At 47.1% G+C, this 69,819-nt stretch overlaps 3 protein-coding genes and 1 non-coding gene across 7 annotated transcripts; 3 read left to right on the top strand and 1 right to left on the bottom strand.

The window, feature by feature from the left end:
* The first annotated feature begins 33,024 nt into the window (after positions 1-33,024).
* LOC118536142 (U2 spliceosomal RNA) lies at positions 33,025-33,215 on the top strand. The gene has a single exon (XR_004917521.2). It is a non-coding gene; the product is annotated as a U2 spliceosomal RNA (small nuclear RNA).
* Positions 33,216-33,986: 771 nt separating this feature from the next.
* On the top strand, positions 33,987-37,060 carry ATP5MC1 (ATP synthase membrane subunit c locus 1). Of its 4 annotated transcripts, none has more exons than XM_036092826.2 (5): positions 33,990-34,130; positions 34,686-34,733; positions 35,532-35,609; positions 36,321-36,499; positions 36,843-37,060. In XM_036092826.2, the coding sequence occupies exons 2-5, from the start codon at positions 34,695-34,697 to the stop codon at positions 36,955-36,957; spliced, it is 411 nt and encodes a 136-aa protein (XP_035948719.1). In that variant the 5' UTR covers positions 33,990-34,130; positions 34,686-34,694; the 3' UTR covers positions 36,958-37,060. The 4 variants fall into 4 exon arrangements, with proteins under 4 accessions (XP_035948721.1, XP_035948719.1, XP_035948720.1 ...); XM_036092825.2 differs by having other exon boundaries at positions 34,077-34,200; XM_036092828.2 differs by lacking the exon at positions 35,532-35,609 and having other exon boundaries at positions 33,987-34,130.
* A 6,828-nt stretch (positions 37,061-43,888) lies between these two features.
* UBE2Z (ubiquitin conjugating enzyme E2 Z) lies at positions 43,889-58,804 on the top strand. Its single transcript, XM_078065616.1, has 7 exons — positions 43,889-44,327; positions 46,294-46,366; positions 48,287-48,474; positions 50,818-50,929; positions 53,195-53,307; positions 54,214-54,304; positions 56,751-58,804. The coding sequence occupies exons 1-7, from the start codon at positions 44,011-44,013 to the stop codon at positions 56,919-56,921; spliced, it is 1,065 nt and encodes a 354-aa protein (XP_077921742.1). The 5' UTR covers positions 43,889-44,010; the 3' UTR covers positions 56,922-58,804.
* Positions 58,805-60,105: 1,301 nt separating this feature from the next.
* SNF8 (SNF8 subunit of ESCRT-II) lies at positions 60,106-68,758 on the bottom strand. Its single transcript, XM_036095301.2, has 8 exons — positions 68,597-68,758; positions 68,183-68,233; positions 65,011-65,149; positions 64,030-64,134; positions 63,340-63,412; positions 62,236-62,377; positions 61,330-61,404; positions 60,106-60,366 (listed from the first exon to the last, which is right to left on the bottom strand). Exons 1-8 carry the CDS (start codon positions 68,648-68,650, stop codon positions 60,229-60,231), a joined length of 777 nt encoding a protein of 258 aa, XP_035951194.1. The 5' UTR covers positions 68,651-68,758; the 3' UTR covers positions 60,106-60,228.
* Positions 68,759-69,819: the final 1,061 nt, after the last annotated feature.

Raw genomic sequence — 69,819 nt, 5'->3', positions numbered from 1 at the left:
CCTTCTCCCTCTGTGATCTCTCTCTCTCTCTCTCAAATAAATAAATAAAATCTTTTAAAAAAAAAGTGCTTTTGAAGCGGCTGAGGAACAGAAATGGCAGGCAAAAATGGGATTGTATTCTGAGGGTCTCTACAAAGGGGAAGGGAGCAGTGAAGTCAGAGAAGGGGCCCAGAATGCAAAGGACTTTTAAGCAGAAGTACTAGAATATAAAAAGAGGGGGCCGAGACACCCCCACTCTGGGGGCTCTTAGGCCCGTGCCTACTCAGGGGCCTTTAGGCTGTGTCCACTGAAGTTTCCCCCCCTGCTTTCTTGGTGAAAACAAAGTCACAGTTCAGAAGGAGAACGACGCACACATTGTACCAAGGTAATTTGCTTGGGTTCTGTATTGTACTACAGTGACATAAAAAACATACCCATTGGGTGAAACTGAGTGAAGCAGACAAGAAACATCTTTGTACTATCTTTGCAACTTTCTGTGAATCTATAATTATTTCAAAATAGAAAGTTTTTAAAAATCAAAAAGAAAAGGAAAGAAACCAGTTTCTGTCCCAAAAGACTATAATCTAGGTCAATCACATCTAACAAGCTCATTTGAGCTCAAGGGACAGGATTGAGGGTGGGGAAGCGTGGTGGTTGTCAGGATATAGGAGTGTCTCAGAATCCCAGGCTTCAGGATTCCCAGCATTCCGGGCTGGAGCTCTAGGTGGCAAAGAAACCTCTTCCCTTGAGCTCTCTCTCTCTCTCTCTCTCGTTCTGACTCTTGCTCTCTCTCTCTGGCAAATAAAAAAAAAAAAGGTTTTATTTATTTATTTGACAGCACAAGCAGGGGGAGCGGCAGGCTGAAGGAGAGGGAGAAGCAGGCTCCCCACTGAGCAGGGAGCCCAAAGCGGGACTCAATCCCAGGACCCTGGGATCATGACCTGAGCCGAGAGCAGATGCTTAACCGACTGAGCCACCCAGGCGCCCTCAGTAAAATCTTTTAAAAAGAAAAAGACACAGGATGGAATATTACTCAACAATAAAAAGGAACAAACCTGATCCATGCAAGAACTTGACTGAAGTCTCCAGGGAATTATGCTAAATTTGCAAAGTGTTTTAAGTTACATACTATATATTCCATTTACTTAACACTCTTGAAACTTCAACATTACAGAAATGGAGACTAAACCAGTGATTGCCAGAGCTTAGGTTGCAGCTAGGCTTGGAAGGAAAGGGAAGGGGGGTGTGGTCTGAAGGCCTATGCCAGGGGTCCATGTGGTGACAGAGCTGCACCCTGACTCTGCTGGTGGATAAGAAACATTCACACAATACAACTGCATGAAACTACATGTGAATGAGAGCCAGTAAACTGGGACATCTCAGTACAACCATCGGATGGGTCAGTGTCAATATCCCGGTTGTGAGATTAGACCAAAGTTTTGCAAAATGTTGGGGGAAACTGCGTAAAGGGTACATAGGATCTCTCTGTACTCTTTTCGGCAACTGGCCTGCGAATCTACAATTACCTCAAAATAAAAGATGTTATTAAAAAAAAATAAAATAAAACGGGGGCGCCTGGGTGGCTCAGTTGGTTAAGCGACTGCCTTTGGCTCAGGTCATGATCCTGGAGTCCCGGGATGGAGTCCCACATCAGGCTCCCTGCTCAGCGGGGAGTCTGCTTCTCCCTCTGACCCTCCCCCCTCTCGTGTGCTCTCTCTCTCTCTCATTCTCTCTCTCTCAAATAAATAAAATCTTAAAAAAAAAAAAAACAGAAGCTTCGAAAGAGCAGTTTGGGATGAAAAAATTGCCACCATCCGTGTGATGAAAGTACAGTGTCCCTAGTGGGACACAGTAAGAGAGGAGGCTGGAAAGAAGGTTCAGACCAGTCTGGGAAGGGCCTTGTGTCCCATTCTGAGGAATAAAGTGGACTTGGTCTTAACAGAGGCAATAGAGAGCTTTTGAGATGTTTAATAGGGGAATGATGTAATCGAGTTTGTCTTCTAGAATGATCCCTGTAGTGCGGTTCTGGGTTGTAAGAACACTGTGGAGAATGAATTGGGTGGTAGAGATAGTAAGCAGGGGAAGCCTGGAGGAAGAAAGACCAGTTAGGAGACCACTTACCGCAGTGGTTCAAGAGAGTAAACCAGGGCCTGGACCAGACTGGAGATGCACAAGGGAGCAAAAGCCAGAGCTGTTCAAGAAGTTGAAATCAACAGGGTTTTTGTGATCCATTAGATGCCAAAGAATGAGGGTATATTAATTTCCTAGGGCCGCCATAACAAATGAACACTAACGGGGTGTCTTACAGCAACAGAATTATTCTCTCACCTGTTGGCAGGACCACACTCCCTCCAGAGGCTGTCGGGGACAGTCCGTTCTTTCAGTGGCTGTTGGCATTCCTTGACTTGTGGCTTCATTCCAATCTGCCTCCCCAGTGTGTGTTCTCTGCATGTCTCTTAAGGACACTTGTCATTGGACTTAGGAGTCACCTGAATAATCCAAGAGAAAAGTTGATCACATCTTCTGTCCTATAAGGGCAATAATCTCTAGCCAAATAAGGTAATGGTCACAGGTTCTGGGGCTTAAGACATGGTATATCGGGGGTGGGGGGTGCGGGGGCGGGAGAGCACCATTCAACCCACTACAGAAAGGTAGGGAAGAGTAATTCCTAGGGTTCTGACCCAGGCCACCACGGGAGACCATACAGAAGGAAGAGGGGCTTTCAGGGAGGGAATTTCAGTTTTAAGCATGTTGAATCTGAGGGACTCATAGGGATAGTCAGTAGGCCGTGGGAGAAATGTTCCAGCAAAGGGCTGGGTTGGGGCTGGAAGTCATTGTTGACATAGGGCAGGTGCTGGCCTGGCTGGAGAAGAGGGAAAGGATGAGTTTAGGACAGACCCTGAATAACATCAACTTTAGGGGTTGGGCAGCCATCCAAGAAAGGGAGAAAAGCCAGGAGAGAAGTGACAGCCTGGAAGTCAGGCAAGAAAACAGCTTCAGGAAACAGGTTCAATCCATAGTGTCAAATACTGGGAGGGAAGGGCTGGAAAGAAACCCTTGATTTTAGGAATTGAACAGACAAGCAGATGCGCCTACTTTCTCCCTTTTTAAAAACCAATACATGCTCGTTAACATTGGAAATAGGGCGCCTGGGTGGCTCAGTCGGTTAAGTGTCTGCCTTAGGCTCAGTTCGTGATCTCAGGGTCCTGGGATCAGCCCCGCATCAGGCTCCCTGCTCAGCGGGGAGTCTGCTTCTCCCTCTGCCACCCCCCAACGCATGCTCTCTTTCTCAAATAAATAACAAAAAAAATTTTTTTTTAAAAAGAACATTTGAAATGCATGAAGTGGAGAGAAAAAGTCAAGTATAGTTCTAGCAAGCAAACACAATCACTACTAACATTCGCATCCGTTTCTTTTTTTTTTTAAAGATTTTATTTATTTATTTGACAGAGAGAGACACAGCGAGAGAGGGAACACAAGCAGGGGGAGTGGGAGAGGGAGAAGCAGGCTTCCCGCTGAGCAGGGAGCCCAATGCAGGGCTCGATCCCAGGACCCTGGGACCATGACCTGAGCCGAAGGCAGATGCCTAACGACTGAGCCACCCAGGCGCCCCCATCTGGTTTTTTCTATGAGCTTAAAAAAAAAAAAAGACCAATTTTTTAGATGCGTGTGCACAGGTAAGGTCCCTGCCTAGATTCCCAACCTAAGCATCCCTCCCTAAATCCTCCCTGAGGGTCTGTGCCCAGCAGGGGTAACTGAGATCCTTGGGACCTCAGAGAGGCTCCCCTGGGCAAGCCTGTGGGAGCGTGGCCCTCCTGACCTGGGGCCCTTTCCTGCACCGCCTCCCACGGAAGCTGCCGCACTGGTTTGGTCTGGACAAACACCAGGCGCTTTTCCCTAGGTCAATAATTCACATCCGTTGTCGTTCATCTTCAGCATCTGCTCCCTGAGAGGTCGTTCTCTGCGCTACCACTTCTGACTGCCTCCTGGTCTGTGCCCCCAAAAGAGGCTCTCTTTAAGCCCACCCCCCGCTGACCCCAGGACTCTTCATTATCATATTATTTAAATCCAATACATATTGAGTGTTTACTGTAAGTCAGTGCTGTTGTTATCCCTTTTTTTTTTAAGATTTTATTTATTTATTAGGGCAACAGAGAGAGCATAAGCAAGGGGAGGGGCAGAGGGAGAGAGAAGCAGACTTCCCGCTGAGCAGGGAGCTCCACATGAGGCTCGATCCCAGGACCCTGAGATCATGACCTGAGCTGAAGGCAGACACTTAACTGACTGAGCCACCCAGGCGCCCCATTATCCCTTTTTATAGAGGAGGGAACCAAGGCTTATCAAGGATGAGGAAGGTGGCAGAGCCGGGCAGGCGGGGCTGGAACAGGGGTTTAGGTATGTAACACACCCATTTGGGGAAAGAGCAAACCCCACTGTGGGGGATGGGAGGGGTGGGTGTGGCTTGGAGTCTGACTTCCTCTCATCCAGCCATTCTATCCTCCTCAATTAAGTTCATAGTCCAGGAAAGTCCCAGCAAGTGACAATGACCCTGAAACTTTCCCCCCCAAGATAAGAACTGCTTGGCCAGAGCCGCCCTCACCACTTGCCATCCCTTCGGTAACCCTTTCCTTGCCAGGCTTTCCAGCCTACCTTCAAGTCAGGACAAATCCTTCTAAAGCCGCCCAGATCCAGGTCCATCCCCATCATCCCCATCACGGGGACCCATCCCCGCCACCCCCCCACACACACAACCCCACCTCTCCCGCAGCTCAGCCCCCACTCAGCCCAGGAGAAGTCACTGTCACGGTTCAGCAGGAGGGAGATTTAGGCAGGATGGCAGGAGTACTTGTAAAACAGGAATGTACCCGGGTCCAGGAAACTGCTATAAACGGGCATCTTGACAATGCACGCTCTCCGTCTCCTGCCTGTAAACCCGGGGCAGAGCCAAACAGAACATCTGTTTATCCACTGCCGTGGGTTCAGGAAGCCAAACAGCCGCGCCCATCACCGGGGCAAGTCCTCCAGCTCCCAGCCCCTAGAAATGACCCCCCCCCATGCCACCCCCCGCCGAACATGGCCCTCAGGAAGAAACCGAGGAGCTTTTCCAATCTGCTCAGGGCTCCACACCCTTTGTTGTGGGGAAATTCTTCCTGTAGCCAACTTCAGTCTCTGTGCATATAGCCCGAACAATAGGATTGTTGCTGTTGTTGTTCCTCATCAACTACACAGTATCTCCTTTTGACTTGAGGAAACTAGTTGGCATTGAATGCTTCCGCGTAAGCGTGCGGTATGAAGCACTTTGTATTTGGTGATTTTAATCCCCACAACAAGCCATTGATCTAGTCTTAATGAATGAAGAATTCGTGATTAAAGAGATCATTAATATACCTATTTTACAGATGGGACATCAAGACAGACGTTGCGTAAACTGCCCCAGGTCATACAGTAACAGAGTTGGGATTTGAGTTCAGACAGTCCAACTTCAGAGCCCATGTGCTTCATTATTAATATGCTCTGTGGCTCCCTACAGTTTTCACCCCCATCAACCTGCCATTATTCTCCTTTGAGCCGGGAAACCTACAACTGCTTCTGAAGAAGCTGAATAGATTTATTAGGGGCCAGAGCCAAGGCTGGTTTCCTTCCCATCACTCAAGTCCATCTCTGACCACGTCCCCACCAGCCGTTCCCTGTACATCCCTGTCTTGCTCCCATCCCTCCTGACAAAGAGGTTTTCTCACCCTACCCGGGGGACTGTGCTGGCCACTCAGGAAAGCTCCAGCAGACAGGCAGCCCTGGTCACAAGGGAAAAAGGAACCCCTATTCCAGATGAGGTCTTGCGTTCAGGGTGGTATGGCCATAGGAGACAAAGGAGCCCCTATTTCAAAACGGCTGTATTTGCTAATTAAAAGCCACTTCAATAAAACACCTTGTAAGGAAGATATTTGGGGAGGCGGGATGCCCTCAGTAGTCTTGTTGGGAAGTCAGCACTGAATTCCTTCTGAGGAAACAGCAGAGGAAAACAGCCTCCTTTGGTTGGGGTGTCCTTCCTTATCCCAGCTCCCTCACACACTTCACAAACCAGCACATCTCTAGCCCCCTGGGTCTGCCATTGGCTCCAAGTTTTGACCACCCCACACCTCCTGTCTCCATCGAGGAGGCAGGCTAGTAGAGAGAGCATCACGGTCAAGAGCCCAGACCCTGGAACCAGACCACCCGGCAACAACTTCAGGCAAATTACTTAGCGTCTCTTGGCCTCAGTTTCCCCATTTGGCAATGACAATTATAGTCTCTACTTCAGCTCGATGAGTTAAAATGCAGAAAGCATTTAGAACAGCGTCTGCCACATTGATTATAAGCCCTCGATAAATGTTCCACTCCGCCACTTAATTAATAGCCCCGTGAAACTGGGCAGGCCTCCTTGAAAGAGGGTGCGAGGTCCGGATCAAGAACACTGGTTTCGGGGCACCTGGGTGGCTCAGATGGTTGAGTGTCTGCCTTCAGCTCAGGTTGTGGTCTCCAGGTCCTGGGAATTGAGCCCCACGTCGGGCTCCCTGCTCAGCAGGGAGTCTGCTTCTCCCTCTCCCTCTCCCCCTGCTTGTGCTCTGTTTCTCTCTCTCTCTCTCAAATGAATTAAAAAAAAGAAAAAAAAAAAACTTTAAAAAAAAAAAAAGGAACACTGGTTTGAAGTCAGACAGCCTTGCCCTTGAATCCTGACTTTCAACAGCTTCCTTAAGCTCCGTAAACCTCAGTTTCCTGGTCTGTCAAATGAACCTAATAACATCTACCTCGCATTAGTGTTATTGAGAGGATTAAATGAGCCAATATATGTCAGGGGCTTAGCACAGGGTCTGGTTGGAAGGGAGCACTCAGCAAGTGGCCTTTGTGACTATAATTAACTCCCCAATCTTCAGTCCCTTCATTGTCAATTGGAAACAATAATACCACAGGCATTCCGGGAGGCCTGGAGGACAGGCCCTGGAATCTCCCTTTCCCTCTCTCCTGCTCTTTTAGGACGCTCCACCTACTGCCCGAGGGATGCTGACTCACCGGTCAAGGCCCACTCAAAATGCTGCCTCTCGGGGCGCCTGGGTGGCTCAGTCGTTCAGGGTCTGCCTTCGGCTCATGATCCCAGGGTCCCGAGATCGAGTCCCACGTGGGGCTCCCTGCTCAGCGGGAAGCCTGCTTCTCCCATTCCCACCCCCCACCCCCCCGCTTGTAGTCCCTCTCTCGCTGTCTCTCTCTGTCAAATAAATATATAAAATCTTTTTTTTAAAAAATGCTTCCTCTTCCCAGAAGCCTGCTTGGGTCCCCACCCGATGCCGACTGGTTCAGACTTAAATTCAGAGTCACTCAGTTCCATTCTTGCCTCCTGTTCATGCGCCCCCCCCCCCAGGAAGTCCCAGGGGACATCTTTTCCTATCCGGCATCTCCCCAGTGTGGGAACTTAAGTAAATGAAATACCACCCCTCTTTCATCTCATCTCAAGATCAGGAAAGGGTGGTTGAGGGCAGCCTTTGTTACTGAGCCTTATCTTGCTGGGGCTTGGCTCCAGAGCCCTCAGCAGGAAGAGGGGGCCCTGGACCTGCGGCCTCTGACCCAGCCACGGGGCGGCTGAGCTCCGGAGCAGCACCCAGAGCCCTCTGGCCGGGACTCCGGCTTCCGCAGATCACTCCGTTGGGTTTACTCCCTCCCGGGGCCTTTTCAAGGGCATCCAGGGCCCTGACACTTGTGCCCACATCATGTTAAAAATATTAAGATGCACTCCCATCCCACATGCAATGTGATTTATAGACAAACTATGCACAAATGGAGTCGCAGTTGATTGGTTGATGTTTTGTTTTGTAGCCATTTACTTAAATATTTCTGAGTTTCCATTTTGCAATCTTTTTTTATTTTGAAACCAGTAACATTTTTCCATGTTTCAACCATAGTCCCTAGGCCTAAGCCCGGGTGTCTAAGGGATGGGCCGCAGCGCCTCCAGCGCCTAAACCGGCTTGCTTAGATCCTGGGTCCCAGAGCCCGTCAACCCCAGAGCCCATCTGGACCATACACACCCTACCTGTCTTTCCACCCACCCACTCACCCACCCATCTATCTATCTACAGATTTCTCCACCCACCCATCTATCTATCTACAGATTTCTCCCCAATATCCAAAAGTGGAGCGATCCTGTGAAACCTTTTGTAAGCCAAAACGGCACAAAGTGAAGAAGCAGTTACCGTTAATTTATATGGAAAATTCGTTTAGGCCTTTCTGGTACCTTAGGACGCTTCTCGCGAATGGATGCACAAAACAGAGGGAGATAAAGCACAGATGCTCACAGACCGCGCAGAGCTCTGGAGGCTGGGTGCTGAGACGCTGAGTGCGGTTGGGAAGCTCGGCGCGGGGGGCGGGGGGGCGGAGGGGGGAGCCTGGGGGGGCCGCTGCGCTGCTGGGGGTCCTCGCAGCAAGACTAAGCTGAGCAAGGACTATTCTCACTTTTTTCATAAAAGCAAAGATCCTCTTTGGCTTTCTTTCAGTTAGTGAAAACAGGTACTAATGTAGGTCTCTCGTAAGAGCGAAGTGGCCTGACGACCTTGGAAAAGCGTGGACGCCTGTGTCTACGGCATTGCCAAGGGTGGACGGGAAGGACTGGGGGCAGAGGCTCGAGAAGCCGCGTGTGGTGTGAGACTGCCCTCTAGAGGTTGCGCCGGGAAGGTGCAGGTGGGGAGGCCCCTGTCCGCCCGGTTATCCACCCCGCCACTCACTCGCTGACAGTTACTGAGCACCCACCTGGACCAGGCACCCGGCACATGCTCTGGGAACAAAGGCTAATACAAAGACGAATAAAGCTCATCCTTATCTTCCAGGAGGTCACCATTTTGTTAATGGCGACTGCAAACACATAATACACAATTACAGTTCGGCACCATGACTACCCTACCAGCGGTGTGAACCAAGTTCTATGGGAGCACAGGGGGAGTGGGAGTAAGTCTGGAACGATAGAGGAAAGCATCAAAGGAGAGGTGACATTTAACTTGGGCCTTGGATGAGTAAGAGATGGCCAGGCCGCACTGGGGAGGAAAGGCATTCTGGGCAGGGGGACTACATGAGCAAAGACAATGTACTGTAGGGGTGCAGGCTTGTGGGGGGCCAGTGACAGGTGTGGTGTGGCTGGAGTGTGCACAGTGTGGAACAGCACAAGACCCATCTAGAGAGGCAGGTGGGGCAGATGGCGAGGAAACGCCCATTTGGAAAACAAAAACGTGATGCTTCTGACCAAACAAGAGGGAGGCCTGACCCAGCCGTGCAGAGAGTCCCAGCATCAGGGGAAATCGAACATACCCAGGACCACGACATCAGATACGGAGACACAGCAGCTGTCCTCAAAGGGACACAGTTGAAGACATGAGTGCTGAGCCAAGGGAAGGCGGGAGCCCCGTGGGAGTGGGGGATGGGACAAAGCAGCAGAGGACCCAGGAGAGCTTCTGGAGCCCCTCTATCCTCTGGGCACATCCCACATAAAATGAAATTTATGTACAAACTATGTACGAGTGGACTGGTGGGTGATTGGCTCCACCATGAACTTGCTGGGAGACTTTTGAGCAAGTCACCTCATGATGCAGAGCCGGTTTCCTCATCCCTAAAAGGGGAATATAATAATAATAATACCCACACCAGGGTATTATTAATACCACATATTATAATAAGACCACATATCGGGGTTGTTTGAGGATGAAAGGAGATGAAAGTATAGAAAGGACATCCTTAACTTGGTGCCTGGCATATGGTAGAAGCTCAGTGAATGTTAGCAAGTTCCCACAATTTTTATTCTCGAACCTCTTGTCTTCTATATTAACTCCCACTCCTTAGTTGCAGCTCTCCCCAGTACCCTCATGCCTCCCCAATCTCTCTCTAGACCTCTCTCATCTGAGCTTCGGGCCCTTACACACAGCTGCTCACAAGACACCTGCACACAGAGGCCCTTCAGGAGCCTACATCCAACGCCCGAGAAGGTATGTCTTCTCCACTCCACCCCAGCATGCGTTCTCTCTAACTTGACTGATGGCACCCCCCAACCACCCGGGAAATCCGAAGGCCGCACTAGACTTCTCTCCTCTTCCCGGTGACCTGTCCATTCCCAAATTCCCAAACACCCCTAGAACTTGATGGATCCTTCCACACCTAAGTTCTTGCATTGGCCTCCTTGTTTCTCCTCCACTCCGCCTCCCACTTGGCCTCCACAGGGCTACCAAAGGATGCTTCTACATCATGGGGCTGCTCCTGGCTTCTGCCCGCCCCCCACCGAAATCACTTCATTGCATTTCAACATGCACAAGACAAAGGCCAGACTCCCAGCCTCACACACAAGGGGGTGAGGTTTGGGCTCTCTCAAGGATCCAGGACCTGAGCCACGCTGAAGTTATTTATATAATGCGGGTTTATTATGAGGCCACATGAGGAAGGCAGGAGGACAGGAGTCCCAGCCACCAAACAGCCACGCCATGTGGTGACTGGAAGGTGACTGAGTGGTCCGTAAGTCTCCAGGGCCACTGTGGGAAGGCAGACCTTTACTGGAAAACATTCACATTTCCACAAAAGTGTATGAGCATCACATGTCTGAAAGTTGAAAAATAGATTTATGTGTTAGAGGAAAGAAAGTTCTGGTCCCAGAGAGCAAAAAATATCTCAAAATACCTAAATATGGTCCAGAAGTGGAATAAAATAGTGACTAAGAGTATTTATTGCTCAGAGCCAGACTGTCCTGGCTCCATCATATTGCCTGGGAGATTCCAGACAAATTAATTGTTCTCTGCCCCAGTTTCCTTTCTATAATAATAGCATACTACCCATTCCATACATTATGGGCAGATTAAATGCTTTTTTTTTTTTTTTTTTTTACACATGCCAAGTGTTTAGAATGAAGTGTCCACAGAGTAACCACTCAGTAAATGTGAGTCATCCAGGCAGGATGAATTCATCATCTCTTTCATCTCATTTGGGAGCAGAGAGATCTAATGACCCGCTGAAGTGCTCTGCATTACCCATTCTCACTTCCTTCCTGTTCGTAATGGAAATCCCACCCTTAAGCCTAGTGGGATAAGTGGTGGCCCAGCAGGAGGCCAGATTTCATTCTTTTCCTCGCGGTAGGTGTCCTGACTAACAAGAGGTGAGCAGTAGGGAGGTGGGCAGCCTCTGGATCCCCTCCCTAGAGGAAAAGTTGCTTGCTCTTCGTGTTTCCCCTCCCTGCTGATTGAGAAGTGGCCAAGACTGGGTGATGGAAGCCACATGTTGAGGGTGGCAGGGACTCTCTAGAAGCCCTGGGCTGTTCACTTCTTACCACTATTGAGAAGGAAATGGTCTCTGTCTGACCTAAGCCGCTGTGCTATGGGGCCTCTTTGTTAAGGCACTATGTGTAGTGCGTACCTTTAAAAGAATACAGCATCTTTTTCTACAATAATCCTTCTCTGTTAGAAAAGTGGGCAAGGGGCGCCTGGGTGGCTCAGTCAGTTAAGCGGCTGCCTTTAGCTCAGGTCATGATCCCAGGGTTCTGGAATCGAGCCCTGCATCAGGCTCCCAGCTCCGCAGGGAGTCTGCTTCTCCTTCTCCCAAGTCTTGGAGAACTGGTTGTGGGGGGAAAGTCCCGCATGTTTGGGGTCAGAATTGAATAGAGGAAATTTTCCTTAGCTGTTGGAAGCCCAAAATGGTGTGATCCCTACGGAGGAGGAATTGGCAATCTCTAACAAGATAGGCATTTATGCTTTGACCTGGCAATCCCACATCTAGAATTTACCCTGAATCTAACCCTCCAACAATATGGAAAAAACAAGGTTTTTCAGCATTATTTATAATAGCAAAGTTTTAGAAACAACTTAAATGTCCAAAGATAGGAGATTGGCTAAAGAAATCACAGTCGGTCCATACATGGAGTCCTACGCAGCTCTAACAAAAGAAAGAGGCTGTTTGCTCTGGACTGATATAGGGTAACAGCCAGGATGTATCGTTAAGTGAAAAAAGCAAAGTACAAAAGAGTGTGTATGTGGAGAAGGCTTCCCTTTGGCTAAAAGAAGTAATCTCTGCCACAAATGGGATCAAGGGAGCAGGGCATTCTACCCATGAGAGTGCCAAGCAGAGAGCGGAAGGGCTTCTGGAAGGACAGGCTTGACCTTGAGGACACATAATGAAAAGTCACTGGAAGGGAGGGCAGAGTTAGCCGCAGCTGCAAAGAAAATTAAACAACCAAAGAAATGAGACTATTAATTCCAGGCAAAACAAAAAAGTGCATAAGAAAAGAAATGTCATCATAATAAACTCCATGGCTCAGCTAGGAGCCATAGTTATTTGTCATAAAAGGTAAACACTGGGGCTGTGCGGCTGGCTCAGTCGGTGGAGCATGCAACTCTTGATCTTGGGGTTGTGAGTTCGAGCCCCACGTGGGGTGTAGAGATGACTTAAAAATAAAAAAATATTGGGGCGCCTTGGTCGTTAAGCGTCTGCCTTCGGTTCGGATCATTATCCCGGGGTCCTGGGATCGAGCCCCACATCGGGCTCCCTGTTCAGCGGGAAGCCTGCTTCTCCCTCTCCCACTCCCCCTGCTTGTGTTCCCTCTCTCGCTGTGTCTCTCTCTGTCAAATAAATAAATAAAAATCTAAAATATATATATATATTAAGTAAATATAAATACATTAATATTAATATTATATAAAGATAAAGAAATAAAACAAATGTTAAGCCGAAAAATAACCAAAAATGATGATATGCAGAATATGAGACTATGCATAAAAGCTGCTAGAGTTCACTGGAGATTGGAAAACCCCCCTCTGTTCTCACTCTGTCAGACCACATTCTATCCCTCTGATTTCAGCCAAGTCTGCACAGAGGAGAATCTTACTGGCAATTATCTGACCATTTCGGGAGATGCTCCAGTTTTTAAGACAGGACAAAGGACTTAACTTGGGCTCCCCAGGAAGCAGACACTGAGTCAGTTCTTGAAGACAGATGGTGTTACAGGGGGTCGGTCCCAGGAAGCTTGGGCAGGGAGGGGACCGGGGAAGTGACGAAAGGAAGCCAACACGGGGTCTGTGAATGAGGGCATGACTGCTGTGGACAGCTGGGGCTCGCCGTAGAGAACCCGCTTCAGAGTTGTCCCAACCAAGAGTGACAAAGCCGGGGTATCTATCCAGCGCCTCTCTACCACTGTTGAGGGCTACCTCCAGAGCAGTTAACTCCCAACAGCTGCCCTGTTTCTAGGCTGCCCCAAGTAGGCCAAACATGCTTCACCACCAGGGTGTGCCTCAGGTGGAAAGTTGTAGGTGCTTGACCAGAGAACCGTCTGTGTATAAGGAAACGTATAGAAGGGAACAGCAAATGTGGAAGGGATCGGGGGGACACTGACATCTGCCACAGGACAAAGGCGAAGTATCTTAAGAAGGGGCTGGGATGCACTGTATTGACCGTCCTATAAGAGGTGTCAGGGAGGGGCGCCTGGGTGGCTCAGTCGTTAAGCGTCTGCCTTCGGCTCAGGTCACGATCCCAGGGTCCTGGGATCGAGTCCCACATCGGGCTCCTTGCTCGGCGGGGAGCCTGCTTCTCCCTCTGCCGCTCCCTGCCACTCTGCCTACTTGTGATTCCTCTCTCTCTCTCTCTGTGTCAAATAAATAAATAAAATCTTTGAAAAAAAAAAAGAGGTGTCAGGGAGGCACCTGCACCCCAATGTTTATAGCAGCAATGTCCACAATAGCCCAACTATGGAAAGAGCCCAGATGTCCATCAACAGATGAATGGATAAAGAAGATGTGGTACACACACACACACACACACACACACACACACACGATGGAATATTATGCAGCCATCAAAAAATGAAATCTTGCCATTTGCAATGACGTGGATGGAACCAGAGGGTATTATGCTAAGCGAAATAAGTCAATCAGAGAAAGACAATTATCATATGATCTCACTGATATGTGAAATTTAAGAAACAAGGCAGAGGATCATAGGGGAAGAGAGAAAAAAATGAAACAAGATGAAACCAGAGGGAGACAAACCATAAAAGATTCTTAATCTCAGGAAATATACTGAGGGTTGCTGGCGGGGAAGGGGGTGGGGGGATGGGGGGATGGGTGATGGACGCTGGCGAGGGTATGTACTATGGTGAGCCCTGTGAATTGTGTAAGACTGATGAATCACAGACCTGTACCTCTGAAACAAATAGTACATTGTATGTTAATGATAAAAAAAAAGAGGTGTCAGGGAGCAAGAACTCCTGTCCCCTGCAAGGGTCCCTCTAACTGGGCTAACAATCAAATTACTTGAGACAGATTAATGGGAGAAAATCAAGTTTAATAGCGTATGAGTGGGGAATCCACACAGACATGGAACTTCCAAAGACAGTCAGGCAAAATGAGGTCTATATGTCGTTCCAAACTAAGGAGAAGGGGTAGGGGTCTGGGACTTCAGAGGAAAAGAATGCAATTCACAGGAGGGAGGAAAAGGGTCAACATTTGGTGAACAAATGTGTGCCCTGCCATACAGATGGGTTACTTGGATAATATTCATCTCTGCAAATAACTCTTATTCTGGAAAGACCTTCCAGTTTAGATTCTTCTTTGCAGTTAAGAGAGGGGCAAAAGTTTCTCTTGAGGGACGCCTGGGCGGCTCAGTCAGTTAAGCATCTGCCTTTGGCTCAGGTCATGATCCCAGGGTCCTGGGATGGAGCCCGTGTCAGGCTCCCTGCTCAGTGGGAAGCCTGCTTCTCCCTCTCCTCCCCACAAGTTCTCTCTGTCGCCGTCGCTCTCTCTCTCTCAAATAAATAAATAAAATCTTTTTTTTTTTTTAAAGTTTCTCTTGAGCTCATAGGATCTCTGTTGCCTTCATCTTAGGATATTCTTCATGCCAAAGTGACCCACCTTGGGGCAGCCTGTCCTCAGCCCCTACAGAGGGAAAAGTTGCCGGGGGAGGTGGGGGAAGGGCGCAGAGAAAGCTGGGGAAGAGGGAGCGTCCATGTTAAACACCCTCCTTTCTAAGTCTTAGGATGGAAAGACCCTCCCCCTGTGCAGTACAATCGGGACACGTAAGGTTAAATTACTGCCTGGCTTTTCCACACACTATTGCTCTTTTGAGCTCCTTCATTTACTGTTTCCCATTGTGTGTTTCGTGAAGGGAAGACAGGTGCACCATTTGACAGTGTTCTACTGTTGAGATTACCTAGAAGGCCTCAGTTCACCCTCCACCCCAGATTTCTAGGTGGAGTAACTATTAATCATTCCTTCCTGGTTGTCAACTCTACCTGAAGACTCTCTCGGCTGCCAGGCCAGTGCAACAGTTCCAGGTATAAATCCAGGCAACAACATCCAGAGTAAGAAAAGGAATCGTTTATCCATTTTGTATCTCTTTCTCAGAAACCCCCTGGCAGACGTCCCCTACAGATCATTGGCCAAACTTGGGTTCCATGTAGAGGGACCAACCATCCTGGTTTGCCTGGGACTGAGAGATTGTCTGAGATGTGGGACTTTCAGAATAAAACAAAGACAGTCCCAGGAATACTGAGGTGGTGGGTCACCCTAGTCCCCATCCCTATAGCAGATGCCATTGCTGTGTCACTCAAATCCCCTTTGCTGGGCTGGGGATCTTGCTGAGGGTTAACCACTAAGACTCACAGCTGTCTGTAACTCCAAAGTCTTGCAGCTGTGACCAAAGCCACCTTGCTACGGAGCTTCGACCACCACCCCCACTGCCCCTTCTCAGGGGGGCCTGTAGCCAGGAGAGGAAGGAGGTGCAAAAGGTTGGCCCCTGGTTCCCAGATGGGAGCAACTCTGTGGTGCATTTCACACCCCAAAGCCCCCCATGTACTCAGATTGAAGCTAATCTCCAAATGAGACCACATCCTCGCTTCCCTTTTCTTTCCCTGCTTCCCTCATTTCCTGAGGGCGATCTGTCCATCAATCACTTTCGCAAGCATCCCTGCCTCAGGCTCTGCTCTAGTGAACCCAATACTTGCCCGTTACTAAACCAGTCAACAACCAGGGTAGTGGAGCTGCCCCGATTCACTTCAAGTTCTGCCCCCAGGCTTGGGATGGAGTCTGACACACCACCGTGGAGAAAGAACACCTGGCCCAAACGGGTGGACGATTAAGAAGGAAGAAGAGGAAGACATGATAATTGGTAAGGCCATCAAACCAAAAAACGTGCTCTAACAAGTAACACTCTTGAGGGAAGAAAAGTAATTCCGTCACATCTGGGCTCCCATTGTATAAGGAGAAAAGTTTAGGGTTTTAGGAAAGGTAAGGCCCCACTTTTGCTCCTTGTGAAACACCCCTGTATCTTTATAATAAATCTTTCCAATGTTTTAATAAATTGCCTTGGAGTCTGTTACTTGTGACCAAGGAGTCCTAAATGATACAGACATGAGCATCCAGAGGAGGGTTCACATAATAAAGCCTGGGAGAAACTGTGGACTCGGCTGGGTGGGGGGATGGGTGCAAGGAGGGCACATGACCACAGAAAGGGAGGTGGCAGTCCTTGACATGGGGTAGTGAAGTGGGTGGTTAAGTGCTTCCCTGATGTCTTATGTGCTCAGTTCACGTGTCCTCTGAGACTGAGGCTTCAGGTGACTTTACAGCAAACAGGGTGTGTGGGTCATTGCTACGGGCTTCTGTAGGGTGCAGCCAAAGACAATCTGTTACCCAGCAATGACCCCATTGACAGAAGATGGTAAAACCCAGGGCAGCCTAACTGTGATTGTTGCAATCTGGATCAAGAATTAGCCTTGAGAAGCATCTGCAACTCTTGATCTTTGGGTCATGAGTTCAAGGCCCATGTTGGGTGTAGAGATTACTAAAAATAAATAAATAAACTTAAAAAAAAATGAGCCTTAAATTGCAGATTCTCTATGCTGCCTCCACACCCAAGATGAAGTTAGAGCATTGATTAGAAAACTGTAAGATCTTAGCTGTGGGAATGAGGGTATTGATGGATCCACTCCACACATATTCATTGAGCACCTAGTCTGGGCCAGGTACTGTTCTAAGCACTGTTAAAAAACAAAATCGGGGACGCCTGGGTAGCTCAGTCGGTTAAGCGTCTGCCTTCGGCTCAGGTCATGATCCGAGGGTCCTGGGATCGAGTCCCACATTGGGCTCCTTGCTCAGCAGGGAGCCTGCTTCTCCCTCTGCTTGTGCTCTCTCTGTCAAATAAATAAAATCTTTAAAAAAAAAATCAGCCAAGTAAATTGGAAGATCTAATTGGCTTTATTTAGTGATTCATAATTGTGGCAGCATCCCATCTAGCCAGGAAAAGCCACTTCAAGGAGTTGTACAAAATGGAAGGTTTTTATAGGAAGGAGGGTTGGGGGAGAAAGGTATAAGCAAAAGAAAAGAAAAGATGGTTCCAGGCAAGGTACTTTCCCTTAGTGGGAAGGGCAGAGGGTCTTATGCAGATTGCCTCATCTTCCTTTGGGAGATGGAGAAGACCTAGGCACACATGACGTCATTGGTGCCTATCAGAAAATTCCCGACTGACCTTTCTGGGGGAGGTTGAAGCTGCAATTAGATTAAGTTTGGTGATTTGTCTGGCCCAAGTAATGCCATTCTGGGCCTGTTGGTTTTCCTTTGAACAGCACAGTGAACAAAACAGGCAAAGATCCCTGTCCTTGAGGAGCTCAAACTGTAGGAGGGTGAAAGATGATAAACAGTAAACATAACAAACAATTACATTTGTTATCGTCAGAATAGAGCAGTATGTTAGAAGGTGCTAAGGGGTGCCCGGGCGGCTCAGACTCTGGATTTTGGCTCAGGTCATGATCTCAGGGTCCTGGGCTTGGGCTCTGCACTCAGTGGGGAGTCTGCTTGGAATTCTTTCTCCCTCTGCCCCTTCCCCCGCCTCTCCCTCAAATAAATAATTTTTTTTTAAGGTGCTAAGTACTATAAAGGAAATAATAGAGCTAGAGAAGGAGTTTGGGGAGAGTGGGAGGTGGTGGTTGCAATTTTAAATAGGTAGGTCAGGGCAAGATTCATGGAAAAGGCAAGCTTTGCGCGAAGACATAAAAAAACAAAAACGAAAAACAAGGCGTGAGCTCCATGGACATAAAGGGGAAGAGCAGGAACATGCCTGGGTGTTCAAGCAACAGGAGGGGAGCATTGGGGGTGAGGTGTAGAAGCTGTCAGGCAGGCATTGGGGGACCAAGTGGGATGGGCTTTAGGACTTTAGCTTTCGTTCTTAAAGAAATGGGAAGCCATTGCAGGATTTTGAGCAGAGAAGTGACATAATGTATGTACATCTTAAAAGGATCTCTGGCTGCTGGGTGGGAGGAGGAGAGATGATAAGGATGCAAGGAAAAGCAGAACAAGTGTTAGGCATTCTCTGCAATGATCCAGATGAGAAACTGGAAAGGGCTGGGTCCAGAGCAGTAGCCCGGGAGGTGTGGAGAAGTGGCCAGAACCTGGATATAGTCTGGAGGCAGAACCAGCATGGTTTCCTGGGACGGAATGTAGGGTGTCAGAGAAACCAGCTTTGTTTAAAAAACAGAAACAAAACCCCCAAAACCAAACTTCAGAGTCTCTCCAAAGTATCTTCCATTGAGCCCCCTCTGCTGGACAAATGTGAAATTGCCTCCCTTTTAAAAGACCTAGGACAGCTGTGGAATGCGAAAGTGCAGGTTAATTAACCTTCCGGGCTGATTAACGGAGAAATGCTCCCTTTAGACACTTCCACCCCTCATTAGGCACCATTCGCACCCTGGGGCTAAGACCCTTAACTGAAGAGGAATTGGTATAGATGAGCAGAGCACCCTAGCCAAGCCAGGTTCTGACCCTACCAGGCCTGGGGATTATCAAAGAAAGGTAAGATTTCTGGTTTGGGCTTTATAGTAGAGAACCCCCCCCCCCAAATAAAATGCTCAGGCCAGCAAGGTTTTATGGGAATTGTAGCACCAGAAAAAAATATATATAATGCTGGCAAGCAGAAGCCTGAGATTTTCTTTAACCGATGTTGCTGGAAGACTCCGTCCCAAGGCACATAAAAAGGGCACCAGCATTTACCCCAAAGATACAAAAGTAGGGATCAGAAAGGGTATGTGCACCCCGATGTTTATAGCAGCAATGTCCACAATAGCCAAACTGTGGAAAGAGCCAAGATGTCCATTGACAGATGAATGGATAAAGAAGATGTGGTATATATATATACAATGGAATAATATGCAGCCATCAAAAGGAATGAGATCTTGCCATTTGCAACAACGTGGATGGAACTGGAGGGTATTATACTGAGCGAAATAAGTCAATCAGAGAAAGACATGTATCATATGACCTCGCTGATATGAGGAATTCTTAATCTCAGGAAACAAACTGAGGGTTGCTGGAGTGGGGGGTGGGGTGGGAGGGATGGGGTGACTGGGTGATAGACACTGGGGAGGGTATGTGCTCTGGTAAGCGCTGTGAATTGTGCAAGACTGTTGAATCTCAGATCTGTACCTATGAAACTAATAATGCAATATATGTTAAGAAAAAAAAAAAGAAGATAGCAGGAGGGGAAGAGTGAGGGGGGGAAATCGGAGGGGGAGACGAACCATGAGAGATGATGGACTCTGAAAAACAAACTGAGGGTTCTGGAGGGGGGAGGATGGGTTAGCCTGGTGATGGGTATTAAAGAGGGCACGTTCTGCATGGAACACTGGGTGTTATGCACAAACAATGAATCATGGAACACTACATCAAAAACTAATGATGTAATGTATGGTGATTAACATAACAATAAAAAAATTTAAAAAAATAAATAAACACATACATATACACCTACAAAAAAAAAAAAAAGGGCACCAGCAATAGTAGGAAATGAATGGCACAATCCTCACCACTCCCTGTAGCAGACCCCACCCACTGGGATTCTTTGGGACAACCTTGAAGGATGTCAGTTATACACGAGCAGTCCTCCAAGCCGGTAGATCCTAGGCACCGAGGAATTCACCCCACAGCCCAGAGAGTTAGTTACACGAACGGCACCCGTGAGATTTGCTGGTTCTGTCATTTACCTGTATGGACTTGTTCAGCAAGATACAGCATAGCTTCTAGACCAATGACCAAGTACCGTGCTTTCCTAGAGCCTTCCCACTAAACCCTTTGCTTAAGGGTAGGTATTATGATTGTCTTTTTTTTTCTTTTTTTCTTTCCCACTACTGTATATGAGTAATGATTAATGGTAGGTACTTCTTCTCATCAGAACTAAAATTGGAATTTTGTTATGGTCGGTAATACAGAGGGAAATGTACCTTATAATTGACGTTAATGTGAGCATGGATGTTTAGGAATATTTTGTGTCAGGAAGAATTCAAGAAAATTAGATGAACACCAGTGATGGTCACACAACAATGTGAATGTATTTAATACCCTTGAACTGTACACTTAAAAATGGTTAAGGTGGAGGTGCGCCTGGGTGGCTCAGTTGGTTAAGCATCTGGCTCTTTGTATTGGCTCAGGTCCTGATCTCAGCATTGTGGGATTAAGCCCCACATCAGGCTCCTCAATCAGTGCGGAGTCTGCTTAAAATTTCCTCTTCCTCTGCCCCTCCCCCCGCTCACATGTGCTCTCTCTCTCTCTCTTTCTCTCTCTAAAATAAATAAATCTTTTAAAAAAATGGTTAAGATGGAGGAAGAGAGTGGATTAGAAATGGCTAAGATGGTAAATTTTATGTTATGTGTATTTTTTTTAAGATTTTTATTTATTCATTGAGACAGAGAGAGAGAGAGAGAACATGAGCAAGAGGAGAGGCAGAGGGAGAGGGAGAAGCAGACTCTCCGCTGAGCCCAACGTGGGGCTTGATCCCAGGACCTGGATATCATGACCTGAGCTGAAGGCAGATGCTTAACCACCTGAGCCACCGAGGCGCCCCTGTTATGTGTATTTTAACACAATAAAAATTTTTCAAAAAAAATAGATGAATGGATCTTGATCAGCAACATGCTGGAGTTGCAAAACTCCATAGATTGTACCATCTGACATTTTTTATTATTTTACATTATTTTATTTATTTATTTGACACACAGAGAGAGAGCACAAGCAGGGGGAGCAGCAAGCAGAGGGAGAGGGAGAAAGAGGCTCCCTGCTGAGCAAGAAGCCCGATGTGGGGCTCAATCCCAGGACCCTGAAATCATGACCCAAGCCAAAGGCAGATGCTTAACCGACTGAGCCACCCAGGTGCCCCTCATCTGACATTTTTTAAATCATGAGAGAGGGAGGAACTGGGCTGGAACTTGGAAGAAGTTTGTGCAAAGATAATGACTGATGAAGGTGTAAGCTGTGGATAAAATGAAATACAATAAACCCAGGTGCTCCAAAAGGACTTGGCACTACACCTGCACAAAGGAACAAGTGTCCATGAGTCTGTCCTGACACTTTGCACCAGCAGAGAGCTTTGCTGCATGGCAGGAAGCCCACGTGAGCAGCAGGGAGCAAGAACTCCTGTCCCCTGCAAGGGTCCCTCTAGCTGGGCTAACAATCAAATTGACCTGAGACAGATTAACAGGAGAAAATCAAATTTAATAGTGTATGGTGTGGGGAATCCACACAGACCTGGAACTTCCAAAGACAGTCAGGCAAAATGAGGTCTACATGTCATTCTAAACTAAGGAGAAGGGGTCGGGGTCTGGGACTTCAGAGGGAAGGAATGCAATTCACAGGAGGGCGGAAAAGGGTCAATATTTGGTGAACAAATGTGTGCCCTGCCATAGATGGGTTATTCGGATAATATTCATCTCTGCAAACCCTTATTCTGGAAAGACCCTCTAGTTTAGATTCTTCTATGCAGTTAAGGGAGGGACAAAAGTTTCTATTGAGCTCATAGGGTCTCCGTTGCCTTCAGAATAATGTTCATGCCAAAGTGGCCATCTTGGGGTGGCCTGCCCTTGGCCCCTACATGAGCATAGGGTGGGGCAAGTGGATGTTATACTTATTGCTTAGTCTGTAGATGACAGGGTGATGTGGAGTCATACGGAGGTGAGATTGAGCCTGAACTACAAGACATTCGTAGGTTATGTACTTGGGGAATGGCCGCCTCATCATGGTGCCTCTGGAAATTATCTGGACGTGGATGATTTTAACTTTGGGAAGATGAGTTGTAGTTGTCCTTGAGGTGATTACGTCATGCTTAGTGGGCTGATCTTGGGCTGTATTGGGAGAAAGGTGTGTGTGTGTGTATGTGTGTGTGTGTGTTTGCACACATGTGCACACATGAACTAGACAACATGGCCTGGAAAATAGTGAAGACCTTTTGAGGTGTCTGCTTCGTTAGGCCTCTTCACTTACCCTTTTCCAGATACAGCCCCTCAATACTTGGTATGACTCCAAATCATATTTGAAAGGGTTTTTTTTAATGTCTAAATGCATAGATTTTAATGTCTTGACTTCTTATTTAATTACATTGTGGCCTGAGAATGTGGTCTGTGTGACATTGATTCTTTGGTATTTATTGAAGCTTATTTTGCGGCTTAGTAAGTGGTCAATTTTTATAAGTGTCCCATGTGTGCTTGAAAAGAATGCATACTCTCTAATGACTGAATGCATACTCTCTAATGACTGAATGCAGAGTTCTATGTAAATTCAATAAATGAAGGTAGTTCATTATGCCGTTCAAATCTTCTATACCCTAGTTAATTACTGGTCTGCTAGATCTATTACAGAGATGTGTTAAATCTCCCACCATGCTGATGAATTTCTGAATTTCTCCTTATAATTCTGTCAGCGTTCACATTACATGCGTATTTTTAGATGCATACTGTTTAGAACTATTATAGTCTCTTTATGAATTGAACCCTTTATTAATATATATATGATCCTCTGGTCTAGAGTAGTGCTTTTTGCTTTACAGGATATTGTGCGCGATGTTAATATAGTCGTCTTAAGGCCAGCTCCTCGATCCCAGGACCCTGAGATCATGACCTGAGCCGAAAGTAGGTGCTTAACTGACTGAACCACCTAGGTGCCCCCAAATAACTATGTTCTTAAACTCACTCCAGTCATTTTTCACACCCAGGGATCCACAAAATTTCTCTTATGAAGTTCACCAATGACCTCTAGGCTTCTACATTCAGAGGTCAAGTCTAGACCTCATCTAGTTGATCACTCCCTCCTTTCCTTTCTTTTTATTTTTTAAGATTTTATCTATTTTTTTGAGAGAGAGAAAGAGCAAGAGAGAGAGAGAGAGCACAAGCAGGGGGAGCAGCAGAGGGTGAGGGAGAAGCAGACTCCCTGCTGAGCAGAGAGCCTAGTATGGGACTTGATCCCAGGACTTCGGGATCATGACCTGAGCCAGAGGCAGACGCTTAACCAACTGAGCCACCCAGGTGCCCTGATCACTCCCTCCTTAAAACATTCTCCATTTGACTTTCAAGACATCACTCTGCCTCAATTATCCTTCTAATTCACTAACCATTCCTTCTCAGCCTCCTTTGCTGGTTCTCATTTCCCTGACCTCTCAATATTGGGGTGCCCAAAGCTCCCTCCTTGAACTTCTCTATCTACACTCATTCTTTTTTTTAACCTTGAACCAAAAAGTATGTTTTTTTCTGAATCTGTATGCCATTTATTTATTTATTTATAAATTTAATTTTCTTAAAGGTTTTATTTATTTATTTCACACAGAGAGAGAGAGAGTGCGAGCACAAGCAGGGGGAGTGGGAGAGGGAGAAGCAGGCTCCACACTGAGCAGGAAGCCCTATGCGGGGTGCTCAATCCCAGGACCCTGGGATCATGACCTGAGCCGAAGGCAGACACTTAACCAACTGAGCCACCCAGGCGCCCCTATAAATTTAATTTTTTTTATTTGAGTATAATTGACACACAATGTTACACTAATTTCAGGTGTACAACATAGTGATTCAACATCTCTATACATTATGCTATGTTCACCCAAAAGTTACGTTTCTATCATTAACTTATATATTTGATCTTTCAAAGTAAATGTGTAATATATATTATTCTGTACAACTTAGACAATGCAAAAAAGTAAAAAATAGATTAATTAAAGCATCTGTTACTTTATAACCTAAAAACCCAGAGGAAATCATTCTTTTTGTTTTGTTTTTTTAAAAGATTTTTATTTATTTATTTGAGAGAGAGAGAGAACATGAGGAGGGGGTGGGCAGAGGGAGAGGGAGAAGCAGGCTCCCCACTGAGCAGGGAGCCCGATGCGGGGCTCAATCCCAGGACCCTGGGATCATGACCTGAGCCGAAGGCAGACACTTAACGACTGAGCCACCCAGGCGCCCCAGAAACCATTGTTAATAGGTGTATCTTTCAGATTTTTGTTTCTCTCTCTCTCTCTCTGTCTAGGAGTTGTGACATGCCATTAAAAAGTATCTACATATCACTTGGCTATATTTTCCTCCATACTGTAGTGTGTGTGTGTTTGTATGTATGTCGGATATACATGTATATATATATATTTTTTTTTAAAGATTTTATTTATTCATTTGAGACACAGAGATACAGAGAGAGAGCGAGCATGAGCAAGGGGGGAGGCAGAGGGAGAGGGAGAAGCAGGCTCCCCGCTAAGCCAGGATCCCAACGTGGGGCTTGATCCCAGGACCCTGGAATCATGACCTGAGCCGAAGGCAGACGCTTAACCATTTGAGCCACCCAGGCGCCCCACATGTATATATTTTTAATTGTAGTAAAATATACATAACAAATTTACCATTTTAACCATTTTAAGTGTACAAATCAGTGGAATTAAGTACATTTACATGGTTGTGCAACTTAAAAATATAGTTTTATTTATTTATTTATTTATTTTTTATTTGACAGAGAGACACAGCGAGAGAGGGAACACAAGCAGGGGGAGTGGGAGAGGGAGAAGCAGGCTTCCCGCTGAGCAGGGAGCCCGATGCGGGGCTCGATCCCAGGACCCTAGGATCATGACCTGAGCCGAAGGCAGACGCTTAAGGACTGAGCCACCCAGGCGCCCCTTAAAAATATAGTTTTAAATCTCTAAAAGTTTTCATACTTCACATAACATATAAGTCACCCATTTGAAATTTACAATTCAAGGGTTTTTAGTATATTCACAGTGTTGTGAAATCAGCACCGCAGTCAAGTTTAGAACATTTCATCACTTTTTTTTTTTAAGATTTTATTTATTTATTTGACAGAGAGACACAGCAAGAGAGGGAACACAAGCAGGGAGAGTGGGAGAGGGAGAAGCAGGCTTCCCGCTGAGCAGGGAGCCCGATGCGGGGCTCGATCCCAGGACCCCGGGATCATGACCTGAGCCGGAGGCAGACGCTTAACGACTGAGCCACCCAGGCGCCCCAGAACATTTCATCACTTTAAACAGAAACCCCAGGGATGCTTATGCGGCTTTTTGTATCAGGCCCCTGTCACTAAGCATAATGTTTTCAAGATTCTTCTGGGTTGTAAAATTTATTAGTACTTCATTCTTTTTTATGACCAAACATTATTCCATGGTTTGGATATGCCACATTTTGTTTATTCATTTATCGGTTGATGGAAATTTGTGTTATTTCCATTTTATGGCTATTATAAATACAGCTGTTATGAACATTTGTGTACAAGTTTTTCTATAGACATACACTTTCATTTCTCTTTCATTTCTGGGTATATACCTAAAATGGAGTTGCTAAGTTATATGGTGATTCTATGTTTAACATTTGCAGATACTGCCAAACTATTTTCCAAAGTGGCTGCACTATTTTATATTCCTACCAGCAGTGCATGAGTGTTCTGATTTCTCCATGTTTTCACCAACACTGGTTATTATTTGTCTTTTTTTTTTTTAAAGATTTTATTTATTTGACAGACAGAGACACAGTGAGAGAGGGAACACAAGCAGGGGGAGTGGGAGAGGGAGAAGCAGGCTTCCCACTGAGCAGGGAGCCCGATGTGGGGCTCGATCCCAGGACCCTGGGATCATGACCCGAGCCAAAGGCAGACAGACGCCCAATGGCTGAGCCACCCGGGAGCCCCATTATTTGTCTTTTTTGAGTATAGCCATCCTAGTGGGTGTGAAGTGGTATCTCATTGCAGGTTTTCTTTTTCATTGCAGTTTTGATTTGAATTTCCCCAATAGCTAATAACTGATCATCTTTTCATGTGCTTATTGACCACTTGTATATCTATATTTTTAAAGATTTTATTTATTTATTTACTTGAGAGAGAGTGAGAGAGCACAAGTCGGGGGAGGGGCAGAGGAAAAGGGAGAGTGAGAAACAGACTCCCCCATGAGCCGGGAGCCCCGACGTGGGGCTTGATCCCAGGACCCTGAGATCATGACCTGAGCTGACGGCAGATGCTTAACTGACTGAGCCACCCAGGTGCCCCTGGCCATTTGTATATTTTTGAAAGGGAAATGTCTCTTCAGACCTTTTGCCTATTTTTAAATTGGGTTTTTTGTTTGTTTGTTTGTTTTGTTTTGTTTTTTACTGAGTTATAAGAGTTCTTCATATATTTTAGACTTAAGTCCCTTACTACATATATGATTTACAACAATTCTCTTGTGGGTTGTCTTCTCACTGTCTTGATGCCTTTGAAACACAAAAGGGTTTAATTAGGTCCAATTTATCTATTTTTTTCTTTTGTCACTTGTGCTTTTGGTGTCAGACCTAAGGAAATATAGCCTAATCCAAGGTCAGGAGGATTTATACCTGTTTGTCTTCTAAGAGTATTATAGTTTTAGCTCTTATGTTTAGGTCTGTCATGAGTCTTAAACTAGTTTTTGTACGTGATGTGTGGTAGGGATCCAGGTTTATCCTTCTGCGTGTGGATATCCAGTTTCCCCAGCACCATTTGTTGACATTAGTATTCTTTCTTCCATTGAGCTGTCTTAGAACCCTGGTTGCAAATGAGTTGACTATAAACGTAAGGATTTATTTCTGGACTCTTCCTTCTTTTACATTGATCTGTCATCTCTCCTTCTGCTAGTACCCACTGTCCTGAGTACTGTAGTTTGCAGTAAGTTTTGAAATTGGGAGGTATGAGTTCTCCAACTTTGTCTTTCTTTTTCAAGATGGTTTTTGCTGTTATGGGTGCCTTGAATTTTCATTTGAATTTTAGCATCAGCTCTTCAATGTCTTTTTTTTTTTTAAGATTTTATTTATTTGAGAGAGAGAGAGCGTGCAGAGCGAGAACGAGAGAGAGAGAGCACGAGCAGGGGGAGGAGCAGAGGGAGAGGGAGACGCAGACTCCCCACTAAGCAGGGAGCCCAACACAGGGCTTGATCCCAGGACCCCAGGATCATCACCTGAACCAAAGGCAGCTGCTTAACTGAATGAGCCACTCAGGTGCCCCATAGCTCTTCAATTTCTGCAAAGAAGCCAGCTGGGATTTTGATAGGGATTGTATTGAATCCTTACCGCAAAAATTCCCTTCTATTCCTGGTTTATTGAGTGTTTTAATCATGAAAGTATGTGGCATTTTGTCAATGCTTTTTCTGTATTTATGGAGAAGGTTGTGGGATTTTTGCTTTTTATTATATTAATATGCTATATTGCATTAATTGTTTTTGTATGTTAAACCAACCTTGCATTCCTGGGATAAATCCCATTCAGTAATGGCATATAATCCTTTTTATATGTTGCTGGATTTGGTTTGCTAGTATTTTGCTTAGGGCCCTTGCATCCATATTCATAAAAGATATTTGGCCTGTAGTTTTCTTGTGATCTTATTATCCGGTTTTGGTAGCAGAGTACTACAGGTGGAATAGAATGAGTTGAGAAGTGCTATCTCCTATGCTCTTCTATTTTTTTAAGAGTTTGTAAAGGACTGATGTTAGTTCTTCATTAAGTGTTTGGTAGAATTCATGGGTAAAGCCATCTGGACCTGGGCTTTTCTTTTCAGGAGTTTTTTCTATTACTGATTCAATCTCTTTATTTTTTATATATCTGTTGAGATTTTCTGTTTCTTCTTTTTTAAAGTTTCTTTTTATTTATTTAAGTAATCTCTACATCCAGTGTGGGACTCAAACTCACAACCCCAAGATCATGAGTCCCATGCTCTTCCAACTGAGCCAGCCAGATGCCCCAAGATTTTCTGTTTCTTCTTAAGTCAGTTTCAACGGTTTTTGTCTTTCTAGGAATTTGTCCATGTCATCTAAGTTATCTAATTTGTTGGAATGTAATTGTTCATAGTATTCCCTTATAATCCATTTTATTTCTATAAGGTCAGTTGTAATATTTCCTCTTTCACTCTTTTTTTTTTTTTTTTTTTTTAAAGATTTTATTTATTTATTTGACAGAAAGAGACACAGCAAGAGAGGGAACACAAGCGGAGGAGTGAGAGAGGGAGAAGCAGGCTTCCCGCGGAGCAGGGAGCCCGATGCGGGGCTCGATCCCAGGACCCTGGGATCATGACCTGAGCCGAAGGCAGACGCTTAACGACTGAGCCACCCAGGCGCCCTCCTCTTTCACTCTTAATTTTAGTAATTTGAGTCTTCTGGTTTTCTTGGTTACTCTACCTAAAGGTTTGTCAATATAGTTAATCTTGGGGATGCCTGCTGCTCCCCCTGCTTGTGCCCCCCCTCAATAAATAAAATCTTTTAAAAAATAAAATAAAATAAATAAAAAACATAGTTAATCTTGTCAAAGAATCAACTTTTAGTTTTGTTGATTTTCTCTACCATCTATTTTCTATTTCATTTATTTTCATGTGTTGTTTTTTTTTTTTTAAGATTTTATTTATTTTTTGACAGAGAGAGACACAGCAAAAGAGGGAACACAAGCAGGGGGAGTGGGAGAGGGAGAAGCAGGCTTCCCGTGGAGCAGGGAGCCCGATGCGGGGCTAGATCCCAGGACCCTGGGACCATGACCTGAGCCGAAGGCAGACGCTTAACAACTGAGCCACCCAGGCACCCCTATTTTCATGTTATCTTTATTATTTCCTTCCTTCTGCTTGTTCTGGGTTTAGTTTTCTCCGCTTAATGACTGAGCCACCCAGGTGCCCCTTTTCTCTAGTTTCTTAAGGTAGAAGAGTGGGTTGTTGATTTAAGATCATCCCTCTTTTCCAATATAGGTGTTAATAGCTATTAATTTACCCCTAAGCACAACTTTAGCTGCCTCCTATAAAGCTTGGTACATATGTTTTCATTTTAATTTATCTTAAAATATTTTCTGATTTCCCTCATGATTCTCCTTCGACCCATTGGCTATCTAGGAGCATATCATTTAATTTCCACATACTTGTGAATTTTTTCTTTTGTGTCAAATAGATATTTCTAGTATGTCATTTTAATTCCCTTGTTTCTTTTACCAACAGAGCTACCCAGAAACACTGTAAACTTATTCAATTTTAAATAATAGCAAATGTGGGGTGCCTGGGTGGCTCAATCGATTAAGTGTCTGCCTTCAGCTCAGGTCATGATCCCAGAGTCCTGGGATCGAGCCCCACATCAGGCTCTCTGCTCAGTGGGGAGCCTGCTTCTTCCTCTCCCTCTGCCACTCCCCCTGCTTGTGCTCTCTCACTCTGTCAAATAAATAAAATCTTTAAAAATAATAAATAATAACAAATGCATCAGTGACACTATGTGCCAAGCACTGTTCTATATTAATTCATTTAATTTTCCTAACAGCCCTGTATAAGGAAATGGAGCACAGAGAAGCTAAGCAACTTACCCAAGATCACCTGAATAGTAAGTAGAGCATTTGAACTAGAATCCAGGCAGTTTGACTTTAGAACCTATTTGAACCACTGTATCTTACTGCCTCTTTTATAGTTGAATTGTCATCTGAAAAATTGTGTTATCTGAAATTCTTGCTGTTCTCTGTGTTTGCTCATCTTTGCTCATTGTGGATTATTTCTTTATAAAGATCACTTTTTCAGTTATTGTGGGAATCCTGAATGGGTCCAGAGGAGGAGTTTTACACTGTTTCAGCTCAAGGGCATCCCTAATCCAGAACCACTTTTAATGCCAATTCCTTATCTTGGACATTCCTGGACAACAGGGTATAGATTTTTTTTCTATAATGTGGTTTTATTTATTTATTTATTTAAGTAATCCCTACACCCAATATGGGGCTTGAACTCTCCACCCTGAGGTTAAGAGTTGCATGCTCTACCAACTGAGCCAGCCAAGTGCCCAACAGGGTATAGATTTGGATTCCGAATCAACATAAAATATCGTCCTGTAGTTACAAATTCTTAGGAAAGTTTTGTGTGTGTGATTTTTTTCACCCAGAGCCAGGAATAGGTAGATAAACTTCCTTCTTGCCTCCCTGTGGATGGATTTTTTTTTTTTAAAGTCCACCCTTCAAAGGGTGTAGCCTTTTGAGGATCTTAGCTTTATCTGGAAATTTCAATTCCAGCTCCCTTTCTCACACAGGCCCCAAACCCTTCTGTCCTCATGGAGGATTAAAACTCAAGCCACTTAATTCCTGCAACAGACACTCCTTTCTCTATCCCACCATATTCCCAGCTGTGGCTGCTTCAGTTTAATATTACATGTTTACTGCTCTGGTTTTATGTTCTTTCTTTGTTTCGGGTCCCTAAGGACTTTCCTTACTTTCTTGTGAGCCCAGCTATGCATTTAAAAGCTAGCATTTATCACCATGAGTCATCTCTCCCCTTCTCCCCCCCCAAAATAATCCCTCCTTTTATATTTGTTACTATTGTTGTCCCAGAATATATCATCACCAGCTGGGTCATTTAGTAGAGGAGGTGTTTTTTCGGACTGTGGAAAATTGGTAATTTAATATAATAGAGAATACATTTTATTTTAGCTGTCAAAAACAAGGCCATGCATTTAAAAATATATTTGTTATATTTTATCTCTAGGTAGCATCTTTAGGTGTTGTGGCAGGAGGACTTTCAGGATATTTAATTTAGCCATATTGCCAGAAATGGAAGTCAACAGTCACATTTGTGCTGTGTCCTGGCCATGGCTGACTGGTCTAAGATTGGATACACCACCTCTCCTGTGTTTTTATACATGTTGTTCACTCTGCCTGGAATAGCCTCATCCATTCTCACCCTCTTCCCTGACATATCTAGCTAACTTATATTTATCCTCAAAACTCAGCCCAGAATTTTTTTTTTTTTCCAAAAAGGACTTCCTTGGTTCTCTCCAAATGAAGTTAGTCTCTCCCTTCTTTGTATTTTGTAGGCCGTTTTCTTGTGGTGCCCACTAAGATTATTAGTTTTAATGGTTTGTTTGCATAATTATTTTCCTGCCAGTTTTGAGTTTGTTTGGGGTGGAAACTGGTATTATTCATCTATGCTCAAAAATGTTTGTTGAATTGAATTTCTAGCGAGGAACTGGGCTTAAAGGAAGAAAGAGAAGATCTTGTGATAAGACTCTAGGTGGGAAAGGAGGATTTTGAAGAGTCAGAAATGCCTTTGGAAAGAGGGCCCCTCCTGGCTTATTATCCACAAGTTTGCTCTTTGCCACCTTCGTCAATAGCATTTCTGCCTACAAGGCAATTATCTGAGTTCCCACAGTTTTTTGGCCTCCTCCAAGATAGTTTAGTCTAACCCAAGATGCCAGGTCCAGATTTGAGGTTTCCCAACTACCTTTGACTTCACACCCACTCCTGGTTTACTAGTACTTTTTATTTCAATAATTAAAGACCACCTCCACATATACCATCTCATTTACTCCTTATAACAATCCTGTTGTAAAAGGAGTATCTCCCTTTTATAGATGAAGACTGAGTCTTGAAGAGATTAAGAACCTTGCCCAAATCACATACTAGTAAGCGGCAGCGCCAGGACTTGAAACCTGCTAGTTTGACTCCAAAATTCACATTGAACGGCCTGAATTCCAGTAGGTCACAGGATAAACTTGACAACTTCGAGTGTATGCTAGGAGTAGAGCTATATGACAAATCTGTATGTGAAAAAAAAAATGAATACATGTAGACAAAGAGATAATCCACATGAAAATATAACTTTTCTTTTTTTTTTTTTTAAGATTTTATTTATTTGACAGAGAGAGAGATAGAGAGAGCACAAGCAGGGGCAGCAGCAGGCAAAGGAAGAAGCAGACTTCCCGCTAAGCAGGGAGTCCGATGTGGGCTAGATCCCAGGACCCTGGGATCATGACCTGAGCCCAGGGCAGACCCTTAACCAACTAAGCCACCGAGGCATCCCGAAAATATAACTTTTCTTAGAGTAGGAACAGAAAGAGAACATTCACCAGCCACCGACCTATGCCTCACATTTCTTTTATTTCATATTTCTATAAGGCAAGTAGTATTAACCCTGTTTTACATGTTCCTCAGTTTTAGGAGGCCCAAGAACCTCCATAGCCATTAGGTTAAGAGCTTCTGCTTTGGACCCAGACACACTTGGGTTCAAATACTGACTTTACCTCTTAACCAAATATGTCAAACTGGAGAAAGATGTTCTGTGAAATGAGGTAATCTGTAAAATGGGGATAATAATACCTACTTAAAGGGTTGTTCTAAGATTAAATCATATAAGAGTTGAAGGAACTTAATACAATGCTTGCCATTTGATGAGGCCTCAACCAATGGTAGCTTATAACACTAAATCCAAGAGAGATTTGGTAATCTCAGAGAAATGCATATCCAGTTACATGGCAGAGCCAAGATAGGAACTCAAGTCTGTGTTATCTCAAAACTGCACACTCCTTCCATTATACCAGGCTGGCAAGCTAAATACATCTCCATCTTAAAATATTTTTTCTAAGAGTCTAGAGGTCTAACCTTCCAGATTAGTATAATTTTTAATTTTTTTCTATTATAGACTCTTAAAAATATAAATCAACCTTACTACACTACCCAGAATTAACTATTAATATTTTATTTTCTTCCAACCCACATTGTTTTCTGGAAAGGTTTCCTAACACATACTTTCACCAGCAATAGTATAGGATAGTGCCTGGCTGATACTAATAAAAAGAATTCTGGGTGCCTGGGTGGCTCAGTTGGTTAAGCGACTGCCTTCAGCTCAGGTCATGATCCTGGAGTCCCGGGATCGAGTCCCGCCTCCGGCTCCCTGCTCAGCGGGGAGTCTGCTTCTCCCTCTGACCCTCCCCCCTCTCATGCTCTCTCTCTCTCTGTCTCACTCTCTCTCTCAAATAAATAAATAAAATTTTAAAAAAATTCTGATCGCTTTTAGGCCTTTTAGCTAAGATCAAGTGTAGTATGGGTTCTTATTAGTTTAATATCTGATATGTCCTCTACCCGAGGACAATATATTAAATGGATTTTTGGAACTAGGAGATAGAATAGGACCTGGCTCCATCCACTTCACGCATAGACCTGGTATTGCAGTACTTCCAGGAACAGTGCACCCCCACAGGGGAATAGAGGTTGCCCAAAAGAAAAGGGGGGGTAAATGGAAGGAAAAAAAAAGAACTCTGCTCTTTTGATAAATGCCAAATGATACGCTTAAATTTCTATTCTTTGATCAGCGAAGTTAAGTATTATTTCCTTTAATTTCTATGTCTTTAGCGGACTGCCTGTTCCTACCCTTTGCTCGTTATTCTACAGGAGTATTAAGTGTTTTATCCTTAGAATTTGTTTTTTACAATACAAAAAAAAAAAAAAATCTGGCTGGTAGTCCAGGGCTGCTGAACTCCGGGCGACAACCACAAAGCCGCGCTCGCCCACTAGTTAACTTTTAAGGCCAGCGGGCGGCCTTTATTCGCCAAGGCGGAAGGAAGGCTTTCACGAATCACGAGGGCGCGAATTGCTGCAAAGGCGTTGGCTCTCCCGGCCTCGGGAGGAACGTCTCGCGGGATCTCAGCCGTCCTTGGGGCCTTCGACCCGACTACAAATCCCGACATACAACGTGCCTGAAGGCCCACGCGCCCGAATGAAGGCGCAGGTCCAGGGTCATGTGTCTGTCTGCGTAAGGCGTCCGGTCATCTCTCCTACGCCTTTTTCTGCAGCTTCCACCTTGGCCGCCATTTTGTGCGGGAGGTTCTGGAACCTCTGAGTCCCGCCGACTCTATGGTTGAGCATTTCAGGGATTGACCAATCGGAAGCCAGATCTCGGACGAAAACCCCGCCTTCACCCGTATGGAGGCGGGAACTGCCACGAAGCTCCTGTGGAGAGAGAGGAAGAAGCTGCGGAAAGCCAATAAGAAAGGAGGACTTGAGGACGTTAGCCAATGAGGATTCGAGGGGATTGCGGCCAATGAGAGTGGGGGGATCCCGGGACACGTGGGTGGGGGAGCTGAGCGCTGAGACCTAGAGCTAAAGCCGGGAGGTGAGTCAGTCACCTTGAGCTGGGCAAGCGCTGTGGTCCGAGTAGGGGCAGCGGGGCAGTGGGAGTGCAGGTGACTCGGGGCCGGAAGCCAGCGATGGGCAGGGGTGTGGGCTGGGCTGTGTGGAGGGGCATTTGTCCTCCGGGCCGGGAGAAGCGATGGGTGCTTATATCCTTAACAATTAATGTTAATTACCAACGGTAATGAGCGATTAACTGTCCCCACCGAGGCGGGCCGGGGACAGCTGTGTAAAATGGTTAGGACTCTGCCCGGCACCGACCCAGTATCTACCTCCAAAAGTCTTCCCTGGAGACCATACTCTTCAGCAACATTTCCTTCCTGGGGTTTGGGCCTCCTTCCTCTACTGAAGATCTCCGTGACCTTTCTTTGCAGACCCTTTCGCGCTGTCCCTCTGACCTCTAATGCCCTCCTCAGCTGGGGCACGGTGCAAGGAAGAACCTGGTCCAGGGAGGGCGGGCGGGGTGAAGGGGACGACCGAAGGTCGCCACTATAAGCAAACGACTAGGCTGTGAGTGAATCTTTTTTTCCCTCTGCAGACTGAGAAAATGCAGACCACCGGGGCACTACTCATCTCTCCGGCTCTGGTAAGCTGCGGCTCCGGGGTGATCCGTAGTGCCAGATGTGGGAGCTGTCGATGTTTAATGAATGAACTCAGAGGAGCTTGGCATCCAGGTGCTGTAGGCTCTTTGGGGAGGCTGTAGTGATGCAGTTACCCCCTGTTTATTTAGACCAGGAAACCAAGCTTTCTTGGCTTTGGAATGTGGTCAGAGTTGGGATAGGATCTTTACACGAGTCTGGCTTGGCCGTAGCCAGACAGCCCACTGAAGTAGTCATTCTCAAGCTTGGCTGGAGCTCTCCAGGTGATTCCCATGTTCAGCCATGTTTGAGAATCACTGCATTATGTTGACATGTTTCAAGAAAGCCAGGTTACAGGGGCCTCTGCTTAGATGGTTGTTCGAGGAGCCTCACCAGGCTTACTGGCCCAGTCCATTCAGGGTGTGTACCAGTGAGTACACGCTAACAAAATAATATTTCCCTCTTCTGATTCTTTGGGTGATCTGGGTACAAACCCTTCCTGTACCCGGTTTGATGTTAGTGTGGGTTCTTCCATTCTGGGATACTGGTAAGGGCTGTGCCCCTAGAAATGAACTTTGGTACCTGGGTTTAAATGGGAAAGTTGCCACTGCTAACTACACCTGGGTCTTGGACGGCTGTCTCTTGTGCAGGCTTATCTGGTAGAAACAGGAATGCATTAATTGACCTTGAAACACGTGGGCTTTTTTTCTGTTTATAATCTTGTCATTTTTGATAAAAGTTCAGCATCTAGGTTTATCCTGTTTCCCTTGCTTGATTTGGAGGAATGTATCTTTGTGATTTGACAGATCCGCTGTTGTACCAGGGATCTGATCAGGCCTGTGTCTGCCTCCCTCTTGAGTAGGCCAGAGATCCCAGCTAAACAGGTAAAGGAATGTGGGCCCTCCTATAAATTTCCCCAGGGGCACCTGGCTGGCTCAGTCCGTAGAGCATGCAACTCTTTTTTTTTTTTTTTTAAAGATTTTATTTATTTATTTGACAGACAGAATAGCGAGAGCAGGAACACAAGCAGGGGGAGTGGGAGAGGGAGAAGCAGGCTCCCCACCGAGCAGGGAGCCCGATATGGGACTCGATCCCAGGACCCTGGGATCATGACCCGAGCCGAAGGCAGATGCTTAACGACTGAGCCACCCAGGCGCCCCGAGCATGCAACTCTTGATCACGGAGTTGTAAGCTCGAGCCCCACATCGGGTGTATTTATTACTTAAAAATAAAAATCTTAAAAATTAATTAATTCATTTCCCCAGGGAGAGGTTCTTCAAGATAGTGACCTGTAGTCCAGAGTGGGAGGACAGTTAGAGAATCTATCGTGCTTTAATAGCTCTAAGTACCCCAAGGTGAACATTGTAGGTGAGAAGTTTGCAAAAGTGAGGTTTCCCTAACGCACAAAATTTCCCTGGCCCTGTCGGAAAATGGGCCCGAGGACTAATTCCCAGCCTTGTCTGCAATCTGAGCATTCTCTACCTGCCAGGCAATTTGCCAATGGTTTCGGAGCCCAGGTGGATCGGGCGAGGGAATGGGAGTCAGCCACCTGTCGTTATGGCTCACTACCTCTCCTTCCCTACTTGCCTTTCCAGCCATCCTATAGCAGCTCCCCGCTCCAGGTGGCCCGGCGGGCGTTCCAGACCAGTGTTGTCTCCCGGGACATTGACACAGCAGCCAAGTTCATCGGCGCTGGGGCTGCCACAGTTGGTGTGGCTGGTTCAGGGGCTGGCATTGGAACAGTGTTTGGCAGCTTGATCATTGGCTATGCCAGGTAAGTTTGGGGGTGGCCTAGAGTATCTCCTACCATAAATTCCACCCCATTTGGGAGAAGCCTCAGCAGGAGCTCCCACTAGCTTGGGGTTGATTTCATTGACCTCTTGTTTTCTCCCGTGATCCCTGAATCATTTAAATATGTATCCAACCTGGCTCACTTAGACTTACCATGTTGGTACTCTGCTTACCTGTCTAAATCCCCAGGATAAATGTAGGTTAGGCTCTCTCCCAGTTTCAGCAGTCCCCCCATGCCCACCACTGACAACCTACCTGTGTCCTCCACCACCCATTCCCTCACCCCTTCCTTTCCCTCGGCTGGCATCGATCTCTGTCCCTGGCAGGAACCCGTCTCTCAAGCAGCAGCTCTTCTCCTATGCCATTCTGGGCTTTGCCCTGTCTGAGGCCATGGGGCTCTTCTGTTTGATGGTTGCCTTCCTCATCCTCTTCGCCATGTGAGGTTCCATGAGGGTCACCTACCCGTCCCTGCTGCTTCGACTTCAGGCCATGCCTGGTGCTGGAGTGTGCTAAGCTTTACCATTAAACACAACGTTTCTCTAAACCCATATGCCTGTGCCTCTGTCTTTGCCCCTGCGGAGGGCCTTGGTGGAAAGGTGGGACAAGGGAAGTGGGAATGGGTCAGCCATGGTTTGGAGCTCCTTGGGGCTGGGAAGTAGCACTGAGAACATGGAGGGCTCCCTTTATTTCCCAGAGGGAGCAAGGATTTGTCTAAGTAATGATAATTGGTGCTTTTTTCCCCTTAGAATTTAATAGAATAATAATGTGCCATTCTTAAGGGGCTTAATTTGCACCAAGCTCGTTTTACATTTGTTATTTCAACAACCTTATGAACTAGGAGTACAATGGTTTATACCCATTTTGCAAATGAGGAGACCAAGGCTTAGGGCAGCAAAATAACTTGCCCACCATCACAGAGCTGGAAGTGGGAGAATTGGGGATTCCACCTCAGGCCAGCCTGCCCCATTAGCTGCTGTGATGGCCCACGAGTAGGGTGGCACAGATAGGGAAACAGTCCCAAAGAAGTGATGGAGCTGGTTGGAAATGGAGGTGGGCCTTCATCTGCCTGCATTTAGCCCCACTTGTGTCATTTTCTTTCTTAGATGAAAGAATGAAAGACACTTTTTTAGAGTGTCTAAATGTTCTAGAATAAAGCAGATGAGGTACAGTTCCTGTTCTTGGAGAATTTACAATCTTAGCCTTGCTAGGGATAAAAAGGGTGAGGTTTTTTCGGTTGAACCAACTAGTGAATTGCATAGAGAGCCTTGCACAGCATCTTCCTTGTGGTCTCAGTCTGTGCGCAGCAGCCTTCCCCAACTTGGCTAACGTGCAACTGGTAACCCAGGGAAGAGAGCGCTAGGCTGATACATCCACAGCCGCTGCTTCTCTAAGCCCTAGCACCAGCAAACCATGACAAAATGAACACAGAGGTGCTGGTTAACACAATCTGTCTCAAATTGGATGGTTTCAAAAGGAGTAAAAGTGGGACCCATTTTGTGAAAACCTTATACCTCGTGAAACTAAGAATATTCCTATCCAGCTGAAGGGCAGCTAGCAAAGAGGGTTAAAACACCAAAAACTGTGACTTAATAAGAATGGATTGAATTTACATGCAACGTAAGGGCAGTCTGCAAGTATTTAGGTGCCAAGAATCCTCCTAGTAGTCTTGGGGAAGGCAAAGAAATCTAAGATCCTGCCCTTAAGGAGTTTCGGGCATTAAGAGTGTGGAAACCTTGAACAGTGTCACAAATTGAATATGTGGGTACAAAAACTATGTACTGTAGGTGACGAAAAGCAAGGAAGCCAGTGTGGTAATAACCTCAGCTAACACTTGAGCACTTGTGGGTCAGGCACAGTGCTAAGCATTTTCTGTGAATAGCTTCCAACATCCCTATGAAATAAGTCATTTTATAGGCAAGGAAAAAGAGGCTCAGAGAGGTGAGGCAACCTATGAAGGTCACACAGCGGATCAGTAAAGCTGGAATTCAAACTCCGGAATCTGTGTTCTTATCACTGCTGACTCACGGAAGCTTCACACACGTTCACTGACGTGCCCGATAGCACACAGCAGGCCAACAATTCCAGTCCCAAGTCCATCTAACATTCATTCAACAATCATGGTCTTGTACCACAGGATTTTTCAACCTTGGCACATCTGGAGCTAGATAATCCATTGTTGCGGTAGGTTGTCCTGTGCATTGTCTGGTGTTTGGCAGCATCCCTGGCCTCTACACACTGGATGCGGGCAGCCACCTCCCCACCCCCGAGTTGTGACAACCAGGTGCCAAACACCAGATGTCTCCTGGCTGGGGGAAAAAAAAAAAAAAAAAAAATCACTTCCAGTTTAGAACTACTGGTCTACCATAATCTGCTGCTTGTCCTCTTTACCCTAAGTAATTCTCAGGGTTGTCCACAGTAAGCCAGTGGTAGAACCTGAAGCAGAGCCCAGGAATCCTCGGGCCAAAGAGAAAGAATGGAACTTGGTATCTCCAAGGGAGCAATGGATTAACAGTAAAGTTACGAAAACGGAATGTGGTACCCTTTGGGATGTCAGGCTGGCATCCTTGCTGGGTCACTCCCCTCTAATGGTAAATCAAGGAGCAGCCTCCAGGGAAGGTGATTCCCTTTACTTCCTGTGAAGCTCCAGAAACCTAGTTTTTTTTGTTTTTTGGTTTTTTTTAAAGATTTTATTTATTTGACAGAGACACAGCGAGAGAGGGATCACAAGCAGGGGGAGTGGGAGAGGGAGAAGTAGGCTCCCCGTAGAGCAGGGAGCCCGATGGCGGGGCTCGATCCCAGGACCCTGGGATCATGACCTGAGCTGAAGGCAGACACTCAACGACTGAGCCACCCAGGCGCCCCGAGGAACCTAGTTTTTGCCAAGGGGCTGGCAAGAATTTCTCTTGATCATGAGCTCCAAACAGCCTTGGAATTGCTGGACTTAATTTGGATTAAAATCCAAATCAGCAAGGTTGGGAATGTAGTTGGGCCTAGGGAACCCTAGAGAGTCGGGAGAATGCTGCCCCACCCCCAACAAGGCTAGTTAGTCCATTACCATTGAGATTCTTTAGGGTCTACAGTCGAGGGTAGAACCATCTTGCTAGTGCAAAATACTTAAGACTAGATACAGAGGTGTATTATTCTTGGGCGAGGATCCATTGTTTTCATTATACTCTCAGAGGGTGACCAAAAACAATTTGGTGACCAAAAACAATTTAGTAACCACTCCTTAAGAGTTCAGCATGGTAGCAAAGAGCATAAAGGGGAATGTAAACGCCATCCCTGCCACTTCCTAACTGGGTAATTCTCTCTCCTGAGACTCGAATTTCTCATCTCTAAAATGGGGATAAAAACAACTCACAGTGGTTGGGACAACAAAATGAGGTAATATAGGTAAATATATGCAAATAATGATAACACATGTAATATATGCATTGTGGTATTAATGAGATACATGTAACGTGAGAATGTATTCAGAGAGATGTAATAACACGTGTATTACTGAATTTTTTAAGGGGGTACCTGGCTGGCTCAGTTGGAAGAGCATGCAGCTTGATCTCGGGTTGTGAGTTTGAGCCCCACGTTGGGTGTGGAGATTACTTTAAAGAAATTAAATCTTTTTAAAAATTTTCTTTAATATAGCTATTATTACTTGCAATCAGAAGCTGTAAAACCCCAGTCCAAGTTCTGATTTTTCCTTTCAGTCCAGGAGTTATGACCTGGATGGGAACTCTTCATCTATCCCTGGCATTGAGCCCAGGACAAAAGGCTGGGCCATGTAGGGGAAGGACTGCTCCTGAAAGACACAGAAGGGTCTGTGGGAAGGGGAACAAGATCTTCATGATTTCTCTTTTTAGAGTTGGGGCACAGCAGTGACCTGAACTCTAGGATACTTGCTGGCCTCTGTCCTTGGGGGACGACACTTGCCTAGTTGCCATGAGCAAGGTGCTACCAAACTTTGTTGCACTAAGAGATGACTCAATGCAGGGCAGTCCAGTGCTGTGGAGGAGAGAGAGGCTTGGATCCAAATTCCTGTAGGAAGACCGCTTAGTTGTGTCATCCATCCCCAGAGGACATGGGAGAGGCTCCAGAAGGCACACTCTTGCCCTCTAGCCAAGCGGCCAGAAAAGCAGCCAGGTGTTGCCTTGAAAAAGTCAGTAAACACTGGACTAAGTAATGCCAGCTTATAACACTCCGCTGCTAGCCTCTCCTTGGCCCTTCCTCTTCCCGGCTTAGAGGCTTCCTGGAGCTCCCTTGGAAGGTGGTGAGCTAGTCCTTTCAGCAGCTACCGTGCTCTACGGCCCTTTGGGCCTTGACTTGCAGATTTCTTGTGCAAGCCTGGCTCAGCCCTTTGGAAAGAAAAACAGGCATATCAGAGGAGGAGGAGGAGCTGAAATTCTAGAGATCCATGGCCAGGGGAAGGACAACTGGCTACTACGTCCTCATTTCTGCGCTGTTCACCATGTCTGCAGCACTCACTGAATGTCAGTTCCTAGAGATACAAGATTGGTGCTCCATGTCTTCTGCCCTAGAGTATGTCGCACGTAGTAGCTAGACAGATGAGTAACCAAACCAGTAAAATAAAAAGTAGTATGTGCTACAATAAAGGTATGAATTATACAAGGATGGAGTAAATTAAATGACTAATAGTAATAATAAGAATACACCTGGAGGTGCTACGGCTTGGCAGAGAAAGTAGTCTTTCAGCCTGCCTTGAAGATGAGTAGGAATAATAAGAGTTAATAATTATTGAACATTTACTCTGACCAGGTATTGTGCACATTCATTATCACATTATCTCTTTTTTAAAAAGATTCATTTATTTACTTTAGAGAGAGCACGTGAGTTGGGGGGAGGGGCAGAGGGAAAGGGAGGGAGAATGCTGAAGAAGACTTCCCGCTGAGTGTGGAGCCCGACGTGGGGCTCGATCCCAGGACCCCAAGATCATGACCTGAGCCGAAATCAAGAGCTGGCCGCTTAACCGACTGAGCCACCCAGGCGCCCCACATTAGCTCTTCTTTATAGCTACTTCCGTTTTACCAATATTACTGATGAGGAATAGAGGCTCAGAGTTTCAATAACTAGGATTTCCCCTGGTAGAGTAGAGGGAAAGAGTATTCCAGGTAGAGAAAGTAAGAGCAAAGGCCTGGAGGAGAGACAGTACATGGGCAAGTGGGATGCCAATTATTTGGACAGTGCTTGCCATTCTACAAAGCACTTGTGGAATTGTCACACTTAATCCTCAGAAAAACCCTAAGAGGTAAGAATTAGCACCATTCTATGGATGCAGAAATAGGCTCAAAGAGGCTATTTGTAGAGTGGTACAGATCAAAACCTGGAAACTCTTCTGGATCCAAGGTAAGTGTTTTATGTCCACTGAAAACAATAGTCCAGTAGTAAGGGGAGGACCACACCGAGGATTCCTCTCCCCCATGGGCCATCTTTGGGCCTCTGCAGACTAGAGCCATGGAGGAGCAATGGAACAGTGTTCTTTGTGTGAGGTTATCAGTGAATTGACTTTTGACCACCTTACTAAATAAATAATACCGAAACAAAATTCCAGAGTCCTTTAAAAATGAATATAACCTACTCTGAATAGGCAATAGATGCACAGTACAATATTAAAAAGGTACACATACATACACACCCTTTGGCCCACCTTGTCCGCGATCAAACCATCCAGAGGCAACCACTATTACCAGTTTTTTGTGTATCCTTTCATTGATATTCTGGTATCCTTATCATAGAGTGATAGAACGCTATACCAACAAAACATGAAATCTATATAAAACATTGTGTTGATTCATTTTACTTCATGTTAAGCACCTCAACTGTACCAGGCCCTCTGCTGGATTCACAGAAAGTACATGCTCAAGAGCCGCAAGAGTGTGTGTGTGTGTGTGTGTGTGTGTGTGTGTGTGTGTCTGTGTCTGTGTGTTGTGGGATAGGGGTTGGGAGCAACAGGTAACGAAGGACATGAAGTAAAATTCGGTAGGTGTGGGAGAGCTCCAGGCTGTGACAGTATCACACAGTGGTCAGAACTTTTTCTCTGGAGTCAGACAGATTTGGCTTACAGCCCCAAATGTTGCTTGCGCTCAGTGTGACCTGGGTTAGCTTCTGTTTTCCCATCTGTCAGAATGGACTAATAATAGGGTCGTTGAAAGGAATAAATAAGACAACGTATACAAAGTGTTTGGCACATATTAAGCACTCAGTGAATGTCAGCTAAAGAAACAAATTTTTAGCCTCAATAAGTGTTGGCTATTACCCATTCAAGTCCATGGTCCCTTATTGGAAAATTCAGGAAGCAGTGAAAAATGGACTTTTCTTCTAAAAACCAGTTTAGGCAGCAAAATATAACACAGAGTGAGGTTATTTGTTTGACGTAGTTTGAATATTCATAAATGTACCCAAATTATCATGAATATTCATACACTTTGCTGTCGAAATATCAATGTTGGGTTACTGGGAGCTGCCCCAGACCTTACTGGGAGTGTTACTCTCAATTCTGAAATGCATCTGGTCAAGAGTTTCCGGACAAGATTATGAGCCTGTGTTCCTGCTAGAAAGAAAAGGGAAAGCCTTTTTTAGAAGGCTTCTGTTTTTCTTAGTCCATAGTATGCTATATCACCTTACAAATCCCAGGAAAGCCCTGAGGAATCCTCCCAGGATTTAAATTCACAGCCCCTTGATTCCTGTATATTCAAGGACTTGTGGGAAGAAAAAAGACTGAGCTTGGAGTCAGGAGGCCTGATTTTCTTCCTTTTACCAAGCTTCTCTAGGTCTGTTTCATTATCCCTATGGCAACGCCTAGCAACAGTGCCTGGCATTTAGTAGCCCCTTCATAAATGTATATTGAATAAACTCTAAAATGAGGTCGTTTTTCACTCGCAGGTTCTGATTCCTTCCTCTTGGTCCTGTTGCAGGCAGGGGGCAATGGCAGCCTGCCCTCCGTGGGTGACGGTGCGGGGAACAAAAATAAATTACAGAGGTTTTCAGACGGGAAAGAGCCCTGAGCAAGTCGACTCATCTATTCAGAACCTCCCCCAAATGGGAAGCTCGATCCCCAATCCTATCCCTTGGACATGACTGAGGAGGGTCTCTCTCGTTAAGGGTGGGTATATAATCCTTCCTTCCTCTCCTTGCCACACTTGAAAATAAAATATTGCACGGCACTGGGCTCTCAGCCGCACCTCGGCTACCCGGCACGCTTCAGAGCCTCCTCCCGCAAAGCGGGGGCCAACGCGGGCCCAGGGCCCTGGCTTCGCCGGCTAGTTCCCGCCCCCTCTCGCCCTGGAGGACCGTGGGTGGACGCTCTTGCAAGAACGCCTCTCGCTGGTCGGGCGGGGGTGGGCGGAGCCAGCGCCGCCCGGGCTGTGGAAGCCGAGGGTGGGGACACTCTGGCCCGGCTCTCGGTGGTGCGGGAGCGGGAGGGAGCAGCGGCCGCTCTGGTCGGCGGACGTGCTGCCGAGCAGTCCCGGAAGCGAAGCAGCGATGGCGGAGAGTCCAACTGAGGAGGCGGCGACGGCGACGGCGGGCGCCGGGGCGGCGGGCCCCGGGGCGAGCGGTGTCGCCGGTGTTGTTGGCGTTAGCGGCAGCGGGTTCGGGCCGCCTTTCCTGCCGGATGTGTGGGCGGCGGCGGCGGCGGCGGGCGGGGCCGGGGGGCCGGGGAGCGGCCTGGCTCCGCTGCCCGGGCTCCCGCCCTCGGCCGCTGCCCACGGGGCCGCGCTGCTTAGCCACTGGGACCCCACACTCAGCTCCGACTGGGACGGCGAACGAACCGCGCCGCAGTGTCTACTTCGGATCAAGCGGTGAGCCGGGGTTTTTCCTCCCCCAGCCCCGAGCTCCGGGGCTCGACCTTCCCCGCCCCCCCTTTCCCACTACACCCCCCCCCCGCCCGCTGCCTCCGCGCTTCCCTCGCGGAGGCCCAGCTCCAAGGCCCACGTCTTGCCAGCCCGAAGCGTCGCGATCCAAGTCCCCTGTACCCCACCCCCCCCCCCGCCCGCAGCTCCACACGCACCAAATCCCTCCTCGCGTGCCCAGGTCCGACCCCGCCCCTCGGCTACCTCCCTTGAGCCCTCCGTCTCGGTGCCCGACACCCTCCCCCATACCTCCCGCCCGAAACCCGACCCTTTCGCGCTTCAGCAACACCCCCTCCCGCCTTCCGCGCCGCCTCTCTCCCCCCTTCCCCACCCCAGCCTTGCTAGATGCTGCCCGGAGGCCCCACCCATTGCCCCCCCCCCCGCGTCGTCTCCTCCAGAGCCCCGTTTGTAACACACATAGAGCTTGCTTTTCGTGGCTTCAGAGTCGAGGCCAACCTTTCTTTTTATTCCCCATCTCCTCAAGCCTTTTCCTCAAGTCTAGATCGCTTCCCTCACATACCCGCAATCTCCCCTTGAACCACTTCTTCAGAACCCTAAAGCTATCCACTCTCACACCTGTTCCAGGAATGCAGGCTTTCTCCCCCCAGTCTCACTCTGGCTTGTATTATCCCACTCAACACTTTTGTATTTTTTTTCTCTCTCGGTCATTTGGTTTACTTTTCTGAAGTAAATATACCTAATTCAAATATAGGAACAAAGGCCAAGTCCTTTCTGTGCTTATTTTTTGGGTGACTGATCTTAGATCCTATCATTTAATAGATAATGTTTCTGCAAAAATGCTTAGCGTAGTGCCTATTACATAGGAAAAGAGTAGTGCTTTTTAGCTGCTGTTAATCCTGAAAACGGTTTCCTGATGACCAGTCTCTGCCTCTCCCTGTGCCCCTCCACTGCAGCCATCCTCATCTAGGTAATCTCACCCTCCCCCGCCCCCACCCAGGCTCCAAGTCCCTTCACATGTCTCTACCTACCTTTCGAGATTGTAATAGCAATTACATAGCTCATTGTATGTAAAGTACGTGGCCCAGTGCCCGACACAGACACCAGCTCCATTAGGGTCCATCAGGGTCGCCACCTCTAACTTCAGAACCTCAGCACTCCCCTCTACTCCTGTCCTCCATCCCCTTCAGTCTGCCAATCCTGACTGTTACCTTTGAGTTCTGCCAATCACTTGTTTGCACTTTACATCTCTATGTACCCTACCAAGTCTTTTCCCACCTAGAATGTTCTTTAGACCCTCGTTCACAATGGATGCATTCTAGATTGTGCGATGCAACCTACAAATCCTTTCATTTGTAGTAGCCACTGCATGTCATCTTTCAGATGTGAGACTTCAGCAATGTCAGAGGGTACCCTCTCCAATCTGAAGAGATCTCTGTCCTGTTGGTGCCATGGGCAGGAAGACCCTGATTGCTCCTTGCTAGCTCACTTGCTTCATAGAATCCCCTTGCCAGCAACGGTCCACTGTTTATGGGATTCGCTTTTTTAGTGGAGTTGATTATGTCTTCCCAGTTACTGAACAGTCTTCATTTAGCATTCAGTCGTAGTACCTGGGAATCTCGGAGGTGGGAGTGAATGAATTGCCCTGTGGGAGGAAGAGAGAGTAAATGGGATGTGGCTTTTCCAGGGTGACATCTGATGCCATTGGGATCTCTGATTTTTTCCCCCTCCCCCTGAGGAAACAATGCCCTTTTGATAATAATTTGCTCTCTGCTTGCCTGACAAGTACTCAGCTGAGATTTCTCAGCCAACAAGATAGTGCAGACGTTTGTGGTACCAAGCACCACTTTCTCAAACCCTGGCCTCACTGAGGTGATAACAACTGTCCTGCTCAAGGGATTCCCCTTTTTTCTCCTCTCCCTCACTCCCTTCCCCACCTCCTCTTGGTGTTATACAGGGATATCATGTCCATTTATAAGGAGCCTCCTCCAGGAATGTTCGTTGTACCTGATACTGTTGACATGACTAAGGTATGTAACTTGGAGGGGGGTGGGGGCTATTGGGAAATTGGGCCCAGAAAGTTGGAAGATCCTAAAAGATTATCCAGCTCACATCTCTGATTACATAAATGAATAAATCAAGATCCCAAGAGAATAAGTGGCTTGCCCAAGGTCACACAGTGAGGTGGAGCAGAGCCTTGAACAGGTGTCTTTTATTCGGGTGCCAGTAGGTCTGGTTGACTTGGAAAATCCCCGTTTATGCCTCTTGTCCCAGCTTAACTATTACCAGGCCACTCTTTCACTCTTAAAAAATGCTCCAGTTAGGCCGATAAATGATAGTCATCCTGTTCATTTTACTACCCAATTCTTCCCCCATCCTGTCACTCTGAACACTTAAGTATGGTGCTGTAAATCAAATGCAGCGAAGATTGGGGATGGGGCAGACCTGAATGAACAGAGTTTATACTCAAAGGGCCTTGTTCAGGCTCCTGTCTTTACTGGTTGCTTTTGAATATCCTTTCCACCCCAAAGACCATTCCTGTCTTGTCCTCCACACACAAACACAGAGAAGCTGAAATTCCCCCGGCTTAGATACCTAGCTTCTCTGTCATTGAGTGCTCTACCCTCGGAAGTGAATTTTCACTTAAACTGATGTTGGGAAGAAATCAGATTTCCTAAATCTAATATTGTTTAAAGGAAAACTCTCCATAGTTTAAAGTTTCTTACAGTAAAAGTTCAGACATTGTATTGTTGGTATATCTATTTTGTTTCAAATAAGTTTCCCTGTAAATTGATTTTTTTCTTTTTATGTGGTTGGAAATGTTTTTCCTGGGACATCTTGTCCTCAGTCAAGCATTAGTGTTAATATGCTAGTCCCTAGGGTCCCAGAATTGATGTCCTGTGATGCCATTTGAGCTTGCTATTCCAGATGACTGAGGGCTAAAAGATAATCTGGGGTGCCACCAGGGCAAAGTAGGGACTGAGGCATTGGATTGCAGGTCCTTTTTCGTCTTGCTGTTTAAATTCTGAGCAGACTGGACTGCCTCGCAGCCTTTGTGGGAGAAGAAATATAACAGTCAGTTCAGGTTTTCCTCCTTTCAGGAAGGGAAAGCTTGCTCAGTAATCGTGGCTGGAGGAAAAGAGTTTAGCGTTCTGTTTTCAATGCTGCCGATTTTTTTTTTTTTAAGTTAACCAACAGTGTTGGGGAAATTTCTGAGGATGGTTTAAGGGCCCCAAATGGACCCTGAATTTTCCTGTTTTTCTTTATATCTTTGACACAGCAGTAGGTTTGATCCTCTGCGGAGGCAGCAGACACCCAGGGCCTCCATCAGGACCCTCAGCTCTGCACTGTTCCTGGCACTGCTGCGGTGGCCTCCAATCCCTTTGCTCTTTTCCATTCATCTTACCTCCCCTTTGTGCCACATGCACATCATAGGCATGTTTAACCTAGGCACATCCAAACAGACGTGCTCAGTAAAGATATATATTCGTTTCTTCAAATTAAACATGCTAGGATAATATTTTACAGGTGCATATTTTAATTTACGCAGTGGTGTTCCATCTAGATTTGTGTTATATATATATATATATTTATATTTATATATATATATAAATAACACAGATGAGGGAAATCTAAAGAAAAACCATGCTGTCGGGGAGTTTTAAGGGACACTCAAGGGTGATTTTTGATTAGATTCAATTTTCACCTTGGGCTCTAACTTTAGAATGTAACCCCCGAGTAAGATGCCACTCCACCGTAATGGGATTTCTTAAAATTCCAAGCATATGTATCAGTATGAGTGAGTACAGGCTGTTTATCCTGCATGGTGAGGATACGGAATATGAATGCCGGCTGAAGGTCCTGCTTCTGGTGTGGGTAGCCCGTGGAAGCCAGGAGGGGTTGGGATGGGACATCACCTCACAATTTTGAGATTGGGTTTTATTTTGCAGATTCATGCATTGATCACAGGCCCATTTGACACTCCTTATGAAGGGGGTTTCTTCCTGTTCGTGTTTCGGTGTCCGCCCGACTATCCCATCCACCCACCTCGGGTCAAACTGATGACAACGGGCAATAACACAGTGAGGTTTAACCCCAACTTCTACCGCAATGGGAAAGTCTGCTTGAGTATTCTAGGGTAAGAGGAGACTCTTTTAAGGGGCCAAGTTGGTTGTTAGCAAATGACTCTGCTCCAGGCCAGCCTTTGTCAACCAGCGTTCATCGTTGGAAGCACAGAAAACGGTCGGGGTGACTGTTTCCTCAGTTCTCCCTGGGGTGGTACGCGACTGGCGCCATTCTCGGTGCGGAAGAGAGAAGTTCATTTATGACCTACGATGGACGCCTTAGTGAAGTGATTCTCCCTGAGCAGCAGCAGCACCCAGGAGTTTGTGGCCCTACAGATTCTGGGGTTCCACCCTCGACTTCCTGTATCAGAAACTCTAGGGGTAGAGGCCCAGCAGTCTGTGTCTTACAAACCCTCCGGTGCTGCTGGTGCACGCTCCAGCTTGAGAACCACTTCCTCGGGGCATCAGGGCTTAATTCTCTCCCGAACAGGTTGAGAAAGGCTGCAGATCTGTGCCATTTAAGATTGTGGGTGTCTTGTTTCTGAGTCTCTCAATGAGTGGCTTTGGAGGCGGTGGTGGTGATGAGGATGATTATGATATTTTAACAACTGAATGAAAAATGTCTGAGGTTGGAAATCACATCAGATAAGAAACATGGGTTTCAAGTACATTTTGTATCTGGGTGCTACTGAGATTTTGCTTCATGCGGTTCTCATTCGTTCCCTTTTAATTTCCTTTGGGGGTTAAAAATTCAGAATGGAAATGTCTTCTAACGTCTTCTGGATCGGTCTTGTTCATGTGGTCTGAATTGCCCCAGAGCAGAGAACAAGTGCAGGTTGAAGTTGGGAAAGTCGCCCAAACTGGTGGTGCTGTTTTCTTTCTTGTCCAGCATGTTTCCGAGTATGTGGGGGGAAGAGGCAGCAGACCCAAACTGGAGGCATGATTTATTTTATTTATTTATTTTCTTAATCTCCCTGGTCCAGGGATCTGTTCTGTGATGGTGGCAATGAGGAAGTCCTTCGAAGGAGGTTGTTCTTAAAGGGGTCCTTTATGTTGTTAGGGTATTTGTCTCTGCTGGTAGGACAGCGGTATGTGTAGCCCACAGCGGTGAGGATACTCACTTGTTTCTGTAGGACACCCGTGCGCGACGGTGTTTCTGTTCTAGGTTCCCATTAGGCCAGTATAAAACTATTTCGAACAAACATCAGCTCACAGTAGAACCAGGGGAAGTAAGATGGTGGGGTAAAAGTGGCAGAAGCGTGTTGGGTGGAAAAGGAGAAGCTACCCTCAAGTTGAATTTTGACCATGAGGAATCACAGGGTAGAAGATTCCCGTGTGTTCTTAGTTGACTATTTGCTCTGTCAGCCTCAGTCCTTTCCTCCCTACCTAGAAAAAAAGATTGGGGCTGCCTTACTGACAAAAGAAATGTAATAAAAATGTATCTTGTTGGCTTGCCTCCCCGAATATGTGAAGTCTTAGCGCAGAGTCTGGCGTTCCTGGAGGAGCAGAGCTGAGGGGAGCAGGCTGAGAGGCTCGGAAGAGCAAGCCTTGATGATGATGATGATGATGAGCTTGCTTAACTGGACTCTCCTCGAGTGTAGCAGGGAAAGGGAACTGGCCAGTGAACTTGAGCAAGCCAATCCTGGCCTAGGTTGTGTTCAGCTTCCAGATCAGGTGCCATCTCTTCAATTAATTGAGCTAAAATGTCTTTAATGTCCAAGCTGTGCTCCTCCTCCCAGGACTCGGTCGGGTATATGGAAGAGAGGAGCAATTCTGGTGCTTCTCTTTTATTCAGGATGGTTTCCATATATTATTTCAGACCCTCCATGGGTCTGACCCTTACTCCCTTCCTGTCCTTTGGCAGAGTTCTGTAGTCTTCAGAGAATCTGACACTCTTTGGGGGCTGGATACAGAGCAGGATCCCTGAACATCAGCCCCACCACATGGCCTCTAACCAGATGGCTTCAGGCTCCCCTGCACCTCTGTGCTCAGCTTCTGTCTCCCCACTAACTCCTTCACCACCCGTAAATAAGCAAGCTCCGGGATCTGCTGAGGTTAACACTTAGACTGCCTTTGGTGCGGTTTTCTTACTTTATTTCTTCCATTTTGATGAATGGAACCTTCCCTAGCTACTGTTTCTTTCCTAGGCCAATGAAAATCCCTTCAAAGTTATCTTGCTTGCTTTACCCTCTTTTCTTTTGTCCCACTTGATAAGAGGATTAGGCAGTTGACTGATTTCTGGTGAATGAGGGTGAGACAGGCTGGGAAATTCCAGAGCATTAATAGTGAAAGAGAAAGTTGACTCACTGACGGGGGTGCTGCCAGGCCCCAGGGTGCTGGTGCACTAGTCTTTCTGTGGTGGCCTTCACCATCGCTCTCGGCCTCACCCTCTTCCCTCCCTCTGCTGTGTTTTGCAGTACGTGGACTGGCCCTGCCTGGAGCCCAGCCCAGAGCATCTCTTCCGTGCTCATCTCCATCCAGTCCTTAATGACTGAGAACCCCTATCACAATGAGCCTGGCTTTGAGCAGGTAAGGCCAGGGGGGCCAGCTGGGGAGTGGAGTACTGAGTTTGAAGAGCTCTGATAGGTCTGCTTAAGGGTCCTGTTTGTTTGTTTGTTTAATGTCACCATAGGAGAAAAAAGGAGCTGGTATGTGTGCTCCTTAAAAATGACTTTTTTTTCCGTGTAAGTTAAAATAACACTGTTAGGTTATTTTCATTTGACGTGGGTTAATCTACAAGGTGGGAATCAGTGGAGTCCTCTGGAAATTAACTCTAAGTTTGATTTTGGGGGCTGTTGGCAACCAGTGGGTTCTTCTGTATGTGTCCATTCTCCCAGTAATCCCCTGAGGTGCTTTCTGTAGTGACCACTGCCCAGCCGGGGGTTCTTCCAGAGTCACAAGGTGCTGTTAACTGGAACAGCCAGAGGGGCTAGTCATTAGCTAGTAGGGCAAGAATATTTTAGTCAACGCTGCCGAAGAGAAGGGAGAGGAAAGTTGCATTTTCCAGGGGTTATGCTGTACGCCAGCCACGGCCAGATTGTCATATATATTATCTCATTTAACCTTTACACTGACTTGGGCAGGGGCGCCTGGCTGGCTCAGTTGGAAGAGCAGACAGCTCTTGATCTTGGGGTCGTGAGTTTGAGCCCCATGTTGGGTGCAGAGATTACTAACTTGGGGTAAATATTATCCCCATTTTCAGATGAGGTAATGGTGACACGGAGAGGTCAATTAACTTTCACAAAGATACATAGATAATGGTAGAATCCAATATTTGCCATGGAGCTGAGAGTTTTTCCATTGTTCCAAAATGCCTTCCAGGATTACTCAGAAGTACAGGGAAAGAGTTCCAGTGATAATCCCCAAAGATAACAGTTCTGTCTAGGTGATTAAAACAGTTTAACTCATTTTTAAATTATTTGAGATAATGCTAACACTGATGGTTCATTTATAGACCGGAACAATGGGAAATATCCTTTGAGAGTGAACAAAAGTTATTCCCAAAACCACCTTTCCAAACAAACAGTATATTTGATTTTAGGATTAGGTAGAAATGGAAAAGGGCCTCATTGGCTAACCAAGGAGCTGATTTTAAGGTCTTCCTTTGTTTGGCAATTCAAGAGATGCGATTTTTATTCTTAATACTCCCAAACATTATTGGTTCACAGTCCCTGGTATCTAGGTGGCTTTTTCACAGCTCCCCAGGCAGAAGGAAGTGCCCAGCTGTTCGTTTCTTCAGCAGTTAGGTCCAGACAACTCACTTCTTCCTTAAATAACTAAAATGGCTTAAAGACAGAAAGGGTACACTTGTCAGGCACCACACAACTTTGAAGATCTCGGAATCCGATCGGATCCACCACCCTCACTTCTCTTCCCCACTATTCTCATATGCTACCTGCTATTTATCAACATAGTGATTGACAGTCCAGCTTCACAAAGATAATGTGTCATCGAAAAGACTATAATGCAGTTTAACATCAGAACTGACCCACTGAGCTCAAGCTTGTAGTTTCCATGGTGTTTGACAGGTGGTGAATACTGTGGTTTTCTTCAAAAAGTTAAACATATCCCACAGCACCCCTGTGATCTCACGGTGGTGCATTTTGGAGACCATGGTAGCAGACTGAGGGTGTGTATGTCTTTTCTGTTCATGGTGTGTTTTAGTCAGAGGCCAAGGTTCTGGTTGCCGGGTTGGTGGTAGGAGGAGCATTGAAGAGTAAAGGAGGGGTTAAAGGATGGAAGACTGTACTCCCTTCCGTCTGTACCCCACTTTCATAGTGGCTTTCTCAATCAGCGTTGGAGTTTTCTTTTGGAAACTTCAAGTTCTACTTCTGATAGATTCATAGTAATTTCTCTCAGTGATGATGGAACCCTGCAGACATAAAAAGGAGTTAGCTGGGAAGCATCCAGATATTTATAGGGTTTTTAACTGAGACTCCTAATGTCACGTTTACCGTTTTGTCCCACCACCATTCTTAACATTTGGTTCTTTCCCATCCAGTCTTTACCTCAGAGGCCTCTCAGTTCAGCCTTAGGAAAAAAATTTCTAGTTTGCTGCTTACAATATGGGTGACCTGTAACAGAGGATGGGTATTCGCATGCATGGGAGGAGGTGAATGATCTCAAAAATAAAAACTCAGTTGCTCTTCATGGATCTGCCATAGTTGGATAGGTATCTTCTAGGTTTGTTTACTTGGGTCACGTGCCCCATATTAATCCTGAAGTCTCCTCCTGTTGATTTTTCTCTTTGCCTAAATTTTGCACTTGGACACTCTGGTGTCTGTTACATTACAGGAGAGACATCCAGGAGACAGCAAAAATTACAATGAATGTATCCGGCATGAGACCATCAGAGTGGCGGTCTGTGACATGATGGAAGGGAAGTGCCCCTGCCCTGAGCCCTTACGGTATGTGTGTGCCAAGAGCACCCACTTGGCACTTGGTGTTCCTGTTGGAGACTTAGCTGGTTCATACCTTTGAGAACCTTTGGGGCAAAATCCACTGTTGGGCACCAGGGGAGATACAGAAAAATGAAAGCTGTAGTCCGTGCTTTCCAGGAGTGGTGGCTGAGGGTCTCGAGGAAGTTCAGAGAGCTGCTCTGTTCTAGAAGAGTGCCAAGCCCAGTGGGAAAGACATAGTCCATACCCTTAGGGAGCCCCTAGTTTGATAAGAGCCTGGACCTATTGAAGATCCTTCTTTGTTCTGTAGCCACATGAGGTGTAGAGCCCTTCATAATGTGAATCCACTTCTCAGTGTTCGAGTTTATTCGTAAGTGTTCAGACTAGATGAACAAAGTCAGAGTTATTGAAACAAACTTCTGGAAGAATTTTGAGTAAGGTCTGGGATTAGGGATGGCCTATGGAAAACAAATGAGATTGAGTCATGAGTTGAAGTTGGGATTCAAATGATCTGTATTAACAGTCACCCTCCTTTAATAATCCCTAAGGTATAAGAGAAATCAGCCTTGGGCTGTCAGCTGTTCTTTTTGACATTTTCCATTGAAAGATCTTTGTGAGGGGGGCACATGGGTGACCCAGTCAGTAGAGGTCCGACTCTTGGTTTCAGCTCGGGCCGTGAGGTCGAGCCCCGAGTCGGGCTCCACACTCAGCAGAGAGTCTGCTTGAGATTTGCTCTCCCTCTGCCCCTCGTGCTCTCTCTCTCTCTCTCTGAAATCATTAAAAAAAAAAAAGGTCTTTGTGAGATAGCAAATCTGGGCTTGGGAACTCTAATTGGACAGTAAGGTTAGAGGGTGAAGGGTTGATCCCTTCCCCACCACTTACCCACTAACTTAAGCTTTGCTGCTTGTTTTCCAGAGGGGTGATGGAGAAGTCCTTCCTGGAGTATTACGACTTCTATGAGGTGGCTTGCAAAGACCGCCTGCACCTTCAAGGCCAGACTATGCAGGTAATGCAGCCCCTGCCGCCGACTCAAGAGGCCTCGCAGCAGGCCACTTAAAATCCCCCCCGACGGAGAGCATCTGCGTCTCTCAGAGAATTCAGAGCCAAAAGGAACTTGGTTCATTTAAGTCACTGCGGCCCAGAGAGGAGACCGACTTGCCTAACTCATGTGGAGTTGCTTCTCAATCTTACCATAAACTAGGTGCTCATGAGTAGAGTCTGAACCGTCCTGCTTTCTAACCTGGAATGCCTTCCCTTCTTAGTAGTCTTTTCCAACCAAGAACATTCAGCCCTCTCAGAATCTTAGTGATGATAAGGGTGAGTCCTCTGTTGAGTTCGGTCCCTAGCTCCGAGGGGTGGGTGCTCAGAGAACGAGGCTAGGGAAACCCTGGGTATGTGGTGGTATATGTTGAAAGATTCCTGTTACAAAGATAGTATGCAGTTGTTTACTTTCTGCCTCCACTGGAGAAATGTGCTTCCACTTCCAATAGGAATGCAGGATTTAGGCTTGTTTTAAAGAGGAGATTCTTGGGGCATCTGGCTGGCTCAGTCAGTAGAGCGTGTGACTCTTGATCTCAAGGTCGTGAGTTCAAGCCCCACGTTGGGCATGGAGCCTACTTAAAAAAAAAAAAAGATTCTTATTAAACCAAATTGTAAATGGGTTCAAATATAAAAGACCTGGTTGGTAAGAGGGTGAGACTCCCCCTGTCCTGAAGGACCAGTTGTTGTGTCTTTTGGATCATTTACTGGTGGTCTTGCTTAGAATCGTGCTGACTTGGATGAACTACTGAGGAAGGTTCTCTCCAGCTCTTCCTGAGCCGCTTCCCCCACCCAGGCCCCAGTAGCAGCAGTAGGAATAAATGTCTTCTTTCCTCAGCTGCTGCTTAGAAATGGTAGTTTCCCTGTCCTTCCTTCAGGGACTTCCCACCCATCTGCCACATTAAAACTCAAAGGGCAGGGGCGCCTGGCTGGCTTCATTGGAAGAGCATGTGACTATTGATCCCAGGGTTAGAAGTTTGAGCCCCATGTTGGGTCTGGAGATTGCTTTAAAAAAAAACAAAAACAAAAACAAAACCTCAAAGGGCAAGGCCAGCTCAGCATTAACTTGTTCCTGACCCCTTTTGCAGAGTCCATGATGCCTGCCATGGTTCATTCCCCAGGAATTCTCATTGCTGGTATTCAAAAGCATTTCCAATATTCACTCTGTGGAGGAAAAATAACTCGTGATGAGAGAAGGAAAGGGAAGAGCAGTGTCTGGGGAGGAGGGAAGTGGGTGGAAATGGAGCCAAGGATGAAAAAAGGAAGATTTGAAAAATTGACAGCTCCAGAGTAAGTGTGGAGTTCAGCCTGTGGGGAATGTAACCCTCGGAAGCGAAAAGCGTGGGCTGTAGTCACAGTGACTGACTTGTGTTCACTGGTCCCTGATCATGAGGGTGATGTGTGGGCAGAAGTGTGGAAGGAGAAGCAGAATGTGAGAGGGAAAAATCGTGTACCTTTTTGTGACTCAAGAGGTCTCCACTTGTCCAATCCCTGGCCGTGTGCCCCTTTGCTGCCATATTCTCTGTATAGCATTTTACGTTCCTTGTGTTTATGCCCTCCACTCCAGCCCTTCGTTATTCTTGAGATTTTTAAGATTTAAGGACAGTTAGCACAAAACGTTTGGAGATGTTTGATGTAGAATGACAAGGACTAGGATCAAGGCTGGGTGGCTCTGGAGTGATAGCTACAAAGCAGACAGGAAGGTGGTGACAGGTCTCTGGAAGAGCGTACGGCTGCTTATCGGGAAGTCAGAACTCCTGAGTTCGTACTCGCCTGTGATGTTGGAAAAGCAAATTTTCCTTTTTGAATATAGGGAAAGAAGGGTGATATTTCCCTTATATGGTTTTTATGAAGTTAATTGAAAATACAGGCACAGCTCTGGTCTTGAATTTGTTTCTTGCCTGTCTCACCTTTACTGTGACCCTCTTCTTTTTTTTTTTTTTTCTTTTTAAAGATTTTATTTATTTATTTGGCAGAGAGAGACACAGCAACAGAGGGAACACAAGCAGGTGGAGTGGGAGAGGGAGAAGCAGGCTTCCCGCTGAGCAGGGAGCCCGATGCGGGGCTTGATCCCAGGACCCTGGGATCATGACCTGAGCCGAAGGCAGATGCTTAACCACTGAGCCACCCAGGCGCCCCTACTGTGACCCTCTTCTGCATAGTGGCTTGCTTTCAGGGAACAAAAACACATTTTAATGTTGGCCCAAGCCAGACCCATCTGGGTGGTTGACGTGCCGTACTACTCCCAAGCAGAGGGTGTGCTGTCCGCTGTAGGGGTCTGTCCGTGCTCTACCCTCTCTACCCCCGTGACTCAGAAGTTGAGCGTGTGTCCAACATGGGCCCGAAGCTGCTCTCTCTAGGGTGAGCCACCCAGACTCGACTCTTCCATCCCGCTTGTCTCCTTTCCCCCACAGGACCCTTTTGGAGAGAAGCGTGGCCACTTTGACTACCAGTCCCTCTTGATGCGCCTGGGACTGATTCGTCAGAAAGTGCTGGAGAGGCTCCATAATGAGAACGCCGAAATGGACTCTGATAGCAGTTCGTCTGGGACAGAGACAGACCTGCACGGAAGCCTGAGGGTTTAGACCCTGCTCCCTTCTCCCCTCCCCCCACTCAAGAGCCCCAGCAAAGTCCCTTCCCCCCCACCCCAGGGACGGAGAGGCACTGTGTATCTCCCTCCAAACGTGACGTCATCCTGCAAGATGGCAAGAACCAAGCAAGCTCGGATCCCAGGGTGTGGGAGTGGGGAGGCTGTTCCTGATCCGACCTCCCTGGCTCTCGAGCATCTGGGGCTGTGTTCATCCCATAGCAGGGGCCAAGGTACCTACACAGGAGCAGCTAGGGCAGGGGCCTCTGGCAAAAACCAACCAACCGACACACCTCTCCACAGGGCCAGCTCCTTAGGGGTAGGTGGGAGGCAGAAACTGTAATTCCAAGAGGGAGTGTGCCCAAATGATTGATGGGGATCTCTGGAAGGGGGCTTTGGGTGGGGGGCTGTCTGTGACACAAGCAGTCTGGGTGGTTGTCTGTCTGTCTGCAGTCTTGAAGCAGGGCTTCCCAATGCCCTTTTCCTCCCTGCCTCTTCTCCCATTACTTCCCATGGGCCAGCATAATTTTGTTTTTCCTAATTTATAGTCACTGTTCTAGACAGACCAAAGAGAAGGAACAGTGGTGGAGTCTAGGCTGCTGATCAGTAAGCTTTACCTAGCACCTGAGCACCTTTCTCCTCTGCCCCCCCATTGCCTCGCCCATTTCTAGATTTAAGACAGAAGGTAAATGTGACTGGGACTGAACCAAGGTCCTGGTAAAGCCTGCGCAGGCACCATGAGAAGCTGATTTTGTTCCCACAATCACTGATTTGAAAAGTTCCCAACGCAGCCAGTTGCTGTGTGTGGGGGATGAGAGCCACTACATAGAATAGTCTCTTACAGATGTTCCTGAATGCTAGCCACGATGAGGGTATTTCTCCTGGGGGCGGGGTGCAGTGGGGAGACTGATGCTAGTCCTGTTGTGTTTTGTTTGGCTGTCCTTGTGTATTTTCACCCCGGCCTCTAGTCCCTCCCACCCCTCCCCCTCACTTCAATGCCCAGGAACTTGGGGGGAGCAAGGCTTGGCCAGTGGCAGAGGGGTTGGGGCTGGGACTCTGGGCTCCTCCACTTCTCTTGCCTCTTCCCCTCCCCGCCCTCCCAGCTGCTCTGTCACCGGCTCGGATGGGTGTTTGCCTGGCTGTGTTGCTTCTATCTAGCTGCAGTGATCCTTTAACTGGTTGGCTCAGAAAAATGTGCTTTAGGCGCCCTGTGGTACTGGGCACTGAGGGAATCCAGCCTTCCCCTTTTTGGTGTGTTCTCCCCATACTTTCCAGATTCTTACTGTTATGGCTCCCAGTGGGGTGTTGGCGATCCATGTGCCGCAGGGCCTCAGTCAGCATCGGGCCAGTGTCCGGGAGAGGATGACTTGGGCCTGCCCTGCCCGCTGCTATGGAGGCCTCTGCCTGTAGGTCGTGGGACTTCCCGGGGGGAGTTCGGAAGGGGTTGGGCACAAAGGAGAATGTCCGACTTGGGAGGGCAGGAAGCAAACAAACTGGATAGGAAGTAGGCTTGGGGAACGGAAGTTTATCTCAGATACCTAAGGCTGGGTCTCCTAACGAGGAGACTCAAAAAGGGACCCTGCTTCCAATTTCCCTCTTCCATTCCCAGAGCAAGCACAGGGCTTAGAAGAATGCCCTTGGTCTGTTGGTCCAGTGGTTGTCTGTCATCCATTTAAGTGTTCCCACTTTCAAGTGACAATCCTCTCCTTGGCCCTGCCATGGGCAGAGCATGTCTGGCGTACCTGCCTGACTTTTATGCCCTAATCTTGAGTTGAGGAAATATATGCACAGGAGTCAAAAGAGATGTCTTTATATCTGACTGTACATAAATGAAGTTTTTTTTTTTTTCTTTTTGGTGCAATAAAGTTTGTTTTGGCAGAAGGAGGAAGCGCCTTGGGTGTGGGAGGGTTTGTGTCAAGGGAGACTGGGATTCTCAACAACCATACCTCTCACCTAGGTCTGAAACTGTCAGGGAGAAAGTGCTCGATGCCTTGTCTGGAGGCTGGAAACTCCGGTTACAGGACACGGGTGGAAGCAGGGCTGCCGGGGCCGAGTCTCCTGCCAGCCAGAAGTAGAAGGGCCTTTTTTGAGACCACCTCTGGCAGTCAAGGAGAGGAATGCCATCTTGGGCTCAGTTGCTTCCAAAGAGCCCCTTCTTCACAAACTGGGAAGGGAGCATGTCCTCCAAGGACAGGCAGATCTAGACTGTATCTCTGGGTAAGGAAAGGGCGTCTTTAAGTTCTGGATAATCCAAACCCCACTGGGTTTTCAGATTTCTGGTACTAAACCAGCTCTTAGGAATTTAGCATTCAGATGACGAAGACAGCTTCATACAGCCACCTTCCTTCCCTACTTGCTAAAGAAGGGCTCTGGCTTTCAGGCGCAGAGCCTTTTCCTCTCGGCTGACCCCGCGGCTAGGAAGACGGTCCGAGATACCCGGCCAGCCTGGGCCGGGCCGAGCCAGGATGCAGGAAAGTGAAGGCCCGTGCGGCACTGGACTTAGGCTCTGGCTCTTCGCTTTGCTTCTGAAGCTGGTGGCCCCCGGTGAACTACTTCAGTTCCTCACCTGAGACAGTGAGAACCTACTCCCTGAACCGGTGCAAGTGGCCGTGAGGATTAAGGGTCCAGAAGATGGTCCAGGGTAGGTGTTCAGTAAATGACGCCCTAACCGCCGCTAAGGCCCGAGGGTTCTAGCGATCAGCACAGGAGGGGAGCTGGTGCGGAACTCGAGGACGACTCTGTCCACCCATTGATTCTTGCCTCTAACCACCATCTAACTAACTTTGACCTCTACTTCCTTCACACTCGGCCAAGTCTGTCAGAACCTGGAAGCTCTAGAGGAAGCTGGAGGAGACTGGACGAGTGGCTATTATCTACTGGTCCATCAGGGTCTGCTCATTTGAGATAAACGTTTTTATAAGGACAAGGTTTGAATTAATGGGCTGTAATATATGTCCCAGGGCTACAGAGAGACTAGACTGTCCAGCCAGGAGACAGACCACCTTTGTTGTAGACCCAGCTCTACCGTGAACTTGTAGATGACCCGTCAGGTCATTTCGTACACGCTCACTGTTCTCTGTTACTCAGGTTATCCTTACTGGATAAAATGAGGTTTTCTCCAATAAAGATGCAATGTGAAGGCACTTTAAAATAAAATAAAATAATGGGTGAAGAGTCTTGAGGAGAGAAAAAACTTGGAACTTTTTCTTTCTTTTCAAAAAAGAAAAAAGTGATTCAGGTTTTATTCGCCAGCAGCTCCGCCCTGTCCCTGCCTGCAGCGGGGGGCCCCTTCTGCACTCGCGGAGTCAGGGGAGGGCTTCTCTGGCCTCCTCGGCTGTAATCTCCTGGGAGTAGAGGTCAGTGAAGAGAGCCGGCAGCCAGTAGTGGGCCTCCCCTGGGGCCTGCAGGTCCAGCCAGGCCAGCCCTTCCTTCAGCAGGTGTTCCTGGAGGGAAAAGGAGGCAGTCATTTATGAAGACGGAGTTCCTGTGGGGCGGACAAACCATTTTGGCTTCAGTGGGGTTTTCAGACTAAATCTACACGAATGCCTTCACGTAGTTACACAACCCAACTGGAATTCCGGGTTCTCCTTGGCCCTGACCTTGGCCTGAGGTGCAAAAAATGCCACTGAATCACTTAACCTGTGCCGCTAGGAAAGAGGGTAAAGACAAGGTGCGGGGGGCGTCGCAGGAGGGACGTGGGGCCGCAGAGACGTCTGCCCCATGGCGTGAAGCAAGGCCCCGGTCCCATTTCCCTGAAGCAGAATGGAGACCACTGTTGTCATTACATTTCCCGTTAACTTGTGGGTGAACCTCTATGGAGAAATTAACAGAAGGACTCTATTAGTTTAGAAGGGACTCGCAGTTCCTGCGGCTGGAAACATGCTCGCTTGTGCCTGGTAGCATTAAAGAGACGTTTATGTTACCCTGCTATACACCTAAGTGTATAGTTTAATTGCCTGGATAAGGAAGAAGGTATTAAAAGCCAGGGTTACATTCTCCTGCTGCTACTCCTTCACATCGGCCTTTCCTTCGTACCATGACATCTGTATATATAAAACGCTCACTATCTCGTATACCGTATAATCGTAGATAAGTATGGGTACGTAATTAAGCAGGTAACAGTTCCCTTCACTCCGTATTAACAGTGTTACTTCCGAGACAAACTGTAGGAACTGTCTGTCCAGGCTCCACAGGTCGGGGAGACAAGGGGTTTTGGTGACTTGCCTACAGCGCACTTAGAAGCCTGCCTCTGAGCTGGAACTCAGCGGCACCTCGGGAACGCGGGGCTTGCTTCTCTGTGGTGACAGCAGCCTGCAAGGCTGAAGTTTCTGCCGGAGTGCTACCTACCCACACACCTCCACCCATCTGGGGCCCATCTCTTCTGGGCCATTCCAAAATTCACATACCAGCACTTGCCGCGCTCGCTCCGTCTCCCATTTAAGACTGGCTTTGATATCACTGACGGTCACGTAGCCATTTTTCTGAAGGAAGGAGGAACCGGGGGGTCAGTTAACAGTGGACTTTCCCTGAGAACCCAGCACCTGCCCGGCAACAACGGACTGACCCCAGACAGGAGGAAGAACTGCCCTTGAAGCCTAAGAGCACAGAAAAAGAATGTTCAGAAGTCCCAGCAAAGACAGAGAAGCGACTTTCAGGGTGACAGAAGTGGGGGGAGGGGGGGTTCAGTCTTAAAAAGTGGGGTCCCTGGTACTAAAATATTAATTTAGACCCTCTCAGAGAACTTCAGAATATGACAAGATTCAGAATAATTAACTGACAGGAAGAAATGGTGACAGTTCCCTGCCTCACCTTACTCATCCCCCAATGAGAAAAGCCCCTCCTTACTTAGTTTTGTTCTACATTATCGAATTAAGAAAACTGAACGTGTCTTCCCTAAACCCAGGATGAGAACTTGGGGGAAGAGGGGATGTGCTTAAGGCATGCTGAGTAACGGCAATGGCAAACAGGAGGAAACCTTTGTATCGAGGAGCCCATACAGAAAGTAATATTCTGAAGACCTCAAAGAATCTTGTCTACCCAAGAAAATCCGGTTCGCTGTGTGCATGGCTGGCTGCCCCTCTAGACTGTAAGCTCCCCGGGAGCAGGAGCTGTATGGTGCCGGTCGTTCTACCCCCACGGCCCGGCCGGTGCTTCGCGCTGTAGCTGATCAATAAACGGCTTCTAAACAAGCACAGGTCTGAGTCGTGCGTCTGCTGGACAGTCTCAGCGGAAGACTGCAGTTACTCAGACTGTCCCCCCCCCACCCCCCGACACACACAGGCGCCCCCCGCCCCCAGAAGGCAGACCAGTACCTCGGCCAGCTGCAGCACCACTGTGTGATCCATGTTGAGCTCAGCCGGAACAGACTGAATGAGGTAGGTGCCGCCCACAGGGATGATGCCGAAGCCCGTGCCCAGCGCCTTCAGTTTCTTGATGGCCCTGATCAGGTCGTCTCTGAGGTGAGGAAGAGCTGCTTAAGGACCCCTGGCACACCACACCCAGCCACGACGCAGTGTCTCAGCTCTGCCCCGGGCCAGGACACCCTGACACAAGACTCAAAAGGCTGCACACCGGTCGGTGACATCAGTAAAAAGGTAAGGCCAAGGGGCACCTGACGGTGCTGGGACGCTCACGGGACACAGTACGGGTGCGGGGCTCTCCGCTCAGCAAACCTTTCTAACCCCGGACATACGTCAAAAATCTGCCCACGGGAGCCCATCGGGGAATGTGCATGAATGAGCTAAATGCGAGAGACAGGGAGCAGCGTGAACTACGGCAAAACAGAAAATGCTTATCCATTTTACAGACGGCAACCCAGCTGATTATTGCCATTTGGAAATTCAGGCCCAGTCCTGCCGGTTATCTGGTTTCCGGTTAACTACTAACTCGAATTAGGGAAAAAGAAAACCCACAAGACAGTGTGTAGACCCTATACCCAGCGCACATACTGACAAGCCTTTTTTTTTAACCTTTTCTCAAACTGAAGTCACACACACAGGCTGGTGAACCAGATCAATTTGTACCCCATCTTCTGACCCCCCACTCCGTTCCCCAGCCTTTCTCAGTGCCTGCGCTAATCTCCTTGACCTCAAATAATCTGAAGATTAAGCCCCAAGTATGTTAAAAAAAAAAAAAAAAATAGTAACAATACATGCGTACACATGAAAAAAAGATGCTTAGAAGAAAATACACCAAAATGTCAACAGTTGTAATCTCTCAGTTGAGAAATAACGGGTGGCTTTTGGTTCTTTATATCTCTGTATTTTGTTTTCTAAAAAACATGTTTTCTGATCATAAAGAGGAACAAAAATGATCCCAAAAGTAGCCTACACATGCGAGTGGTAAAGAGAAAAGATTTCCATCTGATTTGTAAAGACCTTTCTGTACTCTACGGGGTTGGAAGGCGTAAGACCTACTGGCTGACGTCTTGCGCGAACTTGCCCCTTCCTCTTAACACCTGTTGATGCAGTTCCTCTAGAGTTATCAGACCTAGGGGAGCGGGGAGGAAAGCAGATGGAGCATTACCTTTATGGCTCAGCCAAAGCAACCCAAAACAGAAATACAAAAAACAGGGGCAGCATCATCTCTGAAGAACTATAAAGGCGCTCTTAACATCAAGGCCGTATCTATTTACGACCAATGATTTATAACTGGTTTTAAGTTTTCTTTCTAACTTCAACACAGACCATTCGAAGTGCTTTATTAAGATGACACCACTGGATGACCATTTTTAGGTCACGTTTTGGGGAGCCTAGAAACTTGGCACCACCCCACCTTGGAGTGCCAGGATACATAGTTACTAATGATAAAATCATAACCTGGACGTGTTGTTTATCAGGGGAAAAGGCCTATTTCCTACCTCCCTATTATTTTCTGTAATAACCAGGGGCTAAGACCTTCCTGGGCGAAGATCTCTAGGGAATAGAGACAATCATTCAGGTAATTCCATTTTTCAACCACATGAAGCCACTAAGATGCTTCTGAAGACCTAACAGGTTCTCAAGATCTTATTGGCCCGCAGACTACAGGATGGAAAAGATCACCTTTCAAGGTTTTCTCCCTCTGAGAAGTCCAAAGCCCAGTGTGCAGGACTCAGCCAGCCTCACCTCCATTCCGGTGCTTCAGGGCCAGGCATACTTCAATAATCTGGACACCCAGCTCGTAATAGAAATCCCCCACACCTAGCATCTCAGACCAAAATCCTTTTCCAGCTGAAAAATAGAAAAACAAAAGCAGGTTATAGGTTATTTTCTATCCTTCCTTTTCTTTCAAAGCTAGATTAAAACACCTATCCTGTAGGAAGCCTTCCCTGCCTAGCCTAAGTCCTGGGGCTCCATTTACTACTCAGGATCCTCAAGACAGTTGGACTCTTGGAAATTCCTCCTAAAAACCAGGCTCGGACAGGTGGGCAATCTAAAAGGCATTTCTATTTGGCGAATTCCGGCTCAGAACACTATAAAAATGAGCCTTCCTTTCCCAAATTATACAGTGAAATATAATGGGACATAGGATCTAGACAAGGCTGAGAGAAACGATATGCAGACCGGGCATTCAAAAATCCACTGAAGACAACAGCTGTCTGGGTAAAAAAATGCAGGTTACAGAGTAGTAATTATAGCATGATCTGATATGTTAAAAAAAAAAGTTTATAAATAGGATGAACGTGTCCAGAAAGCTATCTTAGACTGTTAATATTTTATCTCTGCCACTGTGGGACAGGGTCAGAAGACTTGTACTTTCTCTTTCCCTTTTTTCTCCTTTATTGACTGACTCCATGATTACATGCTACTTTCATTAAAACTAAATTATCTTTTTAATAAAGGGAGAAATAGCCGTTCAGAAACTCCACTGGAGGTCCCTCACGGGAAGGCCCGTACCCTGGCTACTAGCCCGCGGCCAGTGTCTCCAGCTTCCCAATCCCCCTGCGCACTCAGCCATCCTGCTGGGCACTCCCTGGAGACAACAGCCGCTGGCTCTCCCTGCAGGCCCTTCTAGAAGGGGCCCTAGCCACAGTAGTGACAGCCAGATGAGCTTCCGCCCCTCCGGAGCCCTACGAGAACACCACAGCCCTGTGGACAGCTCCTTACAGGCCAGAGGGTCCACCCCAATGGTGGCACACATGTCCTGGAACTGCACCCGGAACTCGGGATTCTTCCGGATCTCCTGCTTGTGCTTGCTGGCGAATTCCTCCAGGTTGCTCCTGAACATGTCCAACTGCTTCGACATCTGTAAGGTGGACCAGGGCGAGATTAGGGGCAGCCCGGCCAAGTGACAATCTGATGCCAAAAATTAAGTTCCTGGCCCAGTGGCAGGGCAAGGGCTGAAATAACCTATCTCCGCCAGGCCTACCATGATGCTCTTTCTTGTTCCCTTTAGTTTAGGATTTTTTTTTTTTTTTTTTTTTTTTTAAGATTTATCTATTTGAGAGAGAGAGAGAATGCACATGCACGAGTGGGGGGAGGGGCAGAGGGAGAGATCTTCAAGAAGACTCTCCACTGAGCACCGAACCCGACTGGGGGCATGATGAGATCACAACCTGAGCCAAAACCAAGAGTCGGACGCCCAACCAACTGAGCCACCCAGGCACCCTATTGTTCCCTCTCTTTTTATCCCTACCTTTCCTTCATGGTTCTGTTGTCAGCTGGATTGGGATGCCATAATGTTTCCTCAATTCTAAAACACACATTTTTGGGGGCACCTGGCTTGTTCACTCGGTCGTAGAGCATGCAACTCTTGATCTCAGGGTTTTGAGTTTGAGCCCCATGTTGGGTATAGAGATTACTTAAAAATAAAATCTTTGGGGGCGCATGGGTGGCTCAGTCGTTGAGCGTCTGCCTTCGGCTCAGGTCATGATCCCAGGGTCCTGGGATCGAGCCCCACATCGGGCTCCCTGCTCCGCGGGAAGCCTGCTTCCCCTTCTCCCACTCCCCCTGCTTGTGTTCCCTCTCTCACTGTGTCAATCTCTGTCAAAAAATAAATAAAATCTTTAAAATAAATAAATAAAGGGCGCCTGGGTGGCTCAGTTGGTTAAGCGACTGCCTTCGGCTCAGGTCATGATCCTGGAGTCCCGGGATCGAGTCCCACATCGGGCTCCCTGCTCAGCGGGGAGTCTGCTTCTCCCTCTGACCCTCCTCCCTCTCATGCTCTCTGTCTCTCATTCTCTCTCTCGCAAATAAATAAAATCTTAAAAATAAAATAAAATAAATAAATAAAAATCTTTGGGGGCACCTGAGTGGCTCAGTAGGTTAAGCGTCCTACTCTTGGTTTCGGCTCAGGTCATGCTCTCGGGGTTGTGAGATTGAGCCCCACCTCAGGCTCTGCACTCACCTTGGAGTCCGCTTAAGACTCACTCTCCCTCTCCCTCTACCCCTTCCCACCTGCACACTCTCTCTCTAAAATAAATAAATAAATCTTTAAAACATAAATAAAATCTTTTAAAGATAATGAAAAATAAAACACACATTTTTTTTTCTCACATGTTCCTGTTCTAAAGTCAGGATGCATCTAACAATCAGCATGCATATCTAATGTGATACTTTTTTTTTTCCCCCAGAAAAACTGTTACTAGATTGAAGATGCACCCCAGAATCCATTTTGTCTTAAAAAAATGAGAGAATGCATGGGCGCCTGGGTGGCTCAGTTGGTTAAGCGACTGCCTTCGGCTCAGGTCATGATCCTGGAGTCCCTGGATCGAGTCCCGCATCGGGCTCCCTGCTCGGCAGGGAGCCTGCTTCTCCCTCTGACCCTCCCCCCCTCTCATGTGCTCTCTCTCTCTCATTCTCTCTGTCTCAAATAAATAAAATCTTTAAAAAAAAAAAAAAAAATGAGAGAATGCAGCATTCAGAAAAAAAGAAATCTTCAGCCACTAACAGAAAGGTTACACAGGAGAAAAAGGAAGCCTGGTATGAATTACGTGTGCAGTGATTGTTGAATCTTTCAGTCATGGACCTTCTTGGGAATTAACTCCAAATAAAGAATCCCAAAGGGAGGGGTGGGTCTACCAGATTATATTCCAAAACTAAATACAAATGGTTTGGGGATTTTCTGATTTCTGAAGGAGTATTCCTTCTGATTTCTGAAGGAGTATTCCTTCTCTTTCCCTAATTAACAAAGCCTATGTTCCACCCACCAAGAGTAACCACTCCTGGCCCAACATCTCCTCGTCTGCTACATATTATAAACTTAAACATTATAATCACCATTTCCAGTTGATTCCTGTATGTCACCTCCCCTACGAGTGGGAGATTTTTTTTAATAAATAAATATATATTTTTTTAAGATTTTATTTCTTTGACAGAGAGAGACACAGCGAGAGAGGGAACACAAGCAGAGGGAGTCGGAGAGGGAGAAGCAGGCTTCCCGCCGAGCAGGGAGCCCGATGCGGGGCTCGATCCCAGGACCCTGGGATCATGACCTGAGCCGAAGGCAGACGCTTAACGACTGAGCCACCCAGGCGCCCCAATATTTATTTATTTTAGAGAGGAGTGGGGAGAGAGAGAGCACAAGCAGGAAGGGCACAAAGAGGAGAATCTCAAGCACACTCCCCGCTGATGGAGAAGCCCAACACGGGGCTCAGTCCCACCACCATGAGAGCACGACCTGAGCCGAAACCAAGACTCAGACACCCCTGAGTGGGAGCTTCTGAAGAGCACTGTCTACTATCTTTCCTCAGTACAAGGATCCATTTCCTTGCTTGTTTCCTCCTCTTCTTTACCAGTCCCAGTAACTGAGTAAACTCAGGGCACGTACAGAAAAGGAAACCGCAGGCCCCGCATCCCATCGCTGACACACACTTCTGGTACGCACCCGGGTGTGTCGGTGGTGGTGATGGGCCACACAGGTTAAGCAGTATTTTCACCTTATTCTTAGGCACTTCAAGTGAAAGCCCCCAAAGACCTAAATCAAACCGCTCTACCACCTACTACCCAGGTAATCTTGGATAAACCACCTGAATGTCCTCAATTCTAAACTGGGAAGAATAGAGTTCCCTCCTGGTAGGATCGTCAGGATGAACAAGATAGTGCATGTAAAGAAAATGGACACGTGCCTGGGACATAGATAAAAGCATGGAATGACTCAAAAGATGCTAGCTATCACGGTTATTAGCAAGTCCCCGTAAACGATCTGAGCAGCCCAGAAACTGAGATTTGCCAAATACCCTATTTTTAGTTCAATCCAAACAATCTAGTTTACATCAAAGGTGTCCCGCCCAGCCTTGTCGGGTCTCCCTCCCTGCCTGGAGCCCTCCAACCGACTCACCTGGGCCAGCTGGTCCTCAGCCAAGACAGTGCCTCGCTCCTTATACTTGGCCTGTCAGACAAAGAGACCAGCGTGAGTTGAGAGTGGGCGCTGGGGGCTCCCACTTGTACTGCCTCCGACGAAGTATGAAAAGAGGAGGATCTCTCTTAAATGGTTTTTCTTAGGGAGAGGGATGAGGAAGTAAAACAGACGGCCCGTCTGCAGTCATATTCGGGGACGCGGGGGAAAGGGCTGGTGGATCTGGGGATGCTGACATTCCAATCCACCGGAAGCTGAAGAAACTCCGTTCCCCGGGACCCGAGGAGCCCGTGTCAGCTTCTGATGGGGCGCGATTTGAGGGTACAGAGCTCTGCTCCGAGACTTTCGATCTCTCTCGGGTCGGGGATGGCTGTGGGTCGGCCTTCTTCCCCTCACCTCGGCAAGCTTCTTCTTGGCGATGGCGCCGGCTCCCACCCCGCGGCGATGCATCCCCGCCCTGGGCCCGGGGGCCGCCCCCCAGCCGGGACCCCGGGTCTCCGGGTCTCCGCGTCCCGGGATCCGCCGCCGGCTCCCAACGCGGAAGCGCCGGCCGCGCGTCATCTCCGCGCGCCGGAAGCTACGCGCCGACTTCCTGCCGCGGGGCGCAGCGGCCCCGCCTTCCTCTGGTGGCCGGGCGTGGAGAAGCCCGGCGAAGCCCCGCGGCCGGGAGGACGGGCGAGCGCGGACGCGGAGGCGCGGCCTGGTTGTCGGCGGCGCGCTCCCCACTCACGTGGGCGCCTCGGACCCTCGCGTTTTAGCGCGGCTGCCGCCCGCCGCCACCCAACCTCCGGCTGCCGGCCAGTGCTCACGGCCGCCTGCTCTGGGCCAGGCGCTGAGTCGGCCCCAAACCTTCCAAATTGAGCATGAAACACAGCCCATCAGCTCTAATGGAGCCTACCTGTTGGAGTCACACGCAGCGATTCTGACTAGGGCAGACCTTAGAGTTAAGAACCTGGACTTTGGAATTAGATAGCCTGGCTCCCTAGCTCACTTCCACTGCGTATGGTCCACTAACTTCAGGCAAAATCCGGAATCTCTTGTGTTCTAGTGTCCACAGTTGGTATAGAGTAATACCTACTCATGAAGTTGTTGCGGGGATGAAGTGAGAAAATCTGTAACAAAGCATTTAGTGCAACGCCTAACATAGAAGTCAACAGCAGCTATGATTGTTATTCATCAGATTGGGAGTGGGATCAGCCATCTGTGTGTTTAGAAAGCGCCATAGGTGCTTTCTATAGCATTGAGCCTAACAAAGGAGCTAATGAAGGATTCTTAAGTCAGGAAGTTGTTACTTGACTTGTTAGATCAAATTCTTGTTTTAGAAAAGTTAGTGACAAAGGGGGCGCCTGGATGGCTCATTCCGTTAAGCGTCTGCCCTCAGCTCAGATCATGATCTCAGGGTCCTGGGATGGAGCCAGGATTAGGGCTCCCTGCTCAGCAGGGAGGGTGCTTCTTCCTCTCCCTCTGCTGCTCCCCCACTTGTGCTCTCTCTCTCTCCCTCTCTCTTTGTCAAATAAAATCTTAAAAAAAAAAAAAAGTTAGTGACAACCTAGACTTAAGTCAGTCATAGCAATGCAACCTAGAAATGATGCAAGCTAGAACTAAGATAGTGGCCATGA

This window comes from Halichoerus grypus, chromosome 2 (genome assembly GCF_964656455.1).
Source record: "Halichoerus grypus chromosome 2, mHalGry1.hap1.1, whole genome shotgun sequence".
Classification (NCBI taxonomy): Eukaryota; Metazoa; Chordata; class Mammalia; order Carnivora; family Phocidae; genus Halichoerus; species Halichoerus grypus.
Note: the sequence above shows the minus strand (reverse complement) of the source record. Positions and strands in the feature narration are given on the sequence as shown.

Bases quoted from the DNA above. Each gene is read 5' to 3' on its own strand.
- ATP5MC1 (XM_036092826.2), top strand. From the start codon at position 34,695: ATGCAGACCACCGGGGCACTACTCATCTCTCCGGCTCTG. The intron at 34,734-35,531 runs GTAAGCTGCGGC...GTGATTTGACAG, and splicing joins TACTCATCTCTCCGGCTCTG to ATCCGCTGTTGTACCAGGGA. The intron at 35,610-36,320 runs GTAAAGGAATGT...TTGCCTTTCCAG, and splicing joins CAGAGATCCCAGCTAAACAG to CCATCCTATAGCAGCTCCCC.
- UBE2Z (XM_078065616.1), top strand. From the start codon at position 44,011: ATGGCGGAGAGTCCAACTGAGGAGGCGGCGACGGCGACGGCGGGCGCC. The intron at 46,367-48,286 runs GTATGTAACTTG...TTTATTTTGCAG, and splicing joins ATACTGTTGACATGACTAAG to ATTCATGCATTGATCACAGG. The intron at 54,305-56,750 runs GTAATGCAGCCC...TTTCCCCCACAG, and splicing joins TTCAAGGCCAGACTATGCAG to GACCCTTTTGGAGAGAAGCG.
- SNF8 (XM_036095301.2), bottom strand. From the start codon at position 68,650: ATGCATCGCCGCGGGGTGGGAGCCGGCGCCATCGCCAAGAAGAAGCTT. The intron at 61,405-62,235 runs GTACTGGTCTGC...TCCTTCCTTCAG, and splicing joins TGGTGCTGCAGCTGGCCGAG to AAAAATGGCTACGTGACCGT. The intron at 60,367-61,329 runs GTATGTGAATTT...TTTTCCCTCCAG, and splicing joins AGCGAGCGCGGCAAGTGCTG to GAACACCTGCTGAAGGAAGG.